Source organism: Callospermophilus lateralis, chromosome 11 (assembly GCF_048772815.1).
Source record: "Callospermophilus lateralis isolate mCalLat2 chromosome 11, mCalLat2.hap1, whole genome shotgun sequence".
Taxonomy (NCBI): domain Eukaryota; kingdom Metazoa; phylum Chordata; class Mammalia; order Rodentia; family Sciuridae; genus Callospermophilus; species Callospermophilus lateralis.
The window spans coordinates 40,099,449-40,171,537 of NC_135315.1; the positions used below are offsets into that span (position 1 = coordinate 40,099,449).

General features: G+C 36.3%; 1 protein-coding gene, 1 non-coding gene and 1 pseudogene across 3 annotated transcripts; 1 reads left to right on the forward strand and 2 right to left on the reverse strand.

Annotated features, from left to right (window-relative positions):
* Positions 1 to 1,315: 1,315 nt before the first annotated feature.
* Positions 1,316 to 50,380, reverse strand: Suz12 (SUZ12 polycomb repressive complex 2 subunit). Of its 2 annotated transcripts, XM_076869303.1 has the most exons (16): positions 49,889 to 50,380; positions 47,605 to 47,651; positions 47,451 to 47,515; positions 41,289 to 41,357; positions 29,910 to 29,959; positions 26,490 to 26,575; positions 24,100 to 24,331; positions 23,045 to 23,138; positions 17,889 to 17,994; positions 13,424 to 13,601; positions 10,878 to 10,969; positions 10,379 to 10,522; positions 8,408 to 8,565; positions 6,913 to 7,111; positions 6,085 to 6,164; positions 1,316 to 3,814 (listed from the first exon to the last, which is right to left on the reverse strand). In XM_076869303.1, exons 1-16 carry the CDS (start codon positions 50,160 to 50,162, stop codon positions 3,469 to 3,471), a joined length of 2,220 nt encoding a protein of 739 aa, XP_076725418.1. In that variant the 5' UTR covers positions 50,163 to 50,380; the 3' UTR covers positions 1,316 to 3,468. The 2 variants fall into 2 exon arrangements, with proteins under 2 accessions (XP_076725418.1, XP_076725417.1); XM_076869302.1 differs by lacking the exon at positions 41,289 to 41,357 and having other exon boundaries at positions 49,889 to 50,162.
* Positions 34,838 to 34,936, forward strand: LOC143411043 (U6 spliceosomal RNA; annotated as a pseudogene).
* Positions 50,381 to 67,825: 17,445 nt separating the features above from the next.
* On the reverse strand, positions 67,826 to 68,024 carry LOC143411062 (small nucleolar RNA SNORA74). The gene has a single exon (XR_013092784.1). It is a non-coding gene; the product is annotated as a small nucleolar RNA SNORA74 (small nucleolar RNA).
* Between the last annotated feature and the right edge of the window lie 4,065 nt (positions 68,025 to 72,089).

Below are 72,089 nucleotides of genomic sequence, written 5' to 3' on the forward strand. Positions count from 1 at the left end.
AGGGTGCTTGCTAGTGACAGCATGCTACAAAAGCAGGTAGAAGCCATTTGCAGCATCATTCGTCAACTACTTCTTGGCACTTACTTCATGAGGGTCCTGATTGTCCAGATATTTCACTTGCATCACATTAGCATCCTAGTAGTGCTTCCTACAGAACTTTTTTATCTTTCACAGTACTGGGAAATGAACCCAAGGGCACTTGATCCTTTTTACTTTTTTCAATACTCTGGTTTCTCTTCAGATCGTATAAATCTTTCTCCTTTTACTTTTCAAGACAGTGTCTTGCTGAGTTGCCCAAGCTAGCCTGGTCTCCTATCTCAGCCTCCTGAATAGCTGGGATTGCAGGCATTATGCCACCCTGGCTCTCAAATTTTTCTTATCTCTTTAGTAAATCCTCTTATACTTCAAACTGCCTGAAATCCAAAACTTCAGCATAGCAGTTCAAGTCCTTGATTTGTGTCACCAAATATACAAGCACCACTTAAGACCATCAGGCAATAAGGTCAATGAGTCTTTTAAAAATAAAGCTAACTCCTTAAAAGAAATGTACCTATGGGCTGGGGTTGTGGCTCAGAAGTAGAGCGCTCACCTAGCACCTGCGAGGCCCTGGGTTCAATACTCAGCACCACATAAAAATAAATAAAGGTATTGTGTTCAACTACAACTAAAAAATAAATATTAAAAAAGAAAAAAAGAAACATACCTAGTAAGCTTGGGAGCCTAAAAGGGCACTTCTCAGCACCATGTGAAGGGGAAAAAGCTGTTACTGGAACATAAAGCACAGAACTGTTACTTCAACAACTTTTCCTCTTATATAGTACAAATGTTTCTTGACTTAAAATGGGGGTTACATCTCAATAAACCCTCAAGTTGAAAAAATAAGGAGAAAATGCATTTAATACATCTAAACCTTCTAACCATCATAACCTTATCAACAAAACACTAATGATTTTTGCTCCTTGTGACACTAACTGGGAGCTGCTTATCAGCATTGCAAAATAGTATTATACTACCTATTGATAATCCAAGAAAAGATCAATTTCAAAGTCAAAAGTACAATCTCTAACATAAACACTTATCAACATCACAAAATCATAAAGTTGGCCCATCATAAATCAGGAACCATGTGTAAATAATTTTAAGACATATTTTTAGTTTATCGTTGTTTTGGCTGTATGCCTACCCTATGAACTTTTGAAAATTGAAAAGAAAAATCCACAACTAAAGTATGATAACTGTTTGGCTAATATTGGTATTACTTTGAACTATAAATCTAGAAATATCTATATATCATAAATGACATAACACTCATAAATGATGAAAGCAGGATTTTATGTTAGTTTTTTCCCCCCCTTAATTATTACCTCTGAGTCATCTCTGGGGGTAGAGAACTTTTCTGCTAAGCCAAAATTTTAGTGTATGCATTAACAATGCATAATAACAACAATGACAAAAAAAGCAGAAATACAGCTTTTATATTATTGAACTTTATGTACAAAATCATTTCAAATAAACATTTAATGTAAAAACAAATGTTCTTTTAAACTGAATTTTTTTTACATCTACTGTACCATTCAAATGCTTTATCATCTTACATGATTTCTTCAAAATCTGTTATCAAGGGTACATATAGAAAAGCATTTTTTCTTTTATAAATAGAAACAAAGGGATTTTTTCAGCTTTTATTATAAGATGACATAAAAAGTTTACTCAACAGAAGTAATTTCATTACTATTTGGGGGAGGGAGTCACCAACTTTTTGTGCAAACAATGCTAGCCTTCTTTTAAGCATTAAGAGCATAACTGCTTAAGAAATGACATAAGCAATAATTCTACACCTACATCTCCCCTAAAATAATCTATTTTTTTTTTTTACATATGTGCACAGCTTTAGCAAATTAAAGCCCAAGAGAAATGCTCAAAATCCACTACTCAGAGGCAAAATGAGAGTTTACTGGAACTCATCATTTAGAGAGCTTACAAATCAAGGAATCTGTAATGAAAGCTGCAGTTTCCCTCTTTCCTATTTTTTGAACACAAAAATCAATGACTAAGAACTTAATACTGGATGACAAATCATATCCACACTATTAGTTAAATAGCCTCACAGTTAAACACATCTTAAAGACCAATCAAATCAGTATTTACATTTTATAAATTTCTGAAGACACCATTAGAAAGCTTATATATCCCTTCACTAAACAAAATAGGGAACTGCTCTGATGGTGATGGAATGAAATTAAAAAATTAAAAATACCTGTATTTACAGCAGCATTGATCCTTTATAAATAAAGAGTATGAAAATGCAGTATCTTTAAAGGATAATAAAAAATTGAGGTGATGTTACTCAACCACAGTGCTTGGAGTTGGAATAAAAACCTATTGGTGCTTATTAATGTGCCAGTAGTGAAACTGCTTTCTGTTGGAGAAAATCCAACTGCAAATATGTGCGTAAAACACATAACACAGGGCAAAATTGCTCAAAAACAATTCAAGTCAGCTTATCTGTATTGGATATTCTAATCATGAAATACATTACAAAGACACCCTTGCAATGAAAACAACAAAAACAAAAGTGTAACATTTTCTGCTTCATTTTTTATAGAACACTTCCCCTCCCCGAAAGTGGCATCTTAAAATTCTCAAACTTGGATTCTTTCCTTGGATTATTATTCTAATGAAAAGATTCATACAGCTGAATTTTCCATATGATTACCTAATTGAAAAAGAAAACCAAAGAAAATAAATGTTCAAGTTTGAAAAAAATACATAGGTGAACAATGCACTAAATTTATCCATGTGAAAACAAATGGTCAGTAACCCTTATAAACCGACATGACATTTTACTGTCAACAATATGAAAAATTAACATCTTCCCAAACAGGCATAAGATGAAGAAGTGCTACCTTAAAATTGTAAAAGAAACTTAAGTAAAATATCTTGCATTGTAATTTTTCATTCCAAATTGATGATTTCAAAATCAAGGATCAAGGTTTGATTGCAAGTAGTAATGCAACAATTTCAATTTCACAAAAATCTTCAATTTCTAAAAAAGAGAATCACATTCCAATTTTCCCTCCCCAAGAAAATGTTTCACAATTACAAAATAGAAAAACAGCTAGTCACAAATGCAAAAAGCATTATAATTTAAATATGAAATAATTTCTAGATTAATTCAATGTATTTAATAAGACAATTGTTGCAGTTAAAAGTACTTTCTTTGAAGTATTGCTTTTCATGCTCAAACTAGAAAATGTTTTAATGACATCAATAAAACTGATATACATGTAATGCTGCATAATCAAGTGAAATAGAACCCTGATACAAATATCCTTGTTGAAATCATTTACTTCATCTAACAGTGCCTGTTTGGAACCTATGATTTAAAGACAAAAACAACTCTTCTTAGAGGCTGAATTCCCTAGAATGCAATTTCAGTGTTTGTCCATAACATGGGGTTAGGTCTTTTCAGAGTTTTTGTTTTTTGCTCTGTTTTGAAACCCCTGAGACACCATCTGTTTCCAAAGCTTTCTCTTTTGAGTTAATTTCACTAAATCCATTTGCTGTTCCATTTTGTTCCTCAGTTATTTCTTCACTTGAAGGGGAAGCAGATTCTCCTTTTTCTAATTTTTGCTGCATTTCACGGAGCTTGGTAACAGCTTTATCTATTGACATTATGCTAATAAGATTAAAGTCATGCATGCTGACTAGATGAAGCATGAAGTTTCGACATAAATTCTTCTTAATTATTTTCTGTCCATAATTTTCTACAAACAGCATACAGGCATGATTCATTTGATTGTCAGCAATAAACCTATTTAATAAAAAATAAAAATACATTAATAGTTATATAAAGCATTTCTGTTAAATGCATTAGTGATAACCATTATAGAACAGTCAAGAATATATTTGAATCCAGTAAATGATGTTTATTTTGTTTCTAGCATTAAAAAACAAAACAAAACCCAGATCAAACACAGGGTGTTCTACACTGCACTACAACCCCAGCCCTTTTTATCTTTTAGAGGCACGGTCTTGTATAAGTTTCCCAAGTTGGCCTTGAACTTGCTATCCTCCTGCCTCAGCCTACTGAACAGAAGGGATTATATATGTGTGCCACCAAACCCCGGCCCAAAAAATGATGTCTTAACAAGTAGTAAGACTGCAGTAAAACTGAGATTCAATTGCCTAAATAAACTAATAATTTTATAAATTTTAAATTAAGTCTCTTTAGACTCTTGAAAGACTTCACCTAATCAGAATGTAAACTAAATATAGGTGCCACTAGAAAAGTCAATTCCCTTGTTTTTTTTTTCCTTTTCTTTTCTTTTTCCTCCCTCCCTCCCTCCTTCCTTCCTTCTTTCTTTCTTTCACTGGGGACTGAACCGAGGGCCTTGGACATGCAAGGCAAGCACTCTACCAACTGGGCTATATCCCTAGCCCCAAACCAAGAGGTTTCTTAATAAAGTCACAATGTAACAGCATATTTTCTTTTTTGGTAATTTTTTTTTTTTTTAGTTGTAGATGAACACAATAACTTTATTTTATTTGTTTTTATGTGGTGCTGAGATAGAACCCAGTGCCTTATACGTACTAGGCAGGCGCTCTACCTCTAAGGAACAACCCCAGCCCAAACAGCATATTTTCTTTTGCCAGCACCACTGCCTATTTTCACACTGTCTTTGAGCTACCAATAGTCTTTAAGTCTCTATACATATTAGCAATTCCTGTTTATTTCTTTCCTTGATCTTCACAGATTTATTATAGAAGCAGGGATTCTCTACTCTTTTCACTTCCTAATAAACCTTTAAAAAAATTAAAGTTGTCACAGAAGTGATGAGAAGTGTACTGGTGGAAGCAAAGTGCACGTACAATTAATATCTGAGTGAAATAAATGAAAACAAAGATACAGCTGCTCAATTACCCACTAAAACTAAGAATCCAACATGGCATCCATATCTCTGGATTGGGGGAGAGGAAATCAATGTATTTTGCCTAAATACCTGTCAATTTATAATGAATCCTAATAGTTGCTACAGTAATAGATTTGGATAAAGAAATTGAAAGGGAACTAAAAGTAACTTGACTAAAATTTATTTATGTATTTTTTGTGATGCTAGGGATTGAACACGGAGCCCTGAGCATCCTAGCCAGATGCTTTACCACTGAACTTCCCTAGCCTAAAATTATATTTCGTTACTGGCATATTAGGACAAAAGGAAACACATTTAACCCAACCATCCACCATCCGTATATACATACTCTATTCATAATTGATTTTTAAAAAGAATTGTTTTAGTTGTAGTGTCTTATTTTATGTGGTGCTGAGACTCAAACCCAGTGCCTCACACATGCCAGGCAAGCACTCTGTCACTAAGCCACAGCCACAGCCCTCATAACTGATTTTTAAAGACTAGAATAAGAATCAAGCAAACTTCATGTATAAAAAGGCCAGACAGCAAGCACTTTAGGCTTTGACGTGATCGGTCTCCTTTTTTCTTTTCTGCATCCACTAAAAATGTAAAAACTATTGGTAGCTCAAAGGCAGTTCAAAAACAGGTACCCAGACTTCTGGACTAGAACTTATGCACTAACTTGTGTTCAATCCCCAAGGGTAAAGTGGCACACTAAGTGGAAAACCTTGGATGTTTGTGCTGTAGAACAAAGAAATATTGATTATCTGATAAAGAAAATAGAACAGAAAAATAATTGACAATAGCAGTTCACACAGAGAAAACAAATTTTTTTTTGGCAGGGAGGTAGAATAGGAACCTATTTTATTTTATTGTTTTTTTAGTATCAGGGATTGGGCTCAGGGTCCCTCTACCACATATGGAAATGAAGAATCCCCAAGTCTCTTCAAAAACCTGCTATTAGAGCTAGAAGCCAATGTTTTTTCTCTTATGAATTCTGTGAATATCCCCATTTTTCTTTAAATAAATATTTTGAGATTAGGGCAAAAATTTGGGTCACTATATAAATTAGTGAAATTTTAAATAAGATTGGAACACGTAGATTTATAGAATGTGAACAGCAAAAGGAATATAAAGAACAATGGAATATATTAAATTAGAAATACTCTACCCATGCTTCATGACATGGAGATTCCATAGTTTCATCACTTCTTTCTCTCCTTCATTAACATCAGAAAATTCTTCAATTTGCTAAAACAGTAACAAAAAAAAAAAAAAAAGAAAAAATATATATTAAATGCAGAACATAATTAGTACTTTTAAAAAAGTTTTGAGAATGTCAAAAATAGTTTTGGAATTGAAAACAGAAAAGTGACAACATTTCTGGAAACCAAGTTATAATTCTGAAAGGCAAATCCTAAATTACGAGTTATCTATACATATAGAAATTAAAATACCAATACAAATTCACATGAAGAAAATCTTTTTTAAATTTAACTTGGTAAAACTTAAATGACACTATTAAAAAAATGGACTTTCCTGGTTTCCTTAACTTAAAAAAGTTTCCTCAGGGCTGGAGTAGTGGCTCAGTGGTAGAGTGCTTGCCCCAGCATGCATGAGGCACTGGGTTCAATCCTTAGCACCACATAAAAACAAAACTAATGTATCCACCTAAAACTAAAGATACATAAATAAATAAATATTTTTTAAAAAGTTTCCTCATTGAAAGTCAAAAAGTCTAGATCGTTTACATAATGTTTTCAAACAAATTCCCTTTTTTTTGTACTAGGTATTGAACTGAGGGGCACTTAACCACTGAGCCACATCCTCAGCTCTCTTTTAATTTTTTGAGACAGGGCCTAAGGCCTTGCTAAATTGTTGAGACTGGGTTTGAACTTCGGATCCTCCTGTCTCAGCCTCCTGTCAAACAAAATACATTTAATCATAAAATTCTAAGATCATAGCTAATAATGATGGTAATGAAGATGATAATAATTACTGTAATGGTTTTTTCTCTTAGCCATTCGGGATCTTTTTCATCTTCACTGTCTACTTCCATTTCTTGTGGACGGAGAGGTAAGCATGTATCACTATGAAAATACAGACGATTGTGGCCACTACTGTATGTTCGTTGCTGTTCCACTTCTCCATCTTCAGATTCAAGAAATTCAGACATGCTTGCTTTTGTTCGTTTTGGCCTAAGCAAAAAGAAAGAAATACTGACAGACTATACATTTACACGTACATCATCCAACTGAGTATGATTTGAGGTCTGCAATAATTTACAATATTATCATTTTATAAACCAACCACACCATAAAAGTAGTTGAGAGGATGGGGTTGTAGTTCAGTGGCAGAGATCTTGCCTACTATGTGTGAGGCACTCACCATGGCATGTAAATAAATAAAAGTCCACTGACAACTAAAAAAAAAATTAAGGAGAAAACTTATTAAAAAAAAAAAAGGTAGTTGAGGCAGTCCTTCCCCTAAATTATTTTCCTTCTATACATGATGTGAAGTGGACCTATTATTTATCAATCTAAGCATCAGGGTTTTAATGATAAAACTGTGGGAAAACATTACATAGAGAAAGTGAAAGGTAGTTAAGAGGGAGAAAAAGGAACTATGTGCTACACAGGGCACAATAGAAATATACATATAAAATTTTACTTGTCAAAATTGTATATTTTGCTGGGTGCGGTGATGCCTATAATCCCACCAGCTCGGGAGGCTGAGGCAGGTAGATCAGAATTCAAAGCCAGACTCAGCAACAGTGAGGCACTAAGCAACTCAGTGAGACCGTGTCTCTAAATAAAATACAAAATGGGACTGGGGATGTAGCTCAGTGGTTGAGTGCCCCTGAGTTCAATCCCCAATACCCCCAAATCCCCACCAAAAAAAAAAAAAAGGGTACTAATGTATGTATAATTACAAAGTAGAAAACCATAACACTGGCTACACACAGAAAACTATCCAAATTTTTTTTTTCCAGTTTCAAGAGATAAAATTTTCATCTCACCAGTCAAATCTGCTACTATAAATACACCACTGTGGAATAAATCCTAATGGAAGGATAACCAATCTTGGATAGTATCTAACCAGAGACCATCATATGCAATATTAAATGACAGGGATAGAAGTGTTTATATTTCATACAACTCAATTATAGTACATCCCTTTCTTGTTAGTTCCTATCTAGAAACTTTCACTGGGAAAATTTTTTAATTCTACTAACCAGGATAGCAACCAGTAAAGAAATAGAGATACAACAGTTAAAATTTAGGGGGAAAGTTGGAGGACAAAATGAAAAAAAAAAAAACACCCACAGAAGGAGGATTTTGTGAGAGTTATAAAGCAGTACACCACCTCAGAGACTTACACTTAAAATAATAATTTTTATCTAAACAGTAAGTCTGGCAGGCTCCCCTTTTTCACTCTAACATCCCCGACAAAAGTTAGAGAATAAGCTTTTGTGGTATGAGCATTTTACCTACCTGCAAACAAGAATGTGTGTGATAGGTGTTCTCTTTACTGGTCCATTTCGGCTAAAAGCAAAACCTGGCTGGCGATGAATATCTTGAGGATTTCCTGCATAGGAGCCATCATAACACTCATTGATAGAAACATCTATCCTAGCACCTTTTGGATGATACTGTAACAAAAATAGCAGCATGTTTAGGAAAAGAAAATACTTATGCTTCTCTACCTAAGACCAGTGTGATGGTGCACAACTGTACGCCTGTAATCCCTGCAGCTCAAGAGGCTGAGACAAGAGGATGGCAAGTTCAAAACCAGCCTCATCAACTTAGTGAGGTCCTAAGCAACTCAATGAGACCCTGTCTCTAAATATTTAAAAAGGGCTGGAGATATGACTCAGTGGTTAAGTGTCCCTGCATTCAATCACCTGTACCAAAAAAACAAATTAAAATAATAAGCACATAAATAAATACCTATCTCTCCAGTTAATTAAAAAGTATTTGTAGGTTATCTCTTTTGTAGTGCTGGAGAGTGAAATCAGGGTCTTCTGCACGCTAAAAAAGCACTATAATGAGTAGCATCTCCATATTGTTATGGGTTCTTACTATTTTTAAAACTAAAATTATCCAGGCACACCAGCCAGAGAACAGGACATCACAAGACCTAGAGTCAAAAACATGTGATGCCAGGTGCAGTGGTACATACCTGCAATCCCAACAATTCTGAACATTGAGGCAAGGGGATCTCAAGGCCAGACTGGGCAAACTAACAAGACCTTGCCTCAAAATAAAAATATTTAAAAGGTCTGGGGTTTACCTAACGTGGTGGCACACACTTGCAATCCCAGCAGCTTGGGAGGCTGAGACAGTAGGATCTCGAGTTCAAAGCCAGCCTCAGTAACAGCAAGGCTGGGGATGTGGCTCAGTGGTTGAGTGCCCCTGAGTCCAATCCCTGGTACTCCCCACCCCCACCCAAAAAAAGTCTGTGTCACAGTGCCCCTACTTTCAAACCCAACGGGGTTTTGGTTTATTTGTTTTGTGGTACCAAGGATTGAACTCAGGGATACTCAACCAAAAAGTCACAGGGCCAGCCCTATTTTAGATTTTATTTAGAAACAGAGTCTCACTGAGTTGCTTAGTGCCTTGCTTTTGCTGAGGTTGGTTTTAAACTCTTGATCCTTTCACCTCAGCCTCCCAAACCGCTGGGATTACAGGCGTGCGCCACCACATCTGGCTCCATCATCTCGGGAGTCTTTTATAGGGGAATGAAATATGTGTGTTAAAATTTTCAGTTGTGGGCTGAGGTTGTGGCTCAGCGGTAGAGTGCTTGCCTAGCATTTGCGAGGCCCTGGGTTCAATCCTCAGCACCACATGAATAAATAAAATAAAATACATTGTGTCCAACTACAACTAAAAAAATGAATATTTTTTAAAAATTTCTTTTATTGGCTTGAAGACTTTATATAAATTCTTTCTTCTGGAGACTGGGGTTGTGGCTCAGCGGTAGAGGATTGCCTAGCACGTGAGAGGCCCTGGGTTCAATCCTCAGTACAACATAAAAATAAATAAATAAAGGTATCATCTCTAACTAAAAAGTAATTATAACAAAAACAGGGGGCTGGGGATGTGGCTCAAGCGGTAGTGCGCTCGCCTGGCATGCATGCGGCCAGGGTTCAATCTTCAGCACCACATACAAACAAAGATGTTGTGTCCGCCGAAAACTAAGAAATAAAAAAATAAAAAAAATTTTAAAAAAACCCAGAATCTGGGCTTATTTAAAAAAAAAAAAAAAAAAAAAAATTCTTTCTTCTCTCATCAAGAATAAGGAAATTACCCCAAGTTTCTATAAACTTTGAATCATTAATTGTAACTCATGCATAAAGCAATCTATCAAATGCAGATATTTTGTTATTTTTACACAAATATAATTTTTAAGAGTTAGGTTCTTATATTTAATATATATTGAGAAAAAATAAAAAAATTACTTACAACATAATTAAAAATAAATCTGCTATGGCAGAGTTTAAGATGCTTGAGTAAACTATAAAGTTTGCGGCAGTTCAGAGTGCACCAAGGACAATGCAGATCATCTCTTGCTTCAGTTTGTTGTCTTGTATTGTTGTTATAAAGAAACTAAAGAAATAAAAAACAAAAAATCCAGTTAAGTCCACAACTTTTATCAAGATGCTTTGTTTCAATTTCTAAAAATAGTTAAGACAATTTTTAAAAGGAGTGTCAAATTAATAGATATTTTTATTTAAATATTCCCAAAGATTTTAGATGTAATATATAAAACAAATGCATTTCATGAGGAGCTGAGATTCTAGCTCAGTGGTAGCGTGCTTGCCTAGCACATGTGAGGCACTGGGTTCGATCCTCAGCACCACATAAAAAAATAAAATAAATGTATTGTGTCCACCTAAACTAAAAATATGTATATTAAAAAATGCATTTCATGATTACTTAACAGAAGGTCAGCTATGTTTACCTGATAAAATATTCTTAATTTTTGTCTGTTTTCATTTGAAGTATCCTTTTCTTTTCTTGTTTGTAGATCTGTAGTCAATGTTTCTTTAACAGCTGAAAATATACTTTTGTTTAATGAAAATATTTGCTTCTAAAGGTAAAATAATACCTGGCTAAAATAATTAAACAATTAAAGATTTCACAGAATTCTATTTATGTGACACAATTTCTATTCTTATCCTTAGCTAATGATCAGAGTAACAATCTGGTTAATCAGTAATCAGATGTTAAGATCTTTATTGGCAGGACTCAATTTTTCCTTTGAAAACTACCTCCTATGTCCTAAACCATCATAAAAGGGGCTGGGGTTGTGGCTCAGTGGTGGAGCACTTGCCTAGCACGTGGGAGGCACTGGGTTCAATTCTAAGCACCACATAAAATAAAGGTTAAAAATAAATAAACAAAACCAGGTAATTATATGTGGTAACTATACTGTTTTGAACAATTTGAAGTTGAGGAAAGAGAGTATTTGTGTGTGTGTGTATTATTTGTTCTTATTCATAAAAATAAGATATCCACTAAATTCTCATTTATCAGAAAGTTCAGTAAAAAGTAATTATATTAAAATCATTCCAGAACTAAAAGATAATCACCATTAACAATTTTGATATATTTCATTCATACCTAATGGGAAAAAAGCCTTTTTCCTGATTCATCTGAGCATCCCACATATACAATTTTGTATAAACTCTTCCCTTCCCTCAGTTCCTTTGTAACTTTTTTACCTATTTTCAATGGCTTCAGAGTATTGCTGAGAAGTGCCTAGACCACAATTTACGAGGGAAATCTTCCTGTCATGGGTCATTTCTTAGATCTCTTTAATTTATTACAGTGACCTACGCATAATCAATGTACATAATTGATCAATGTCAAAGAAAACATCTTAAGCCGTCTGTAGTCTTTAAATAGATAAAAATACATGGATGCGCTCAGGTGAAGGGCAGTGCTCCTAATAGATATGACAGAACATTGTAGCTTGTGAATTAATAAACAGAGTCAACTCCATTTGTAAAATGTTTTTCCTTTTAAAAATATACTACGGGGGCTGGGGATGTGGCTCAAGTGGTAGCGCGCTCGCCTGGAATGTGTGTGGCCCGGGTTCGATTCTCAGCACCTCGTACCAACAAAGATGTTGTGTCCGCCGATAACTAAAAAATAAATATTAAAAAACTTTCTCTCTCTCTCTCCTCTCTCACTCTCTCTTTAAAAAAAAAAAAAAAAAAAAAAAAAAAAAAATATATATATATATATATATATATATATATATATACACACACACACACACTACAGGGGTGGGGCTGTAGCTCAATGGTAGAGCGCTTGCTTGCATGTATGAGGCACTGGGTTCGATCCTCAGCACCACATACAAATAAACATATAAAATAAAAGCATTCTGTCTGTCTACAACTACAAAAAAAAAAAAAAAAAAAAAAAAGTACTATAGACCTGGGATTATGGATCATTGGCAGAGCACTAGCCTTGCACATGAGGCACTGGGCTTAATCCTCAGTACCACATAAAAATAAATAAATAAAATAAAGGTATGTGCCATCTATAACTAAAAAATGTTTTTTAAAAAATGTACTACAGGGCTGGGGATGTGGCTCAAGCGGTGGCGCGCTCGCCTGGCATGCGTGCGGCCCGGGTTCGATCCTCAGCACCACATACAAAGATGTTGTATACGCCGAGACTAAAAAATAAATATTAAAAATTAAAAAAAAAAAAATGTACTACAAAATTTAATTTGGTATAATCCAGGTTTTGATGAACTTCTTCCAGCAACCCTGGAATTATAAAAACCAGTCTGAATATTTAAATTCAGTTCTATAACACTGTAAAACTTATTAAAGATATAGTTCCACTTCTTAAAAATTATTGCAGTACTGGGGATTAAACCCAGGTCTCATTCATGCTAGGCAAGAAGTCTACCACTGAGCTACATCTCCAACACTTTTTACTTCCTTTTGAGACAGTCTAAGTTGCCTAGGCTGGCCTCCAATTTGTGATCCTCCTGCTTAGTCTTCTAAGTAGGTGGAATTACAGGCATGTGACTCAGCATCTGGCAGTTCCAAAGTCCTTTCCAAGCTGCCACTGAAATATCTAAAATCCAATCTGAAAACCAAATTTTTTTTTTCCTCCTCAGTTTATGGCATATTCATATATTGGAAAAACTGCTAAACTGATATGAAGGTATCTACAGACACCATGGAAGTGTTAAATAATATGTGGCACATATATTACATACCATATTATGCTTCCAAACATTTAAAAGAAAAATTCAAATTCTCAGACACATCTAGCACAAAAGTTCTAAATAAAGTTATATTTATCAGTACTTCATAAAACTTTACATTTAACAGAAAAATCCTAATGTACAATAGTTAATAGTCAATCTAGCAAGCCAAATAATATTTCCTAAAGAATAATTACATGAAGCAAAATACAAATAAATCCAAAGGCTAAGTCCTAACTCTGAAACCATTATTTTAATAGCAATGTTTTGTTTACCAATAGTTTGTGTAGGTTTAACTGAACCAGGTTTGTTTTCTTGATGGAGACTCTCTGAATTTCTAGTGGCAAGTGGCTTGGCTATAGGAGCTGTAGACTTATCATTGGTTTCTCCTGTCCAACGAAGAGTGAACTGCAGTGTAGGTCCCTGAGAAAATGTTTCAAATGGAGGCAGCCTCTAAAAGATACAAAAACATGAAAAGTAAGATTCACTAAATGAACTGAAGTAAATTATAGGAATAAAAATAATTCAATATGATGACTCAATGTGGATTTGATTTAAATCAATAAATTTTCCTCAAAAATCCAAAAATCAAAAGATAAGGTTAGATAAAATATGGAGGAGTAGACATTGTAGAACTGAAGAACTCAGGCTATTTGATGCAGCAGCCACTTATCAGCTGACTTTTTATGTAGAAATATTGATACAGTATGGCCAGCTTTTAAGTCAGAAACATGAAATGGGAATGTAGGTCAGTGGTAAAGTGCTGGCATAGCATGCACAAAGGCCCGTCTATTTAGCACCACCAAAAAAAAAAGAAAAAAGAAAAAGTTGTAAACGGGTTTTTTATGGAAATCTTTCCATTTCTTATTTGGATGACCAAATGTCTTTAAAACAAAGCAAAATAAATCTGATTCCCACAGACTGCCAGTTTGCTCTCTTTGCTCTGAAGTGACAATTTCCTTAGGCACCTTGCAAACTGAGTAGCTTTCTTATTTCTCTTGACTTCTCTAAATCTCACTGCCACTGAGTCCAAATAAACTGCTCAAAAAATGCTTTCATGCTATTCTCTTTGACAGAAACCTTCAATGGGTTCTAATTCATTTTAAAGTCCTTCTACATCTTTCCTACCAGTAATCCTATTAAAAACTATAATTTTGGGCCAGAGCTATAGCTCAGCTGCAAAGGCACTAGGTTCAATTCCCAGTATAATCAACACAACAAAAATTAGAATTTTAAACTAAAACAAGGTAAAGATGTGATTGTATCAACTGGTTTAGACAGTTAAGTCTATATCTGGGAATGTGTCTTATAGAAACACTACCAATACAAAAAAGATATAAGCATGATTATTAAAACATTTCGGAGATGTAAAAATAAAATTTAAAATCATCTGTTTATCCATATTAAACCAAATTATCCATGATTTAGTAAATTATGTCATTTATTTAATAGCAAGTTTTAAAAAAGAAGTATACCTATATGCTCTGACTTAAAAGTATATACACATTACACTGCTGCAAACAATTTCTTAAGAAAATTCAACTTGTACTTAGAATTCTTATTTTCTAATGAATAAAAAGTAAACTTGGGCTGGGGTTGTGGCTCAGAGATAGAGTACTTGCCTCACATGCATGAGGTATTGGGTTCAATCCTCAGCAACACATAAAAATAAAATAAAGATATTATGTCCAGGGGCTGGGGATGTGGCTCAAGCGGTAGCGCACTCGCTTGGCATGCATGCGGCCCGGGTTCGATCCTCAGCACCACATACAGACAAAGATGTTGTGTCCACCAAATACTAAAAAATAAATATTAAAATTCTCTCTCTCTCTCTCTGTGTCTCTCTGTCTCTCTCTCTCTCTCTCTCTCTCACTCTTTAAAAAAAAAAAAAAAGATATTATGTCCACATACAACTAAAAAAATAAATGTTTAAAATAAAAAAAGGACAGTTTAAGAATTTTAAAACTAAAAAATTATAAAGATAATAAATAACAGAAAATACAAACACTGTAGATAAGTACAAAGAAACTAAAACTAGCTGAAATCTCATCTGTTAACCTTCAATGAACCACTATTTCATTAATTTTAGAAAAAGAAACTCATACTTACTATTTAGTAAAAATGAAATATCGTGAAATTCTTCTCTATCATACTTTTAATGGCTTTTTAGATTTTTTTCATATTTATTTTTTAGTTTTACGTGGTCACAATATCTTTATTTTACATTTATGTGGTGCTGAGGATCAAACTCAGTGCCTCAAGCATGCTAGGTAAGCACTCTATCACTGAGTCACAACTCCAGCCCTTAGATTTTATTTACAATTTTTCATTTTAATGGCTGAGAAGATCTGCTTACTTACATTTTTCTGTTGATCAACTTTTTTTAAGTACTTCTATTTATTTTTATGTGGTGCTGATGAGGATCAAACCTAGTGCCTCACTCATGGCTAAGTAAGCACTCTGCCACCAAGCTATAGCCTCAACCCATAGTTAATCAAGTATTACTGTGTGACAAACTGGCAGAATTAGAATTGGTAATGATTATATAATTTTTAGTTTTATGCACATTGCAGATCTGCCCTCTATTAAAGTTAAGACCACCATATCCTTAAATAAAAGTATTATCACAATATGTGTCCTCATATACCTAATAACAGTAGAAACCATTTCTCTGTAAAATTTTTGTCAAATTCATAGTCAAAAATAATATCTTAGGCTGGGGACATAGCTCAGCTGGTAGAGTGCTTGTCTCGCATGCACAAGGCCCTGGGATCAATCCCCAATGCCACACACACAAAAAAAGTAATACCTCTGTCTGTTTGTGTCTCTTTGAATACTAAGACCAAGTATCTTGTTTTGTAGTTGTCAATGGACCTTTATTTTTATTTATTTATATGCAGTGCTGAGAACCAAACCCAGTGCCACAGACATGCTAGGAAAGCACGCTACCATTGTGCAACGACCTGAGCCCAAGACTGAGTATATTTCTAGAACTTTGGTGGCCATCTGTATTTGTTCTATTAATTATCTTCGCCAATTTTTATGTTCACAATATTAACATTTTGTTTTAATGTATTTTCATCCAATCCATTGTGTGGAGCAGGGACAAGGGAACTGCTGGGGATCAAACCCAGGACCTCAAGCATGGTAAGCAAGCACTCTGCACTAAGCAGACCCAGTTGTTTTCAACTTGAGACTTTTGCAATAAAAAAAAAAAAATTACTGGGCTGGGGTTGTGGATCAGAGGTAGAGCACTTGCCTATCACAGGGGAGGCCCTGGGTTTGATCCCCAACACCACATAAAAATAAATAAGTAAAAGACATTAAAAAAATTATTAATTTTGGGCTGGGGTTGTGACTCAGTGGTAGAGCGCTCACCTCACATTTGTGAGACCCTGAGTTCGATCCTCAGCACCACATAAAAATAAAACAAAATGAAGACATGTGTCATGTATAACTTAAAAAAAAAAATTTTTTTTAAATTAGTAATTTTAGTGAGCTATTTTTTATTTTACACTTTCTATCTTTATATCATCCCTACTAAGGTCTTCCTCACCACAAGAATTACATTAATATTTGCTAACATATTTCTGAAGTTACAATGTTGTTAATAGTTTCTTAAAAAAAAATTAAGACTGTAAGAACTATGGCTTGAACCAAGGAGCACTTAACCACTGAGCTACATTCCAATCCCTTTTTATTTATTTTGAGACTGGTCTCAATGAGCTGCTTAGGGCCTGGCTAAATTACTGAGGCTGGCTTTAAACTTGCAATCCTCCTGCCTCTGATTTCTGAGTCACTGGGATTACAGGGGTGCACCACCACACCCAGGCAGGACTGTTAATTTTTACATTTAATATTTATAATCCTTTGGGAATTCAAGTTTATTTTCAGATGGGTAGAAACCACAATTAATGAATAATTTCTCTTTCTCATTCACACCTATATTACCACCTTTATCATAAACTAAATTTCAAGTATACATGAAAATCCTTCAGCACTATAATTCAGTGATGATTATCTACTCTTATGATTATACCAAACAGTTTAAGTTTTTATAACTTTATGGCTTGTTCCACTAACTGATAAGTAAATTTTTCAAAAGTTTCGTTAGTATTACACACTATGAGATTAATTTGAGACTATCTTTTGGGCTTTAAAAAAAAAATTGAGATTTTGCTTTTGTTGGTATACTGATACATTGAGAAATAAATGACACTATTACATTTTATTGAGTCTATTCAAGAAATATGTATGCCTATTTATTTTTTTATAACTCTTCAAAGTTATTTTGAAGTATGCTTCATCTAAGTTATGCAATTTCTTAATAAATTTATTATCAGACATCACATTACTTGTTACTATGAATGGGATTGAAATTATCAGTTAACATTTATTGAGCACTTATTGTATGCCAGGCACAATATTAAACATTTTATTAATTACCTTACTTAATACATTAATTCTGTCCCTCAATTTACAGATTAAGAAAACTGAGTCACAAGTTAAGTAATTTGCCAAATGCCACACAGTTAGGAAAAGAAATTTTAATGAGGCAATCAGGCTCCAAGAACAATGTCTTTCATTAAATATTTGACTAGATCATTTTTACTTGTGTTCTTCAAAGTACTAAAACAAAGTAGTCTACTTCCAACATGAATTTGCATTTGGAGAAGAAAACATCAATCAAAAATGGGAGTTCATAACTATAACGTGCTCAGCCTTCTAAGCAGTCCATACCTTCCCATCAAGAATAGTCTCCCATGTTGCTCTTTTCTTGCTTATTGGACATTCTTCCATTTCCTGCATGGCTACTTCATATTCCCCATCTAAAAGCTGTAAGCGCCTGTTAGACAAACACATACACTTTAAAGTAACTTGTGTATTACTAGAAGTACACAAATTCTACAACTTTACACTAAAAAGCATTTATTAAATTTATAAACTAGCTTATGTACCCAACAGGATTTTAAAACATATCTACACTCCAGTGCTAACAACAGCAATTTTAATGATGTACACTATCAGATAAATAACTAGAGAATTCTTCTATTACTGCAGTTTACAGATGTAACTCTACACACTGAAAATATAATATGGCTAAGCTCTCTAGACCTTGTAAGTTGTAAACATTAAGTATAAAGCAAGTGTGTGGGCTTTATACTTTTAAAAAAGGATAACAACAATCTTATAATACTTGCCTTAGGAAAACCACTAATAATTAGGTTTGTTATTTTTAATTACTATATATGTTTGTACTAAAATTCTTTACTTTTATACTTGCCCAGTAAACTGATTAATGATTATAATAACAAATCTGACAATTATAGGAACCTGAGGGCACCTGGCACATATAGATGCTCAATAAATATTTCACTGAAGAAGAAATAAATGAAACAGTGGTTGAATTAAAGAATCAAATTAATTATACTAATCAATTAAATTATACTCATGCAGTATAGTTTCTATATGTGTGTGTGTGTGTGTGTATATATTCCCATACTTCTAAATACTGGTAACCCTTACTACTCTAAACACCATTTTCCTACCGTGTTCAATAATTAATCGTACATAGCAAGAATCTGGCTTCTCTTCGTCAGCCTTAAAACAAATACTATTAGTTGATAACAACTAAAATTTATTGAGTGCTTACTATGTGCCAGGCACTAAAGACTTTATATAGTTTATTTAAACTCCCCAACAACTTTATGACCTAGGTTCTGCTACTCCATTTCCACTGAGGCACAGAGACATTAAGTAACTTGCTTTAAGAACACACAGTAAGTAGCCAGATCTAGTCTGTGAATCTAGGTAGCCTGTCTCTCAAGTCTGATTCTTAACATCAAATAATTTTGAGACTAAGAATTTTTGCCTGTTCTCTATGATGTACTACTTAATTTATTCTACTTCCATAGTACATCAGCAAAGCTATTTTCTATTTTAAAATACTAATTTTATTTACTCATTTAAGTAGACAATACAGTCATATAGTTCTATATTTAAAAGGTGTTTCCATTATGCTTTTACATGACTACATAATATTTCATTTTATGGTTGTACATTTGATAGCTACAATCCAATGCACTCTCCTACCTGTAATGTATGAGGAGGCCTTTTCCCCCACAGCCTCATGAACAGTGCTTTATCAAGTTTTTTGATCTCTGTCAATCTGATAAGTGAAAAAATGACATCTCAGTGTACTTTTAATTCAGATGTCTTATCTTTTTAATTGTTTAAGAATCACATATATTCTTTTTTAAATAAACTTTGTATTGTATCCTTTGTTCATTCTTCTGTTGGGCTGTGGTCTTTTTAAATTGCATAATTGTTTTGTATTAGAGGATTATGATATATGAGTTGAAAGTAATCCCCCCCAATTTTTATGAATTTATTTTTAATTATTATTTTTGCAGTGCTGAGGATTGAACACAGTGGTGTCCACCACTGAGTTATATCCCTAGCCCTTTTTATACTGAGACAGAGTCTCACTAAATTGCACAGACTGGCCTCAAATTTGTAATCTGCCTGACTTAGTCTCCCCAATGGTTAGGACTACATATGTGTGCCAGGTTGGCTGTCATTACTTTAACTTTAGTTATGGCTTTTTTTTTTTATGTTTATTTTGCCCAATATTTCATACTTTATGTCTCTTGAATTTTGGTTATACTTTAATCTCTCTCTGAGATTGCAAAAACAATTTCACACATCTAATCCCCAGATCTTGGCCTATACTGTTCCTTTACTGAAAAGAATCAGGACTGGAAGAAATGGTAATCCAGAGCAGAGGCAGGAAAAGGCAAGCTTCAATTACTACTTGAGAAAATAAGGAAAAACTAAAAGTCAAGTCCAAAGGACACAAGAGCCTACCTGGAGAGGTTAATTAAATTTGAGATAATATGGCCATTAAAAGGATTAGCAACATGAACAAACTAAAACTACTTGAATAAAAATGGAATTTGCAGCAGAGTGCAGTGGTACATGCCTATAATCCTACCAATCTGGGAGGTTAAGGCAGGAGGATCACAGATTCAAGACCACCTTCAGCAATTCAGCAAGACTTTATCAAAATAAAAATAAAAAAGGTTAGGGATGTAGCTCAGTGATAGAGCACCCCTAGGTTCAATCCCGTGTGTGTGTGCGTGCGTGTATGTGTATACACATTTTTTAATCCATGCTGGTAAAAGATAAGAATCATCTGGGCGTGATGGCACACGCCTGTAATCACAGCAGCTCAGGAAGTTGAGACAGGAAGATCTCGAGTTCAAAGCCAGCCTCAAGCAGTGATGAGGCCCTCTGCAACTCCGTGAGATCCTGTCTCTAAAATACAAAATAGGGCTGGGGAGGCTCAGTAATTGAATGTCCCTGTTTAATCCCCAGCACCAAAAAAAAAAAAAAAAGAATCATCATCGATGGATGATTAAACTATTTGGTAAAAGGGTACTGGAGGTAAAAGGATATTCACCCAGGTTCATGTATTAATACAGATTACATGTTAATTAGTGAAAAGCAAAAAACAACTGTTAAAATAGAGAAAAATGGCAACCACCATCTTAACCAACTGACCAAACCTAATATTACCTTGTGTTTGTGATGGAATACAGAAAGAACACATCGCCAAGTAATTAGTATCTCTGCTAAAAATGTCTAATTTGAATCTAATCATGAGGAAATAATCACCAAAGTCCAAACTGAGATATATGCTACAAAAATATATGCCTATAATTAAAAAAGAAGTCCCAACAATATTCTGTGGCACAGGCCCTATGGTTCCACCTACTTGCCAGGGCAAGGTAGGAAGATCCCTTGAGCCCAGGAGTTTGAGGCCATCCCGGGCAACACTGTGAGGTCCAATCTCAAAAACAAACAAATATAATAGTCTGGAGAACTATTCCAAATTGAAGGAAATTGGACAGTATGACAACTACCTACAGAATGGGGGAGGGAAACACAAACTATAAAGGATATTACTGAGGTCAAATGGGGAGCTAGTACTATATGTTATATATTAATTTTCCTAAGTAAGACAAGTGAACTATAGTTATGCAGGAAAATGCTTTGGTTCTTAAGAAATAAATGTTGACGTGTAAGTGAAGAATGAGGAATAAAAAGTAATCTTTCAGGGTTGGGAATATAGCTCAGTTGGTAGAGTGCTTGCCTTGCATGCACAAGGCTCTGGGTTTGATCTCCAGAACCACACAAAAAAAGTAACCTTTCACCTGGTTCAGCATAAAAATAAAGCATACTCGCTAGTGAAGCAACTGTGGGAAAATATTAACAGATAAATCTAGGTGAAGGATATATGGTGTTAAATAATCATTCTTTCAACTGTTTTAGAGGCTTGGTAATTTTCAAAATTAAAACTTAGGGAAAAATTCACCCTGTTTCTTCTTGGTATTTTTTCATTAGAAAAAGCATTGCTTGGGTCTGGGGTTATGGCTCTAGGTTCGATCCTCAGCACCACATAAAAACAAATAAATAAGTTTGTGTTCAACTATAACTAAAAAATAAATATTAAAAAAGCATTCCTTTCATACAAGGAATATGTTAAAACATATGTAAATTAGAAAAAAGAAAACATAATGTACCCGCTTACTGCCTAAAACAGAACATTTATCAATATCAGCAAAGCCCAGTAAGCATTATCCTCACTGCTAGAAGACATAATCACTGTCTTCTAGTACGTTTATGTTCCTATTGTTTTCTATATAAATTTGATCCACACTCTAATTTCTGATTTTAAAAATAAACACACTACAAATGATTCCTATTACTAATGTTGACATTATATGATATATTCTAAGACAAATGTTAGCCAAAATCTCTCTCTCTCTCTCTCTAATTTGAGGTGCTGGGGATGGAACCCAGGGCCTCAAACAGGCTGGGAAAATACTCCATTCCTAAGCTACCTCCCCAATCCTTTTTTATATTTTGAAACAGTCACTAAGTTGCAGAGCCTGGCTTTGAACTATGATCCTCCTGCCTCAGCAGCCCTCGTAGCTAGATTAGAAGCGTGCATTAGCTCTATCTCATTATATCTAATCTTCAAGGCTGTCACATTAAGAGCCTTACACCTTTATTTACCTGGTGGCTAACAAATGATTATGTTAAAGCATCAATCTAGTTCATTTTTAAAAATAAGAGGAATGGCCCAGTTACTTTTCTTGGCTCTTTCTTCTATTATTTTACTGAAAGTGAACTGCATTTAACTACCAGCAATCAGTCTAGTACAAAAAAATCATGGCATGTATAGGTTTCATCCACTGACTCTGTGTAAAAAAACTGCTACATTGTTTCCTAGACTTTCTTTTACTGATGCTAAAATGTTTTTTCCCCAAATAGAAACTGCAGAGATGATTATATGCCCTGGTATTTCTTTGCCACCCTATGTGAAATACTCACAGAGCCACATAATGATTATATACAATTTTCTTATCTTCAGTAAACACACACCCTAAGATTTCCACAGCACTCATTTCACTGAAGTCTGCTCAAATATTACCTCCACCTAGAGGCTTTATGGTAATCATTTATTCTCTTTATGTTTTTCTTCATAGCACAGTGACATCAGTTAATGTTTTTGTGTAGTGGTCAATGTCCTACATTACAAGTTAAGCTCATGAAGGAACTTTGTTGCCTTCTCTGCCTTGAACAGTATCTGGCAAAGAACAGACACTCAAATACTTGCCAAACAAAAACACTCAACTGAATCATTAATAGTTCCTTTTCTGTGCTTACTGCATTCTGTGTTATCAAGAGAAATTCAGTATTTTTTTCTCCATTTGTTAAGAAAGAAAGAAACAAACAAAGGTAAGGAAACAATATCACCATTAACTTCTACTTCAGAATGTAAACATTTCTAGAACATTATGGAAGCCTTACTTGTTCATCAACATTACCTGTTTTTATCAAATACTGTCATTTGTGCAACAAATGTCTTTTCCCCATCTTCACGATTTCGTTTCCTTCTGGCTGGAAGTTCTTCATTGACATCTGAATTTAACAAACATTTCTTATAAATCAAATATTCAAACAAAAATGTTAGTTATGATATATAGTCCCTTAACACAAAACATGCTACATTTATCCTAAATGAGGCCACAGACCGCATTTGTTCCAATTTGCAATTTTACCATATGGGTATGCCCTTACTTGTTTATATTCACTGGCACTAACCATATCTTTGCAAATGGTGGTTTCTGTTTGACACGATCTTCTTTGCTAAGCAAACTCCTTAATCATTGTTCCTGTTTAGGAACTTCAAAAAACACTTCAAGACTCACAAAGATTATTTCCTCTATGGTGCTTCTCTATCATAGAACTCATCATTTTACCACATTTATTTCTTGCCCATCTTCATATGCTAGATTGTGAGCCTTTGGAGAATAGGACTGATTTACCCAACCTGCACCCCACCCCACATCTATATGTTAGTCAGATGATTATTTCAAAGATAAATATAGAATTTTTGAAATAGAGGAATGGGTAGAGGGATAAATATGTGATAAATATAATAAAATATTCATATTCAAGCTGGATGTAAGTAGAGGATGCACCTGAGTCCCAACACTTAGGGGCTGAGACAGAAGGATCACTTGAACCCAGGAATTCAACACTGTCCTGAACAACAAAGTAAAGTGAGTCTCTATCTCAAAAAAAATAAATAAATAAATTTAAAAGTTCCTGTTTTAATGTAGGTAGTGAGTAGACAGGTATTTACAATTCTTTCAACCTCAATAGAGGTCTATCAACAACTAAAAAAATATCTGTGTGCTAACAGATCAATTAAAAATATCAGTCTTTCCAACTTTGGAAAGGTAAGGTTTTTAAATAATCAAAACAATACTTCACAAACAACTATGAACATTATAAAGGAATACTGATTCAGCCATTTTTATTGACTATCTTATTCTCCAATGATGAAATCTAGTAAGATTATTAAAATAAAAATTACCAATATTTTCATTGGTTTCTCCATTTATCATTCCATTAAACTCTCTTCTTCCCGGACGAGTCACTCTAAATAGCAATGAGTAAGACTTCACCATATGGCTGTTACTAGGTTCAAATTCATTACTGGAAACTGCAAGGGACGGGAAATTTCCAGGTTTTGTTTGATTGAGGTCGGGATTCAAAGGCACCTGCTTTTTACCTGTGGGAACTTGTCTTATTGGACAACTTACATCCTGCAAAGGTAAAGATTATTAAATTAAATTTATACATGAGCAACAATACAATGAAATTTCTAACCATAGCTACAGGAAACATGGTATAGGCCATGCTTACCAAATGCCATGTTAAAACAATCACTGTTTTGGAAACTGTGAAGCAAAGATAAAAAATGTGGAACTATATTCCAAATATTAAATCAACTAAAGATTTCTGAAATATGATGAAAATAATGATACCGTATATTCAATATCTAGATGATGGTTATACAAAATAGTTTTATATTGGCAATTAAGGACTGGGGGTGTAGCTCAGATGTAGAATGCTTAGCTTGTGTTCTATTCCAGTTAGTGAAAAAGAAATATGGAATTAAAAATTATGCTTAAAATGCTAAATCCATGTAACTGTAACATTTACCTTAAATTTTCAACAATATCTGGTGCAGATGAACATCACCAGAATTGAAAAACAAGATGGCTATAATAACCCCACAGTCAACATTATGAAACAAATTCATATTAAAAAATGTTTAGTAGAAGCAATAGTTACCAAATTCTAAGTAATGTTCTGTTAACATGTAAAGATGTTCTGCTGAGGGCTGGGGCTGGGGCTCAGCAGTAGAACACTTGCCTGACATGTGTGAGGCACTGGGTTCGATTCTTAGCACCACATATAAATAAATAAAATAGAGGTCTATCAACAACTAAAAAAATATTTTTTAAAAAATGTTTTGCTGAAAGAGAAAAACTGAAAGATACAGAGGACGGACCTTTGTGATGAGAGACATATTTTATGGTATTATTCTACATATTATATATTTTTTTTTTAAAAGCAGATGGACACAATGCCTTTATTTTATTTATTTTTACGTGGTGCTGAGGATTGAACCCAGTGCCTCACACATGCTAGGCAAGCGCTCTACCACTGAACCACAACCCCAGCCCACATATTATCTCTCTAATGGTAGGTAATATCTTTTAAAAAACAAAACAAAACAAAAAAAACTAGAATACTGGCTCATAGTCTACTGCACAAAGGAGTGTAAAATGAGAAATATTAAATCTCACTCACATCCCAAGTTCTATCTAACACTACAGAATGACTAATACTGGCAGTTGACTATTATATCCTTCCAAGAAGACATTGGTGCTTTTTTAGAAAAACTAAAAAGAATCACATTACATTATTATTCACATTTTTTTTGCATTTGAGGGAGATACTGGGATTGAACCCAGGGATCCTTTAAAACCTGAGCTACATCCCTAGCATTTTTTTTTTTATTGAGACAGGGTCTCAACTAAGTTGCTTAGGGCCTCACTAAATACCTGAGGCTGGCCTTGAACTTGCAATCCTCCTGCCTCAGCCTCCCAAATTGCTGGGATTACAGGCATGCGCCACCACACCCAGCTTAAATTCAGATTTTAATTATCTAATTCTTGCACAATTTTTCCCTCACTGTTTGTATGGGGGCTGGGTAGAAGTAAGGAGCAATGTGTCCAAACTTTACATAAACTTTTTAATATATGTAATTATATTGCTGCTTCCTATGGCCATAGTCAACTTTCCACCAATGCTCTAGCAGTTTTCAACCCCCTTATCATCTTAATAAGATTCTGATAGGACATAAGCATAGGAACCTCTATATAGGTCAGTTCCTGTTTCTCTTAAAAGACTGAAGGACTTGAAGCTACTCAAAGTATATCTGTTGGCTTTGGTAGGTTGCCCAGGAAACTTAACCACTGTAACACTTGTTTCTATGGTGAAAAGATTTTATCTTCTAAATAAAAATTTGAAGCAATGTATTAATAAGTTAATGGCTGATAATGCTGATAACAAAATTTCTTTGCCTGAGAGTAGTGTTTCTTTTGGGAAAAAACCTCTCTTACCCCTTATTTAAAATTTTAATGAGTACTAATAGCAAGAAAGAACCTAACAGAACTGAAATGATAGTGAAGCAAATAAATTAACATCATAAAATGCTAAAATATAGCTTCTTTCCTTATCTCCAGATTCCTATGGAGAAAGTTTTGTATGCATTAGAAAAAAACACAAAGTTATGGAAGGCCGCAAAGAAGTTAGTGTTATAATTCAGCCATCAACATATTTCTACATATGCATAAACAAGTTCAATTAATAAAATCATTCCACTTGATCTACCAGTATTTTATACATTACCTTTCTTTTTTTGTGGCAAACTTTGACAAGCAGGACTTCTAGGGTAACAGAATTTTGTTCATTTTCTGAGTTTTGTGATGGCTTATCTAAACAGAAAATCAATATTATAAATAAATACAGTATGTATTTTCCCAAGAAGTTTGGGAATTTCAAACAACAAAGACTTCCCATAATAAAGACTCAAAACAAGTTGACTCATTCTTCTTTCCCCAATTAAGTTCCAAACTTGCAGCAAACACTTTAAAAGCCTCTTTATATAGTTATTTAAATAAACCTTTCATAAGAAAAACATAATTACCTTCCTATATACCAATTACTTCTGATTTCAAGATTTAACATTTATGATAATAACATAATAAACTGCTACTAAAAAGTAATTTTGATAAACATAGTTAAACCCTCTTGGCAGAAATTATGAAAGAAATGAGTATATAGACAACCACAGGAAAAAAAAAATAAGTATCTTTAATTTTTTCCTCTTTCCAAAATCAATTACTAGGAAATTTAAATTGGTTACTATTATATGTTTGTTTATGAGATACTGAACTAAAAAGGTTCTTTAATTGATCATAATTTTAGAAAAAGAAGTTAGTTTTGTTTTTTTTTAAAAAACCCTTTCCCCAGAATTTATAAAGTCTAAATAGGAAAGCAAAACCTTGCTACTGTTTACTACCTAGGATAATCCCATAGCTTATAAAATTTACTAATTTCAGTTTTGACTTCTAAAGTCTATATTTTTTATACCAATTAACAAAAGCCTTACAAACTTTAGGTTCCAGAGTACTCCTCTATAATATGCTTGTCTTTAAAGTCCCAAAGGTTTCAGGGCTGTGAATGTAGCTCAATAGAAGAGGACCTGCCTAGCATGTGAGAAGTCCTAGGATCAATCTCCGCTACCTCATAAAGTCCAAAATGTGTTAACTAAATATTCAATCATTAATTCCTCATTAACCTTCAACATAGAACTATTATAACAGATGAATATATCATCACATACATGAAGAAACAAAAAGTTTCCAATAATACTTTTTCACTTTAAAAATCATCTCTTCACACAGGGTGTAAACATCTGTATCAGTCTCTTTGAAAGCTGAATCAGGATGAAAACACATGTATAGCAAAAAAAAATCCAATAGTCCAAACTCAGAAACAAAAATTCTCAGAATAATTCTCACCATGAAAATGGTACCCTAATAATCTCTATATTTATTCTTAGCTCTTTCACTAGCAATTGCTAAGCAAAAGTCTTCATTTAAAAACAAAAAGGGGAAAAATGCAAATTTTAGGAATTTTTTTTTTTGTGTGGTGCTGGGGATTGAACCCAGGGCCTTGTGCACATGAGGCAAGGATTCTACCAACTGAGCTATATCCCCAGCCCTAGGGATTTTGACATTGATTTTGTATCCTGGTTTCTTAACGTTAATTCCTTAAAAAAAAAAAATGTAACTTGAATGAACATGAGAGGAAATGTACATGCTTCTTCCTAACTTATGCTAATTTCAAAGTTATAATAGGAAATTGTTTTCAGGAAACTATCATCAGAGCTCACTTTCAGATTGACTTTTAATAATATATAGAAAAGAAACATCGGGTATGGTGGAGCACGCCTGTAACCCCAGTGGCTTTGGAGGCGAGACAGGAGTATCTCGAGTTCAAAGCCAGCCTCAGCAATAGCAAGGTGCTTAGCAACTCAATGAGACTCTGTCTCTAATAAAACACAATATAGGGTTGGGGATGTGGCTCAGTGGTTGAGTGCCCAAGTTCAATCCCTGGTACCCAAAGAAAAAGAAAACAAAAGAAAAGAAACAAAGTGAATTTGACCAATTTTCAAACTTTATATTTTGTCTTGGAGAACAGAAAAAATAGTTTAAACACACTGCTTCCCAAAGATAGATAGATAGATAGATAGATAGATAGATATGCACATTAACAAGTCTCTGGAAACAAAGAGCAAATGAACCTAAAATTTAAAAATTATGAGCTGGGATACAGCTCAATGGTAGACCATTTGGTAGACCATTTGCCTAGCATGTGCTAGGCCCTGGGTTTAATCCCCAGTACCTCAAAAAAGAAAAAACAAAAGTATTAGATTTGATACATACTTTCGAAGTAACACAGAAAACCAAATATAGATGAATAAAAATAAGGATCCCAGAATATAAGTGTAAATAATTTGGGGGGGGGGACATAGAAATGCCATTTGGCTTACTTCTTATATAAAAATGGACCAGATCTAGGGCAAAACCTGAAAATTACATTAGCTGATAATAGACATGACCAAATTACAAAAATCGTACATTAAAAACATGAGCAGGTTCAGTGGCACACGCCTATAATATGAGCAGCTCAGGAGGCTGAGGCAGGAGGATCACAAGTTCAAAGCCAGCCTCAGGAACTTAGCAAGGCCCTCGACAACTCAGTGAGACCCTGTCTCTAAATACAATACAAAATAAGGTTGGGGATGTGGCTCAATGGATGAGTACCCCTGAGTTTAATCCCCTGCACACCACCCCCCCAATAAAAAAACAGTTAAAATGTTCTACTATACTATTTTAATATAAAACTTTGTTGTTTTTTTTTGTTTTCCAGCAGGACTTTGAATCAGTGCTAAGGTCTTTCACATGCTATGCAGGTACTCTACTACTAAACTATATACATATACAGCCCCTTAAACTTTGTTTCTTACTGAACAATAAAGGAAGACCAACCTGGTCTCTGTTGATAATAAAGGTTTTATTCCATTCCACGATAATTAGTGGATGTATACACAAATTTAGGATGGACTAAGTTTAGAGGCATTTTATCCATTTTTTAAAAAAACAACTATAATTTTCCTCAGCATGCTTTCGGGTTTTACTGAAGTAATATAAAATATTATATAATTTCCTTGGTTTAATGCCTAACATATTGATAATATCCATTTATTTAGGAAAAAACATGATGCAATAACATACACTCAAATGTCTTTGCAGAATGGATTCTTTACCTATTGTGGTTTTTCTAAATATATGTAGACATATGTATTTATTTAGTTAGTTGTCAACGAAACTTTATTTTTTACTTATTTATGCAGTGCTGAGGATTGAACCCAGTGCCTCACACATGCTAGGTAAGTGCTCTACCGCTAGGCTACAACCCAAGTCCCCTATTCCAGTTCTAAGGCAATTAATTAAAATTTTCATCATTAGACTTCAAACCTGAAGTTCAAAAACAAGTAGCAGAGGGCTGGGGCCGAGCTCAGCAGTAGAGCACTTACCTAACTTACACAAGGCCCTAGACTCCATTTCCAGCGCTGAAAAACAACAAAGAACACTTCCCCAATAGAACATCTTTCCCATTAAATGTAATCTTAATACCAATTTTTTTAAACATTCCCAAACATATTTGGTTGTTGGATGCCAAAATATTTAAGGTACATACCATTTTTGTGGAAGAAACCAGTAAATGTAAGCTGCAAATGAGCTGACAAGCTAAACAAAACAAACAAAAGTTTTCATCACATTAATATTCTATAATAAAATAGCCTAGACTTTAATTTATAACAGTGAAAGCTACTCCAGCTAATTTATAAATATTTGATTTTCTCATTCTTAATTGCTGTTCTGGCCCATGACTCCATGTGCTTTACCATCATTAAGAATGACATCCAAATGAGTGTGTCTACTATATACTTTAAACCAATAAACCACCAAAATCCTCCAAATCCACAAAAATAAAAGCAAAAACAAAAATCACAGGAATAGGGCAGGGAAAAAAAATAGACAAAATGAGATGCCAGATAAATTACTGTGCTTTAGTGTCTTACCTACAAAATGGAAGGTTTCCCTTCCCACATCACAAAAGGAAATTTTGATAAGGAGAGTTGAATTGATCCAAGTGTTTGACTTGACTTAAAGCAATGGAAATTCAACCCTTCTAATCCATGATGCAAACCCTTTGTTTTACATTTCAACTAGGAGTGAAACACCAACTACAAATCTACTATAGTTCTGTAATTCACTTTCAACATGCCATTTTCACTTTTTTCCGAAGAAGCTATTCAAAAGGAAGCATGAACCAGTGAGCCTTTGTTTTGAAAAAAGCTATTATCAATGAAAAACTATTAGGATGGGACAGAATAAACAAACACCAACAGCTTTTGTAAACCTTTAAAGCCCAAGAGAAAATAGGCTTATCTATTGGTCAGGAGTCGTTCATAACATTTTAGAGCACACTTTCTATGATGTGATACTGGCAAGAGAAAACAGACAGTGAGGAAAGGAAAGCAGAACTGATCCTTTAACTCAAGAAATTTACCAGTGAAAAGAATGAAAGTAAATAATACTTACAGAACAATAAGAACCAGTCAAGGGTATGTTTTTTTTTTTTTTTTCCTTACATGATGGTAACAATCTAGATATTTTTTATAGTAGAAAGGAAGAGTTACAGAAAGACATTGAGGCTAGAGCAATGACAAAAATGAGAACATATTATACTCTAAATTTGCCTAGGACTCCTCTTTTCCAAGATATAGAAGAGGCAAGTAAGATATTTCAATGAAAGATGTGGGGATGCCTATATTTTCCAAGTGAAGTAAACCATCCAACTGATAAAAAAACTAGAGCAGGAACATTGTGGGGGCACTTCTAGAACTGTACTAAGGAAAGCATTCGAGAATATCAGTAGAGAACAAAATGACAATGGAAGAGTAGAAGTACAAAGGTTTAAGCAGTATTAGTATAATTTTTTAATATTTATTTTTAGTTGTAGGTGGGCACAATATCTTTATTTCATTTTTATGTGGTGCTGAGGTTTGAACCCAGTGCCTCACATTTGCTAGGCGAGCACTCTACCTCTGAGCCACAACCCCAGCCCCTAAAAAGTATAATTAAGAGGCAAAAACTGAGGCAGAGCTGGGTATGGTGGTGCACACCTATAATCCCAGCAGCTAGGGAGGCTGAAACAGGAGGATCACGAGTTCAAAGCCAGCCTTAGCAATGGCGAGACGCTAAGCAACTCACGTCTCTAAATAAAATACAAAATAGAAAAAAAAAAAAAATTAAAGTAAAATACAAAATGGGCTGGGGATGTGGCTCACTGGTCAAGTGCCCCAAGTTCAATCTCTGGTACCAAAAAAGGGGAAAAAAAAGGCAAAAACTAATAATAATAATATCAACAAAAACAGTATACAATGGAATTCTTAAAAATAGGTAATTCAAATATTAGAAGCACTTTTAAATTATTTTGTGACATAAATCAGATGATTTTAAAAACACGTGGGAAAGACTAACAATGAAAGAGGCAAGAAAAAAATTTTAGGGTTTATCTGGATTATAGTGATTGATACCTGACTATGTAAGTTTGACAAAAGAATTAATTATACACCAAAAGGAGTGAATGAATGTAAATTATACTTCAAAACAAATAAACAAACAAAAAAAGACATTGGGGGATTGACTGACTATACAAACCAAAGAATTTTTCAAAGTCATGCAAATGTTTTACACTTTTGATTGTGGCAAAGATTAAAAACTATATACATTTGTTAAAACTTGAACTATCAGCCAGGAGTGGTAGTGCACACTTATAAACCTAGACTTTCGGGAGGCTGAGGCAAGAGGATTATAAGCTCAAGGTCAGCCATGAAAACTTGTTGAGGGGGGATGGGAAGTTGATGATCTGTAATTTGATGATACAGAAGACCCCAGGATCCTGTACCTTTTTTTAAAGCCTTGAACTATATACTTAAGATGAGTATATTTATTAAATGTAAACTATACTCAAAGTTGATATTTTAAAAGTACATTAGTCATTTACATGATATTTTACTAAAAGGATGGTTCATAGGATGGGCATGGTGGCACACGCCTTTAATCCAAGCAACTTGGGAGGCTGAGGCAGAAGGATCACAAATTTGAGGCCAGCCACATAAACATAGTGAGACCCGGTCTCAAAATAAAACATAAAAAGGGCTGGAGATGTAGCTCAGTGGTTAAGTGCCCCAGGGTTCAATCCCTAGTACGCACCAATAAAAGGAAAGAGAAGGAGGATAGTTCAAATTTTTCCATAAAAATGGACCCATAAATAAGATGGGTATGGTGGTGCACACCTGTAATTTCAGTGGCTTAGGAGGCTGAGGCAGGAGAATCATCATTGAACTCAAAGCCAGTGTCAGCAATTTAGCAAGACCCTGTCTCAAATATAAAAAGGGCTGGGATATAGCTCAGTGGTTAAGTGCCCCTGGGTTTGATCCCCAATACTAAAAAAAAGCAATTTCAAAAATTTCATAAACATTTCCTTAAAAAGTAGTTAAAACTCCAAAGTATAGCTAAAAGAAAGAAACATTCTATAACTTCCACAATGTTAGAAGATAATCCATTACAACTCTAGCCAACTCCTAGTTGGTTCAATTAAACCTATATACAAGGCCAAGTTAATCTTTCCTTTTTCTTTACGTTGGAAGATTGAATGCAAATCCTCATGCAGATTAATTTTCTGAAAACACCATTTTCTACCTATCATTCCTTTCTGCAAATTTTCTTTCCTTTTTTATTATTTGTTGATAGATCCTTATTTTATTTATTTATATGTGGTGCTGAGAATCGAACCCAATGCCTCACACATGCCAGGCAAGTGTGCTACTAATTTTACTTTTAATATTTTCACTTTGTTTTTAAAATTTCTTTTCTACAACTTTTTTTTTTCTTGGTACCGGGGACTGAACTCAAGGGCACTCAACCATTGAGCCACATCTCCAGCTCTATTTTGTATTTTATGTAAAGACAGGGTGTCTGAGTTGCTTGGTGCCTCCCTATTGTTAAGGCTGGCTTTGAACTCTCCGATCCTCCTGCTTCAGCCTCTCCAGTCACAGGGATTACAGGCGTGAGCCATCACACCTGGCTGCAATTTTCTAATTAGTACCCCAACTACCAAATCCATTGTCTAATCACTGTCTATAATATGATTTCATTTCTTATTATCTTCATTAAAGCTTTACATGAGAAAATAGAATGATAAAAGAACCAGAAAATTCCAATTTCACTTCTGGTTCAGTTCTTAGTTGTGACCCGATACCTATGAGTACAATTACCTCTGTTAAGATTGTGAAGTTTGCATAAAATAACAGATCCAGTATTCTCTCATTTTACCAAGACGCCAAGCCCACCCATCCAGAACTTAAGTATAACCTCTTTACTTTATATAAACACTTTTATTTATTACTGTCACTATTCCTGCATACACATTCTTTTGAAATCTTTATATTTTATTGGTGTCCCTAGCAGTGTCTTACAGAAAGACACTTAATAAATGCTTTTTGTAAAGGATAAGAATGTCCTCCTAGAGTAATAGTTTTTGAAGGTCAGGGTTCATGGCCCATTACACTGTGATATTAATAGTATTTACGCTGTTTTTTCTGGGAAATGTGATTCCAAATTCTAAGTTCCAGCTGTGACATGCCAGAAACATCTTGTATTATTATCTACTCTAGAAAATATTTAAATAGTATTATTCAAAATGTGGCTGTAAATTGAGGTTATTAGGTACACTTACCATTCCACAATAATGTAAGAAATTGAGAATAAGACTTTAAAACCTTTTTAGAAATTTAGCCGGAAGGAAGAGGATTGCAGTTTCAAGGCCAGCCTCAGCAATTTAGTGAGACTCTGTCTTAAAAATAAAAAGAACTGGGTATGTAGCTCAGTGGTAAAAAACAAAACAAAATAGAAACTTACAATAACAAAAACTGTATAGAAATTTAACAGTGTGAAAATATCTTGAGCATGAGCAATGTATTTTACAAATAAAAGTATCAATATAAAAAAGGCTTGAAATTAACAATGGGAATATGGTTTGCTGTACAAGATTCCCCCCAAACTCCCACCTCAAAGGATACACTATATATACATATATATAATCTAGAATAAGTGTAACCATTTTCACTTGCATAGGTGGTTTCTTCCCCTTTTTTTCATAGGTGGTTTTTTCCCCCTTTTTCTCTTCCCTCTTATAGCTACTATGTCCATATCCTAACTGTTTAAGCTGGATCAGATAAAGAAAGGGGGAAAAAAATCATGTAAGACCAATTTGGGGGCTGGGGATGTGGCTCAAGCGGTAGCGCGCTCGCCTGGCATGCGTGCGGCCTGGGTTCAATCCTCAGCACCACATACAAACAAAGATGTTGTGTCCGCAGAAAACTAAAAAATAAATATTAAAAATTAAAAAAAAAAAGACCAATTTGGTTTTATTTAGGCTACAAAGAATCTAGTTTAGATGAGCAGAAAAAAGATATCAGATAAGGATTTAGATCATGTTTCCTGTCCATACATTCTTAGGAAATAAGCAATATAGATGAAAGAAAATGGATGAAGGTGCTTGCTTCGACAGTACACGTACCAAAATTGAAATGATATAGAAAAGATTAGCATGGCCTCTGCAGAAAGACGACATGCAAACTATTCCATGTTTTTACATGACTGACCAAATTATATTTTTATACTGTGTGCATACACAAATATGTAATATGAATTGCACTAATATGTATAATTATAATCTACTAATACAAAAGTTGATGAAACATTTGCAATTTTGGAATAGTACATTCTAAACTCAAACATCTGACAGTTTTCAATCAGTCTGCAGAATAAGTTAAAAGAGACTAACATTTTGAAACATGATTCATGTTAGAACTCCAAATTTTAATAGCCAGATCCAAGAAAGATATCAATGTTTATATGCCGAAAAGAGACCAAGATCAGTATCTCCAGTTTATACACACTAATCTGATAATGGCAGGTAAAAAGCTTTGCTTCCAGGGTCATGGCTATGATTACCTCAAAACAGCACAAGTTGATAAGCTACTTGGCATTTATACTGCTAGATAGCAGCCATTCAACTTTTCTTATAGAATTTATCCTATGATATATAAAGCTGAGGAGTTGGAGACTACATTGAGCCCATTATTCTGGAATCCAGGCTCCCCAAATATAGGGTTCAGACTCAGATGAAAACATTTTGTAAGTGAGAAGATTAAGTTGGATGTGGGAATGGTGTATGTCTATTACACATAAATGGATCACTTTCCAAAATAACTGTAGGGAAAAGGCATGTGTTACAACAGGCTCAAAGAAGATATTCTTACATATCCTACAAAACTGTATTATCTGTCCATGGTCATCTATTCAAGACTCTTTCCATGCCACTCTTCTTGCCTCAAAGGCTATATTTACCATATTCTTTTTTTTTTTTCTGAAACCATCTACCTGTTCATTCTCCCTCCCCATTTTATTCTTATGTTCATACACCACTGCACTCAGACCAGCCTGTGTCCATCTTTCAAATCATGGCTTTCACCATCACTATTTCCATATCCAAGAGAGCTGTGTCTTCTATTTTATATACTCATGGCTTCCCCATACTTTTCTTTCCCACAATTATAATTTTATTCATTATGTCTTTCCTCCTAAACATTATGCTCCATAAAGACAGATCGTGTTTTGGAATTGGTGTGAGTATACTTTATATACAATCAGAAGTATGAAAAATTATGCTCTGTATGCGTAATATGAATTGTAATGCATTCTGCTGTTGTTTATTAAAAAATCGATTTTTAAAAAAAGACAGATGTGTTTTGATCACCATTATATCCCCTAGGGCTTATATACAAACCTGGGAAATGGAAGCCTAAGGAAATTGGACCCCCCAGACCTTGTTTCTGTACAAAAAGATGCTTATAATAGGGAATGTTTAGGAAGGGAAGATTATTAACTCAAAAGTTTGGATATTAACAAAAAACACTGATAAAAGGCACTTGAGGGCTAGGGATATAGTGCTAGGGATATAGTACTTGCCAAGGATGCACAAGGCCTTGGGTTCAATCCCCAGAACTGAAAAACTAAAACAAGATGAAATAAAACAAAAAACACTTTGCCTTGTGACACTACTGAAAAAATAGGCTTGAAAATACCCCCAATAAAAGGTATCTTTTGAGGGGATTTCTCCAACTACTAACACTGGGCTAGAAATGAAAGCAGAACAAAGAAGAGAGGAAACATTCTACTTTTCATTGCCCCTGCAAACACATTTGTAAGCAACTCCAATCTGAAAATCTTCTCAGGATGTGTTTTCTCTATGGAAATGCACTTAAAAGTTTAAGAATTATTCCAACTCTTTGGACTAGAGAATTCCAATATTGGCAGGTATACCCTGCTAGATTAATAACTACAGAAAAGCAAGAGATATTTATTCTAACAAGCAATGCTTGGTCCCCATACATTCAAAATTAGAGTGCCAGAAATAAGAGTTAGAGAAGATATCATATAAGCCATCCTAAAAGGAAAATAAAGATATTTAAAATATACCTAACCACACCAAAAAAGCAAGAAGAAACATCAGGAAAACCTGGGAACCAAAGGTATAACCATAATGAGTTTCTAAAATTTGCTAGTTCTGAAATTTTCAAAAGCTACTCAAAAAAAAAAAAAAAAAAAAAAAAAGAGAGAGAGAGAGAAAGAAAGGAAAGAAAGAAAAAAGAATTTTTTTTTCTTTTGGGGCACAGATGGTGGGTTTTATTGAATTTTAAGGTTACAAATTGAGTTTTGGGGCTGTGGCTATGGCTTAGTGGTAGAGCGCTTGCCTAGCATGTGTGAGGCCCTGGGTTTGATTCTCAGCACCACATACAAACAAATAAATAAGTAAAGGTCCATCAATAACTAATAAAAATATTTTTTTTAATTGAGTTTTGGAGCTGAGGTTGTGGCTCAGTGGTAGCATGCTTGCCTAGCATGTGTGACGCACTGGGTTGGATTCTCAGCATCATATATAAATAAATAAAATAAAGGTCCATCAAAAACTAAAAAATATTTTTAAAAATTGAGTTTTAAGGTTACAAATGACAATTTTGGTCTAGTATCACAGATTGACTGATACCTTAGAAAAAGGAAAAAAGAAACACAAAATATATACATGTTTTCTATTGTCTCCTTCTACTAACGTTTTTGCAAATGATTTCCAAGAACTTGGATCTAAAGTATTAGCCAGACACAGTGGTGCCTGCCTGTAACCCCAAGGGATCGGGAGGCTGAGGTATGAAGATCACCAAATTCAAGGCCAGCTTTAGCAAGGCCCAAAGCAACTTAGTGTAACCCTGTCTCGAAATTAAAAATTAAAAAAGGGCTAGGGGTGTGGCTCAATGGCACAGCATTCCTGGGTTCAATCCCCAGTACTCCCACAAAAAATTAAGCATAAACCAGGCATGATGGCAGATGCCTGTAATCCCAGCAGCTCAGGAGGCTGAGGCAGGAGGATTGTGAGTTCAAAGTCAGCCTCAGCAAACATCCAGGCACTAAACAACTCAGTGAGACACTCTCTCTAAATAAAATAACAAAATAGAGCCGAAGATGTGGCTCAGTGGTAGAATGCCCCTGAGTTCTATTCCTGGTAACCCAACCCCCATAAAGAAACAAACAAATTTAAAAGCCATGAGAGCTGGGGCTATATCTCAGTAGCAGAGCACTTGCCTAGCACATGTGAGGCACCGGGTTCAATCCTTAGAACTGAATAAAAAATAAATTTAAAAAGGCATTCTGTCCATCTACAATTACAAAAAAATTAAAATAAAATAAGAAAGATGATGATGACCATGGAATACCAACTGCTTTTACACAAATAAAGATAGGATTTGGGTTTAGAATAGAAGTTGCTATAAATGTCATAATCATCTCAGGAATTTGTACTTAAATTTTAGGCTATAGTACTATGGTATTATTGTGTATAATGATTATCACATTGAGTTCTGGGGATTAAATATACTGGGCTTTGGAATAGAGACATTACAACTTTGGAAGTACAGAAAAAACAAGAACTCCAAGCCAGGCATGATAGCATATGCAGGAGGATAACAAATTCGAGGCTAGCCTGAGCAATTTAATGAGGTCCTGAGCAACTTGGTGAGACCCTGTCTCAAAAAATAAAAAGCACTGGCTATATAGTTCAGTGTTAAAGTGCCCCTGGGTTAAATCCCCAGTACCAAAAACAAAAAGGAAAGAAAGAAAAAGAATTTCAGTACAAAATGCCTAGACTACTGATGTTAAACAGATGCAGTATCCAATTAAACTCAAGGAGATCCCTGTGTCTGAGATGGTACAGAGAACACAGAAGAGAAATGCTTTTATATTATGATTTCAGATTTTAACTTCTAATTAATGTCACAAACAACAAAGACTTGCTTTGTTCTTTTTTCTTAATTTTTTTTTTTTAGTTGTCAATAGACCTTTATTTTATTTATTTATATGTGATGCTGAGAATCGAACTCAGGGTCTCACACATGCTAGATAAGGGCTCCACCACTGAGCCACCACCCCAACCCTTGCTTTGTTCTTTTTTAAGAACAAATTTGACAATAGATTTTTATAAGCAAAGTTTTATAGTGCTGGCATTATTTACTGGTATATAATGTACTTCTTACAACCCTGTGTGAAAAAGTTTAGTACAATAGAAATAGGGTTACTTTGAGATGAGAAATACACTTAAATAACTTGAGGGTCTGGCAAGTAAACTTAAAATGAAGCACTTTCCCAATGCATCTAGTATCCCTAGGAGCAAGACTGAGACATTCATAAAAATCTCTCACTGAAACAGCTAGATCCTAAAGACTGAAAATTTTGTCTTCCAAATTATAAGTAGGAATTTTAATGTAATCCTTAGATTTGGTTCTTTACGTTGAACCCACAAGGTCAAAAAGAACAAAAGTTATTGGAAGAATAATTATGTACAAAGAACTGACCGGTATTATCTCCCTCATAACACACATTCTTAGGGAAGCTCTGTAATATTTATCAAAGACAATGACAATGAGATAATAATAGTTTAGCAGTGATGAACTAGAATTTTAATAGGGAAAATTAAGAAAAGAGTCTAGTTTTCTTATTATTATTATTGGCTCACTCGTCATTCTCATTTGAAACCTGAAAGGTCTAGAGGACACTTTATACTTAGGTGGTCAAGAAAAGAAGCGAGCAGTCAGATCAGGCTCTAAGTAAAAAAAGGCCCTGAGGAGGCTGGGGATATAGCTAAGTGGTAAAACACATGCTCAGACTGCACAAAGGCTCTGGATTCCACAAAAAAGACCCTGAGCATCCCAAGACCTAGCCCAAGAGTAGACAACCAACTAAGCATCTGGAATAGCAATTCCAGCAAAAGGTAAGTGTGCAAGGCACTGGCAATATTTTCAGTTCTATTTTAAAGAGTACATAGAGCCAGGCGCAAGGGCACATACCTACAACCCCAAGGATTTGGGAAACTGAGGCAGGAGGATTGCAAGTTCAAGGCCAACCTCAGCAATTTAGCAAGGTCCTAAGCAATTTAGTGAGACCGTCTCAAAATAAAAAATAAAAGGGCCAGGGGATGTAGCTCAGTGGTGAAGTGCCTCCTGTGTTAAACTCCCATTCCCCCCCACACACACACCAATGCCCACAAAAAAAGTACATAGTCTAGGTAAAGATTTAAGATTCCAGAGTTGACCGCCATACCTTATTTGCAAGTCAGAATTTACCTACATATTGAAGTACAAATTACACTTCAATCCTATAAGAATACAAGATATAAAACAAAACTGTTGTTTTTATAATTTAAATAACATAATCAACTAATTCAATAGCCAACTCAAGATATAAGCCAACTACAAAGAAAAATGAAATCTTTTATCAGTCACTAAAACAATAAGAAAACAAATGCAGCACTGTTAAGCATATATCTTATCAAAACTGTAAAATGGATTAAAAAGAAAAAGAAAAATACATTGTAACAATTTCCTAACTCCGTTTTTTGAAAAGGACTGGGAATGTGGCTCAGTGGTATAGAGCACTTGCCTATGACACAATGCCCTGGGTTCAAGCACTGGGGGGGTGGGGGGAGATCCATATTTTCTAGTTCTTCATTCTCTCTAAAAGCAGTCAATGAATGAATAACCACCACACAAGTTCCTGTTTCTCTTTAGAAGAATATTCACTTTTTAGTTTGAATGTCAAAGATAAAAACAGAATTTAAAAATGCATATCATCTAGAGTAAGGAAATAATAAACTAATCAGAATATAAAGGATTACCCAGATGTGTAATCCCAGCTACTTGAGATTACACATCTGGGATTAGCACACCTATAATTCCCATTACTTAAAAGATTAAGGCAGGAATATCCCAAGTTCAAGGACAGCCTGGGTAATTTAGTGAGACTCTGTCTAAAAATAAAACTAAAAAGGGCTGGGATATAGCTCAATGATAGAGTACCCCTGATTCAATCCCCAACATAATAATAAAGAATATTAAGCAATTAGTTCTAGTTATACATTTGAAAGTGTACGATAAGTAGGTTCTGTCAAAAGGGTCATAAAATTATATTTCGCATGATATTTAAATAAGAGAAAGGAAAGGATAGAATATGAAGATGATTATTTAGAAGAGATGTGACACTGTGAAGTACCTAGCACAGAAATGTGATTCTCCACTCCCTCAGGTGAGATGAACTGCAGAAATTACAGATTTTTATCCAAAATGTCACAAGTTGGCAATAAACAATAACAAACACAACTGCCTCACAAATAGTGAGTTCCTACACATTGTAGATATTCAAGCTAAGGCTTAAGAATTCTCTTTTCAGGGTCACTACAAAAATTAATTCCTGAGTTGGGTTGAATTTGGGCCAACTGACCTCTAAGATTCCTTCCAATTCCCAACAGAACTGAGGTGATCACTAGGGAAATGATCACTATTAGGTTTTCCTCTTTCCTCAAATACATCACTTAATATAAACTAATAAGTTATCTTACCTATGAGATTCTTGCTCTCCTTTCATTTTCTCTACTTTTGATAACATATCATCAACTTTAAATGTCTTCCTGGAAGAAACAGATAAACAAAATAATCACTTCTCAACTGGGAAAGAACAAACAAATTACACTTTATTTTCACTATAACAGGCTAGATGGAAATCTGATTTTGATTATTTTTACCTAGATAAATTATGAAGGGTTCGCTGTAACAATGAGTACTATTAAAACGCGTATGTTACAACACAGCAAACATGCTTTGTCATAAAATCTTTTGTAATTATTCCCAAATGAGTGATTCCTCTTTACCATGGCATTTGATTTATATTTCTTTTGACACAGTCTCCTACCTGTGAAATCTGTGTAAATATTTTATTTTCTCATATAGATTATAAGCTCCTGAAGGGCAGTGATTGCCTCTCTTCAAGCAAGTAGTGTTCGGCATAGTGCCCTATTCTTGGTAGGTATTCAAATATCTATTAAACTAGGTGAAACAAAGGCAAATTATGTGTATTTTGAAGCATTCATACCATACTTCTTTAAAGCAACCCAACAAAGAAGAACTAGCAGCATCACATAAAAATGGATATTCTATAAAGTATACCAAAGTTTATAAAACATCCTCAAAGGTTACAGTTGAATAATGTCATACTAAAGAGACAGTTTTTAAAAAGTCATGTAAAAATTTGAAATTAGAGGACATATCCATCAAATGATAAAACTGCTTATTATCTTTAACTTGATACTTTTACGAGAAAAAAGTAATTTTTTCACAAAACAGAAACTGAAGTAAAATCTCCCAAAGCAATTAAAGATTGAATGGGTTGTAAAACAAATCTCATTTTACTTCTCAAGGTAGATTTTGGTATCTCCTAGAGATAGAGGTGAAAAACTTTATCCACATATAATTTGTTAATTGTAAAGAAATGTTTCTCTTTTCTTAAGTGAATTTCAGGCTAGGCCACACTGAAATCCTATGCGATTTTATTTTTTGCAGTGCTAGGAATCAAACCCAGGGTCCAGTGTGTGCTAGTCAAGTGCTTTGTCACTGAGCTACATTCTCAATCCCAAATATTTCTCTTTATACCCTCTTATGTGTTCTCTTCAAATTTGGGACTTGAAATTTTACTGTACTCAAAATTTACTTATGACATTATAATGCTTGAATGCAGATAAGAGAAACTGAGGCCAGGCTCATTACTCAAAAACAGCTATTGTCACTTTTTTTGGGGGGCAGGACTAGGGACTGTGCTCTACCACTGAGTTACAACCCTAGACCTCAAAACAACTACTATATTCAATTACTATAATGAAAATTATTAATAGAGAAATGTTAATATAAAATAATGTAAATATATTACAATAAAACATTGGAACAGCAGTACTGATAGTCTATATTCCAGTGATTGAGAAGTCTCTATTAACAAAAGATCTTTTTTTAAAAAAAACTTCTTTGTTTAGAGTAACTAAAAAACTTCAATTTTGAAGTTTAACCCAATAGTCTAGCAAGAAATGCTTTACGAATGATGGCAATTCATTTCTTAATCTCCACAGATGAGAGAAGAAGAAAAATGAACTATTCTAGGCAAGCTACAAAAACAGTTCAATATAAATGCTGAAAAGTTATTATTAAGGAGGGTTTAAAGTTACTGGAAATTTTTTTTAATATTTATTTTTTAGTTATAGGTGGACACAATACCTTTATTTTTATGTGGTGACCAGTGCCTCACATACGATAGGTGAGCGCTCTACCTCTGAGCCACAACCCCAGCCCTGGAAATTTTTAGATATAATATGTTTATGTAATGATTAAGAAATTCTGTCTTGCAGTTGGTTGACTCCACAGATGCCCATCATGTGTATATGGACTCCATGGATTTGGAGACCGATTATACTGTGTTTTTCCTATTATGTTTTTCATAACTGTAATAAAGTTTAACTTGTAAATTACACTCAATAAGAGATTAACAACAGCAACTAATAATAAAATAGACTAATTATTAAAAAAAAAAAAAAGAAATTCTGTCTTTAATAAAGGTAAGACTAAGTCCCAAGGTTCATCTCTTCTAACATTATGAAGTTTTATGCAGAAGAAATGAATAAGAGAACTGAATAGTAACAACCACTTGAAACAGATACAATCATAAAGGCAACCCTACCTTCTTAAGAAAAAACAAACCACATGAACAACTATAGAAAAGCAGTTCCTCCCCCAACACCAAGTATTTCTGTTCTGCAGAAAGGCAATGCTACTGTAGCTCAGCTTTAATAAGGGAAATGGTTATCAAAAGGTCATCAAAAAGGAGAACATTTAAAAATTCAAGAAATTTCTGAAAATTTTCTTGGGAGGGTTCAGAAGTAGTTTACATAAAATCTAATAAAATGGACTCAAAGCCTTTCTCCTTACCTTAAGTTCTACTGCATCAGAATAGTGTTAGCCTATAGAATTTGAATACCTCTGTAAAGTATTAAGACTAAAATATGAAATGAGTTTTACCGATACACGAAGGGTAAAATTACAACTGACAGTATGACTTCCAAGGGAATAACATGCTTGTTCCAATAACAGATACTGGGCTGAAGATGTAGCTCAGTGGTATAACATATTTGCCTAGCACACACAAAGTCCCCACCAAAAAAAAAAAATTATATATGTGTGTGTGTATATACATATATATACACACACATACACATATGTACATATATATGGTGTTATAGTAAAAAGGAGTTCCAAAAATAATTTGCGAAAAGACCACAATCATTGCTAAATCTGCTACCTTTAAAAGTCACTAATGCTTTTGTTTATTATGCTAGGGACTGAAACCAGGGCCTCACACATGCTATCCAAGCATTCTACCATAGAGCTACATACATCCCCAGCCCCCCAAAGTCACCAACTACTTTGAAGAGACAATAGTATTCATCTGAAGATACAAAGGGTTGGCCTACAATTTGCTACAAATTACTCTTAAAACTGGGCATGGTAGCACACACCTGTAATTCCAGTGAAGGGAGGCTGAAGCAGGAGGATTACAAATTCAAAACCAGCCTCAGCAACTTAGCAAAACCATGTTTCAAAAAATAAAAAGGACTGGGGCTGGGATTGTGGCTCAGCAGTAAAGCGCTTGCCCAGCATGCGAGGCCCTGGGTTTGATCCTCTCAGCACCACATAAAAACAAATAAATAAAATAAAGATTAAAAAATTAAAAGGACTGGGGATGTGGCTCACTCCTTGATTTAACCCCCAGTACACACACACACACACACACACACACACAATTACTCTTAAAGTCCAATATATAAAGTCAGGTATATAATAAGAGAGTTTAACCAATGTCTATTCATTTCTTAATGGAAATAAAGGAGAGTTTGATGTTTCTTGGCTAGGCAAACACAACAGTGCATGCAGTGAGGCATGCAGTGAGGCAGAAGATTAGAAGTTCAAGGTTAGCAGAGGCAATTTAGCAGGATCTTGTCTCAAAATATAAGAGTTGGGATGCAGCTCAGTGATAAAGTGCTCCTGAATTCAATTTCCAGCACCAATAATAAAGAAAGAATAAATGTTTTTTTGTTTTGTTTTTTGGCTAGAAAGTTGCTTAAAAATCCCCAAACCGCAAAAATTTTAAAATCTAAATGGCAATAATTAAGAAAATCAGTTTATACTACCAAGTTTTTTATTTTTTATTTTTATTTTTTTTTGAGAGGGAGAGAGAGAGAATTTTAATATTTATTTTTTAGTATTTGTCGGACACAACATCTCTGTTTGTATGTGGTGCTGAGGATCGAACCCAGGCCGCACGCACGCCAGGCGAGCGCGCTACCGCTTGAGCCACATCCTCAGCCCCGTACTACCAAGTTTTTTAAACTATCCATCTACTGAACACAATATATTCCAAAATGAGACAGTCTAATAAACAAACATGATAAGGAAATGAAAAACTTGGCATGGTAGCACACTGCTGTAATCCCAGCTACTTGAGAGGCTGAGGTAGGAAGACTGGAAAGTTTGAGGCCAGCCTGGGCTAAAAACTTAGCAGGATCCTGTCTCAAAATAAAACAAAAAGGGCTGGGGATGTAGCTCAATGGAACAATGCTTGCCTAGTAAGTGCAAGGCCATGGGTTCGATCCCCAGTACCACAAAGGAAGAAAAAGGTAAGATTTTAAATGTATATTTGTAATCCATTTATGGATTAATACACTTATTCTTTAAGAACTTAATCACTTTTAAAATTAAAATTAGGCAATATCTTAACTCAACTGACTATCCATATTAAATATAATTTAGCCAGGCATGGTAGCACACCCCTGTAATCCCAGCAGCCCAGGAAACTGAGGCAGTATTGCAGGTTCGAAGCCAGACTCAGCAACTTGCAAAGCTGTAAGCAATCTAATGATATCCTGACTCAAAATAAAAAATAAAAAGGACTGGGGATGTGGCATGGTGGTAAAAAGCCCAAGGATTCAATCCCTGGTCCCAAAGAATAAAAATTTTAAAATAACTTAGTGAAAGAAAAAGGTTAATTTAATCAAATTTTCTTAGTTCTATAAAATGAATCAAGGGTCAGCAAACTATGGCTGACTACACAGTTTAATCCACAAACTAAGAATGATTTTTTTTTAAGTTGTAGATGGACACAATACATTTATTCTATTTATTTATTTTTATGAATGCTGAGGATGAAATTCAGTGCCTCACATGTGCTAGGCAAGTACTCTACCACTGAGCTCAACCCCAGCCCCCAAGAATAATTTTAACAGAAAAAACATTGGCAACTGATCTGATGACAGAAAACACTTAACTCTGAACCCCAATTAAGCAAAATGTTATCTCAAAAGGATTCTACATTTCTTACTTGTAGGCTTATTACAAAATATTTTACTTTGTATTGTAATATTGAATTTCATCAGTAAAAGAACTGGGGATTTTTTTTTTTTTTTTTTGGTGCTGTTGTTTATATTAAGCACCTGCATAATATCCTTGATTTTGCCTCCTGGCCACAAAAAACCTAAAATATTTACTATCTAGTCCTTTTACGAAAAACGTCTGCTGTACCCTGGTATTAATCAACAGAGTAGATAGGTTCTGTTACCTACTTCATCACACCCTTCCTACTTATTTGGATCCTTAGCAATTTTCACCTTCTGAACACAATGTTTTCTCTTTCTGTCTCTCACCTTAGACTGTTAAAAGACAAATTATTTTAATGTCAATTCTTTAAAATATACTTTAATAAATCTATAAAACTAGATCTTGCTATATAAATGTGATGCCTATTTAATAACTAGGAGTCTCCTAGGGAGTTTCAAAGTCTATTGAAATAGCTTAATGGTTTTAAGACTATAACATACTAAATGTTTGATAGTTCTTTTAAATTTAACTTGTTAACTTGATATACTCAATAAATATAATCTTGCACATAGGACAAGAAACACATTCCATGATTACATTTGGCTAAGTCATAAATGTTAAATGCCAAAAATAAGCTGTGTACCATACCACATCTCCTGACTCCACTATAAGACAGAAAGATTAAGAAATATTTTTTAAAAATTAAGGGCTGGGATATAGCTCAGTGGCAAAGCATCTGCCTTGCATTCGCAAAGCCCCGGGTTGGACCCCCAGTTCCAAAAAAGACAAAAAAAAAAAAAAAAAAGAACTCCACCAAAAAAATAAATAAATAAGATTTTTTAAAAAACCCTTTGGGCTGGGGTTTGGCTCAGTGGTGGAGTGCTTGCCTAGCATGGGTGAGGAACTGGGTTCGATTCCCAACACCACATATAAATAAGTAAAATAAAGACCCACTGACAACTAAAGAATATTAAAAAAAAAAAATTAAACATTATATTTTATGTCTCAAAGATAGTAAGCCCCTTAGTAAGTATTTAAATCCTGGACTTTTACCAAATTTGAAAATAACTAGTGAAAATACGAGTCAATAAAAATCACCCCTCATTCACTTTACTACTAAATCATTTCTACTAGGAAAAAACTGAAATAAATTAGGATTCCAAAAATAATACTATTAAAAATTACTTTGCACCCAATTCAACTAGCCACTATTTCACTTCAGTTTTCATATTTAACCTGTAATTAGAAACAGTACTTTAAGACAAAACTTTCAGATGGTTTGATCAGCTTGAAATAAGATTCATAAAATGTACCTTTTGATGTTTGTTCTGGAGTTTCGATGAGACATGTAAGTAAGAGTTCTGTGCAAAAATATTGGCTATAAAAAAAGTTTTAAAAATATTAAAATACAATACAAATGAAATTATAAAAATGAAATAATATTGATGAATTTCATTGACTACTTACTGCTATGAGATTTCGAGTTCGAAGAAATCTATAGATCTGTGTTGGTTCTAGGTAACAGAAAACAAAAATCCAAACATTATCTAAATTTACTAATTTTTAAGGAAACTATCAACCCAGCCCATGTTATAACCAATAGAATCCAATCACCTGGTATGAAAACTATGTACTAATTATTTAAATCAAGGAAATAAGTATGCACAATATCAAAAGACATTCAATCTATGGCACAGTCACAAAATTCACCGACATTTATTTTAAACTCAAGGCTCTCCATAATCTTGTTCTTAAACCTTTCTGAGGTGGTTACTGTTATTGTGAAGAACCAAATAGTTGTAGTCATTTAATTAGCTAATTTTACTATTTGTAACCCATCTCTTTCCAAAAAGCAGCTGACATAAGGTAGCTATATTCAACAAAATAAATATTTATTGTTGCCAAACAAAATGAAAATTTCACTTTTTAATTGGCCATTTAAAAATTTCATATAGTAACCAGCTAAAATGGAATAAAATCATTTTCCAGACATCCCAATATAGATATGATGAAAATCAGTCAATATTGAAGTCTAAGACATTACATGTAACTAAAATTCACCAAGTATTTTTAACCTGTTTAATTTTTGTTTTACTTAATGTAAATATTATCTCAACATATAAATACTGCCACCAACACATATTTCTGTGCAACTGACAAGAGTCCCAAAGTCTTTTTAATGTTTAAAATTAATTAAAATTTGTAATAAAGGACTTGGATTAAAGTTAAAAAAATAAAGACATATACCACCTTGTATTAATGATCTATTAGTATCACATTTCTTTAAAAAACATCAAAATAAACTAAATGTAACTATATTAATAATTGCACTAAAGCATTTAAACTTCCCAGAAACTAAGACCAATGTTGAAAAGAATCAAGTTGTTTGGTGACCAGATCTAGTTCTTAATAGCAGTTGATTCCTCCCAGGTAGATGCATCAGAAAGCAAATAGTTAAAACTTTCTTGGAGGATTTTTCATAAGATTTAGAAAGAACTTTAAAAATTTCCACTTGTTCTTCAGTTCGTTTTAGTTTCAAGTTAAACTAAAAGAAGATGTTTTAGAAGAAGTACAAATAAGTAGGTTTATTGTCATGTCTGTCCTTCAGTTCTCCATCCTATTTCTAATCAGACGTCCCAGATTTTTTAAAGTATATTAAGCAAAGGAATAACGTGAAATCTCTCTGAAGCAGGTTCACATTCGTTTCAGTAAAAACTGAAATTTCAAGTATTAAATTCCAATTAGAATTTCATGAAGCACTAATGAGAGAGAATGAAGGAGGGGTATTAAACAATGTAATATGTCTTTCCAAGCACAGCTGATACCATGCCCTTAACATATGCCACGGTAAGATTGTAAATAAAGACATTCAGCGGTAGAGCTGAGTTTATTCCAGTTTCTGTAAGATACTTAGCTGTTTAAGATTGCCCAAATTATAATGTCCACACAAAAGCAAAAAATCAGGATATAACAATCATTAAAGAACAGTTACAAGTGATATTGATAGTCGTGATATTGTTTATAAATCCTATTGTTTGTTTCCAGACACCTTGCTCCCGTTTCCACTAAGTCAGTCCTAGTTTTCGCCCTCCAAACAGTCCTTTAAAAGCAGAAACTGACTTAAGGTTCGGGAAGTTAAGACAGGGCTCCCGAGGTCCTCTCCAAGAGAGGATGCTGGCCTACTACCTGTCTCAGTTTACGTGTCCATAAAATGGGTGGATATATTTCAAAAGATTTAAAGCATCAAAAGATGCCATGTTAAGATGAAGCACAAGTTAGTGCCCAGGCATTTCGGACCCATGACAATTTCGCCGGCCTCACTGCATTCATCCCTTCCCAGGCTGACTCTTGCCCCCCTCGAAACCTACAATCGAAACCCCGGTACTTCTGGAGTACGAAAGGCATGAAAGAAAACAAGTACTCGTCCTGGGATCTCCCTGCACCTTCAGTCCAACTGTGCAACCTCATCTCAAAAGCCTGCCCTTAACGAGGGGCCCCCGCGCCGAACCGCTCCTGCGGACCGTGGGGGAGTCAAGAACCCAACCCGGACCTCGCTCCCACCTCCACTAAAGGCCCAGGACTTGGGGTCCCGGGGAGCCGCAATCCCTGGCGTGGGGACATCCCCCGCGAAGCCTCCCTCCACTCCCAAACCAAGTGCACTCGCGGAGAGGAGGGGGCCCGGCCGAGAGTCCTGAGCCCCCGGTGCCGCAAGAGTGCGTCTCCCTGCCCTCAAAGCCTCGCACACACTCACTCTCAAAGGCCTGGAGGAAAAGCTCGTGGTCAGCCTGGACGTGCTCCATTTTCGGCTTCTTCACCGGTAACACGGCGGCCCCCGCCGCTGCCGCCGCGGAAGACGAGGAGGAGGCCGAGTAACTGCCGCCGCCTCCACAGCCCCCGCCGCCGGATTTGCCGCCCGAAGCCGTCGCCGCCGCCACCGCCGCCGAACCCCCGAAGCCGCCTCCCCCGGACCCCGCGCTGGGCCCCGAGCCGCCCCCTCCCCCACCGCCGTGCTTCTGAGGCGCCATCGCGGTTCCTGCCTCCTCCCCCCGCCAGCTACCCGCCGGGCGGCCCCGGAGAGTGAGCGCCTGCAATACCAACCGCTCGCCCCAGCAGGCTCCGGCGGACCGAGGGGGGAAGGAGGAGAGAGGGGAGGAGAGGGGAAGGGAAGGGAGGAGGAGAGGAGGGAAGGAGGGAGGAAAAAAAAAAAAGTGTCTCCTCAGAGCCCCGCTCCGCTTCGGAGGCCGCTCACCCTACCCTGGCCTCGCTCCGCCCACTTCCCCTCCCGGCGCTCCGATTGGCCATCGGGAGCGCGCGCCGCCGGGCCGCCCAGCCTGTTGGCCCGCGGATTCCCCCGTCAGTCACGCGGAGGCGCTTCTCGCGGAGGCGCGGCTTGGTTGGCCCGTGCGCGTTGCCGATCGCGGGCCCGGCCGCCTCTTTGAACTGAATTCGCGGGAAAATTAGGGGTCGGAGCGGCCTTCCTGCTGGCCCCGGTGCATTGTGGGGAGAGAGGGACCCAGCGAGCGGCTTAGGGAGCCGTTTCTCGCCTTCTGAGCGTCGTCAGTCGCCGCCCTCAGGGGGGTACGGAGCCCCTGGAGAGAGGCGGGCGTCTAAGGAACTGGGGGTGAGGGGCCTATTAAGTGAACTGAGATCCTTGGCGAATCGAGTCTCTAGTGTCTCAGGACCCGGCCTGCCTGGGGCTTGGTGTGCCCACCAAGTGTGTGTGTGGGGGGGGTCGCTTCCTAGCTGGAAGGGCCCCGGGGGCGGGGATCGCGTCCGCTGTCCCCTCGCCACCACGTGCCCCAGGGTACCCTTGACCGAATCCCACTCAGCCCCCGGCTTGCGGCGGCTGCTGTTGTCGGGTGCCACTGGGCTCCGCCGAAGGGAGCGATTTATAAGGTGGCAAGGAATGTCTGAGAGGAACGAGGAAAACTAATTTTGTAGATGTTGTGAGGTTTCAGGGTTGTTAGCCAGAGAGGTCGTGGCTCCTCCGCACGACGGGAGCAATCTTCGATCCTCCCCTGCCACCCCCGATCCAGGCAAACGGGTCGGTTTCCTAGCAGGACGGACACTCCTATTGACAATCCATTCATTTTGCGCTCAAAAAAAAAAAAAAAAAAAAACGAGAGGGAATCCGGTGTCTTGCGGGTCTTGCTTGAAAAGATCGATGCTTAGGCCCGACTCAGTCTTGTGGTACAGGTTGGTCTGGGAGCTAATGCTCTGAAAGCTTTGACTTTCTGGTTGGACAAAATGATCTCCTAGGATGTTTTTCCAAACTCAAATCCTGTTATCTTACATTACGTCGAAATGAAACATAATCTTGAAAAATCCCGATCTACAAACAGAACCATTTCATTCTCTTCTTGCGTTTTTTAATTTTTTTTTTCAAACGTCTATTTTCGGGTTCTCACTAGTTAACTGCAAAACTGTTTACAAAACGAGGCGTCTTTGGAATGGTTATTTAAATATCTAAAGTACCGATTTTATCAAAACATTTTGTTTCTTCAGAAAACAAGTTCTACAAATGATGGATTTAATATAAAATTTGGCATCTCAGTAACACATCTGAAATTAGCTGTACATCTTATCTGAAAATAGGTACACCTGTTGCTAATTTTTAAGGTCAGCTTCCCTGTATTTTATGTTTAGACAAAAAGAATTCAGCATACTTTCTTGTTATATATTCTCTGGGCTCTGTGTTTTAAATTTTCCCTCTACAAAAATGGGTTTTTTTGTTTGTTTTTTGGATTTCTGAAGTAAGCCATCTCTGATTAATGACATCCCACAGAGACTTGTGGGTATTTAGATCTTAGTAAATTCCTCATCTTCAGCTTTATGGAGTTAGGAAATGAGGTTTCATCAATTCAGTCAATTTTGAAGCATTAAATTACACAAAGCAAATCACAAAATATCAAGTTATAAACCAGAATACTAATTTGTTATTAACTAACGATAGCTATAACTGGCAAAATGCCCATTCCATCATTTGACCAGGGTTCTTCCATTCTTTGAGGAAAAATGGAATAGAGGAGCACATACAGTCAAAGAAAAAGAACCAAAGGATAAATTATCATAAATCTCTGATGAACAGAGAAATGGACTTAAGGGGTTTAGAATGTTCTAAATAAATAACGTTTAAAGAACATCATTGTTAGCATTGGGTATGTGGGCCTCTGCAGGGTCTGTATATGTTAGTTAACCTGCACTGGTCATGAAAATCAAAGCTATGCTGCGAGAGAGGCATAGTAAGAAATCCTCACATTTGAATTCTCCTTTATCTAGTATGTAAAATACTGGAGAAAAAAACATCTTATTACCTCAGATAAATTAGAGCTAGTTGAGAAATCTTAGATTTCTGTGTGTGTGTTGCTGGGAATTGAATCCAGGACCTTGTACAGACTGGGCAGATTACCACTGAGGTACACCCCAGCCCTGTTACTATCTTCTTAATCAGATAGGTAAAACATTTGCAGGCCATCTCAGGGTTGGCCTCTTCTGTGTCTAGCTTACTTGTTTTGTGTTTATTTCTGAATTAGGGACAACAACTGTTTTTTAAGATTTCTGATGTCTGTCAATAACATGTATATTTTAATTCCTCTATACATACTGAATTTAAATTGTTTCTAGGGGTCTCATGTTTATTTTTATATTATGTCTGGAATTGAAATTTTAATTCCTAAAAAGCAAAGACCATTATTCCTTTCTTTCATATTTTCTAGCACATGACTAGATATGTTTAAGGAAAGAAGAGCAATCATTTTAATACTTTCAGTTGTCATTATGTTTTTGTCCATATTATCTCACTTTTTCACAATGATCCTATAAAGCTAGCATTAGTTCCATTTTATAGATGATAAAGTAGGCTTCCAGAGATTAAATGACTTGCTTGTCAGAGCTGTGAACTGAACCCAGGTTTTCTAACTCTAATTTCTATGCTCTTTTGTAATTAGAATAAAGTTATCCTTAGTAAAGTACCATAGACTAACTGTTCTGAAATTAATTTTAAAACTGAGGGTCCCTAGCTTCTCTGACCAGATAGTCATCTCTTTGTACTCTTCCATCTATACTTCTCCCACTTTCACTAGTACCCATACTTTGCTTCATATAGACTTCAGAACTGGAATTTTAAAGATTTTTTGTGTGTGTGCCCGGACCCCTGTGGCAGTCTACTGACACCTATAGGCCCCTCTTTAAAAAGTATATAAATGTAAAGTTTATTAGATTATGAAGAAAACCAATTACAATAAAATATTGTTACCAAAATAGTACAAACTAAAGTTGTGATGTAATACTATGAGTGCTTCTTTATGAAAGTAGTAATATGAGCGAGGAGCAGGTCAGTCTGATAACTATCAAATCTGCAAAGTAGTGATAAGGATAAATAATATTTTGAGATACCTGAGAGAACTGTAATGTGATATGAAAATATCTGTTATTTCTCTTGGTAACAAAGTCACAAACACTGTTAAACACTACTATGAGTTCCCCTTCACATTAGTAGTTGAAGGAAATACTAAATTTCAGTTAGAGATTAGTATGAAGATGTAAATTTTTTCCATCCAAGTACACAAACAATCCTATTCAACTTAAGAACCTCTGTGGCAAGGAGATGTAGCTCAGTAGTAAAGCACACACTTAGCATTTGTGAGGCCCTAAGCTCAATACCCATTACCAAAAAAAAAACAAACAAACAAACAAACAAAAAAAACCCCTCTGTGTCATAGCAGCAAGTGGTTTTCTTTCTCCCTTGCTGGAAGTTTGTGGGGGCAGGGATGATACACGATTTATCTTAGTAACTCAGATGTCTAACACTGTGTCTAGCATAGAATAGCAGTCCACTCAGTGAATCTTGAATAAGAATGGACACCAGCTGGGTGAGGTGGTACACGTGTGTAATCCCAGCAGCTCCTGAGGCTGAGACAGGAGGATAGCAAGTTCAAAGCCAGCCTTAGCAAAAGCAAGGCAGAGATCCTGTCTCTAACTGAAATACAGAAAAGGGGCTGGGGTTAAGTGCCATTGGGTTCAAAAAAAAAAAAAAAAAAAAAAAAAAGGATGGACACCAGTGTACAAAGGTAAATTATGATAATAATGCTTGAGTGCTTCCAGGCAATATGTAAAGTTTCTAGCATTTGTAATTTGTTCAATCCTCACATCAACCCTGTAAGATAAAGACTATTATTAATTACCCCATTTCATAGATGTTAAGTGACTTGCACAAGGTCAGTAATGGAGCTAGGATTCTAATCCAAACTATTTATGTCCAGAACCCTCACTCTTGACCATCATTCTACAAAACTAAAGACATAAGATGTTGCTCAGCCAGGGACAGTGGTTCATGCCTATAATCTCACCTACTTGGGACACTGAGGCAGAAGGATCACAAATTCAAAGTCAGCCTGAGTAATTTAGTAAGAGCCTGTCTCAAAAAATAGAGTGCTGCTGGGGTTGTAACTCAGTGGTAGAGCACTTGCCTAGCATGTGTGAGGCACTGGGTTCGATTCTCAGCACTGCATATAAATAAATAAAGATCCATTGACAACTTAAAAAATAATGAATAAATAAAAAGAACTGGGGACGTAGTTTAGTGGTAAAGCACCCTGAATTCAATCCCTAGTACCAAAATAAATAAGTAGTAAATTTTAAAAAGAGACTGGATAATTCTTAACAACTTCAGTCATCATTGCCTCTGGATCTGATATTTGGAACCTTGAATGTCATCAATATTTAATTCTCAAAGGATGCCTTGGGCTTCCAGGCTTGGTATTTCTGTGGACTCTACCTCTAGGGCAAGATGGCTTCATTTATTCATATTCCCTTTAAATGGAGCCGAAATTAAAATCCTCTTTCATCAGCTCAGTATATTTTCATATAAAATGTACTTATAAAAGTCCAAAACAAACCAAAACACCTTCAACCAGTAATAAACCACCATTTTCAGCCACCAATCTGTGTAACTCCCCAAGCTTTGACCAGAAGACCAGTTCCACGACCCTCCCCATCCCTATAGCTCCTAAGCCAGTCATACAGCCCTCCTGCTAGCCATGGCTTCATCAGCCACACAAGCTAAAGAGAGTACCCACAATGTTTCATCTGGAACCCAAGCCAACCTCTAACAACCTGTCAGACCACCATTGAGGTGATTGAGAGTAGAGCAGCAGGTTAAGAATTTGTATGCCCCGCAGGGCATGGTGGCATACACTAATGTCAGGTATTTGGTAGGCTGAGCTAAGAGAATCATAAGTGTGAGGCCAGCCTGGGTAATTTAGTGAGACCCTGTATCAAAATGAAATAAAAAGCATTGGGTGCGGTAGCACACGCCTGTAATCCCAGTGGCTCAGGAGGCTGAGGCAGGAGTATCACAAGTTCAAAGCCAGCTTCAGCTAAAGTGAGGTGCTAAACAACTCAGTGAGATCCTGTCTCTAAATAAAATACAAAATAGGCTTGGGATGTGGCTCAGTGATTGAGTGCTCGTGAGTTCATATCCTGGTACCCACCAGACCCCCCCAAAAATGACAAAATAAAAAGGACTCAATTGTAGAGCCCTCATCTTGTATGCATAAAACCCTAGGTTCAATCCTCAGTCCCTAGTGGGGAGAGAGAGAGAGAGAGAGATGTTACACAAAAGCTAGGTGCATCTGTAGTCCCTGTAGTATCAGCCACTGACTGGAGAGGCTGAGGCAGAATTGCTTAAGCCTCAGGGTTGAGGCCAGCCTGAGCAACATAGCAAGACACACACACACACAAAAAAAAAAAAAAAAAAAAAAAAAAAAGACATTGCACATATCATTTCTAGGTCAAGAAAGATGATCAGTAAATATTGCCTCTGATACACTGAAATGAATCATAAGTATGAATGCATTTGACAAAAAGTTACCAAGATATTGAGTCTCTTTTTTACTGATACAGTGTCTATATTCCATCTATGCTCATCACTTAAAATGATTAAGGAATGATACTGTGACAATAAAACAACAAATGCCATAGCAAAGAAAAATTTCTTGCTTTGAATGAATGTATTTACTAATAAGTTCTGAGAGAAATATAATCAAATTATTTTAAGAAAAGCCTCCAAGTTAAAAATAGTAATGATCTGCCTAATAACAGGTAGATTAAAAGAACAGTTTTAGCAGTCCTACTTGAAGCTTATAAACAAATGTTTACTCATTTTTGTTTCCTTTGTCTAAGAAAGAAAAACACAAGAACTGTGGAATACTCATGGTGCATTAAAGGGTTTTCATAATAAACTGCTGATTTGTGTGTTTACCTAAAGTTAACTAGATATAATAAGGATAGCAGGGAGCCTTAGTAAGAACCCCTGGGACACAAAGAAACTTGACACTAATAACCAGAGGGAGAATGAACCACCTGAGCCAAATTTGAAATATGTAAGCCTGAATTTTGGGAGACTTAAGTCTGGAGACAACTATTATGCCTGTTTTTTAAATAGTAGGATTAGTTCTTACTAAATTGCCCAGTCTGGTCTCAAAATGCAACCCTCCTTCCTCTGCCTCCCAAGAATCTGGGATCTGGGTGTTTTATTTTTAATCTTAAACAACAGAAGTGAGCTTCATTGTATTTATTGAGCATCCTATCCATACAACCATCATAAACAATAGTATCAATATCATCCTTTTTTATTTTTTGAACTGGTGCAACAAATTTTAATTCAAAGTAGATATTCTAAAAATAATCAATTAAAATAATAATAAAGTCCAACAAAATCTCTGAATTTACAAGAGTACACCAACAGTCACAGACCAGTTTCAGAACTGCTTCAAAAATTCACATTACAGCAACTGCAAAAGAGATTAATTCTCCCACCATTCCATAGCTTGTAAGGGGGAGATCTGGGATTTGAACTCAGTTGCATGGGACTCAAAACTCCACGTGGCCAGACCCAGTGGCTTACTCCTGTGATCCCAGTGCCTTGGGAGGCTGAGATAGGAGGATCTTGAGTTCAAAGCCAGCCTCAGCAAAAGCGAGACGCTAAGAAACTCAGTGAGACCCTGTCTCTAAATAAAATACAAAATAGAGGAGCTGGGGTTGCGGCTCAATGGTAGAGTGCTTGCCTAGCATGCATGAGGCACCGGGTTTGATCCTCAGCACCACATAAATGTAAAATATTGTGTTCATCTAAAACTAAAAAATAAACATTTAAAAAAATAAAATACAAAATATGGCTGGGGGGCTGGGGATGTGGCTCAAGCGGTAGGTAGCGCGCTCCCCTAGCATGCGAGCGGCCCGGTTTGATCCTCAGCACCACATACAAACAAAGATGTTGTGTCCACCGATAACTAAAAAATAAATATTAAAAAATTAAAAAAAAAATATGGCTGGGGATGTGGTTCAGTGGTCAAGTGTCCCCAAGTTCAATCCCCAATATCAAAAGCAAAAAACTCCATGTGTTTTCCAGTACAATAGAGATATCCAGGCTATTTTCTTGGAAGCCCCAGAGGAGAAGGTGAAGTTGCAAAATGGTGGGCTCTGTGCCATACCTTTCATTAATCAGAGTTATTATGCTTTTATTTCTTTTAAAATTTATTGAATGATAATGGTTCTACTTATTAACTTTTTTTTGGGGGGGGGGGCCACTGGGAACTGAACCCAGGAGCATTTTTTATTTTGAGACAGGGTCTCACTAAGTTGCTTATGGCCTTATCAAGTTGTTGAGACTGGCTTTGAACTTGCCATCCTTCTGCTTCAACCTCTGAAGCCACTGGGTTTACGGCCTGCATCACCATGCCCAGTCTGCCTTTCCCTCCCACCCTCCCTCCCCCTCCCCCTCCCCTCCCCCTCCCCCTCCCCTCCCCCTCTCCCTCCCTCTCCCTCTCCCTCCCCTCCCCTCCCCTCCCCTCCCCTCCCCTCTCCTCTCCTTTGTCTCCTTCCTTCCCTCCCTCCCTCCCTCCCTCCCTCCCTCCCTCCTTCCTTCCTTCCTTCCTTCCTTCCTTCCTTCCTTCCTTTCTTTCTTGGCAAGGTCTTGCTAAATTACTTAAGACCTTGCTAAAGTACTTGACCTCAAACTTGTGATCCTTCTGTCTCAGTCTCTCAAATTGCCTGCACCACCAGGCCTGGCTAAGTTTTTTTTTTTTTTTTTTTTTAACTGGGGATTGAACTCAGGAACTCTTTACCACTGAGCTACATCCCCAGCCCTTTTTATTGTTTATTTTGAGATAAGGTCTCCCTAAGTTGCTGAGCACCTCACTTACTTGCTGAGGCTACCCTAGAATTTGCAATCCTTTTGCCTCAACCTCCTGAGTTGCTGGAATTACAGGCATAAGCCATGGTGCCTGGCTCAAAAATTTTTTTTTAAACCAAAGCATTATATTACGCTGTCTTCCAAAGTCTGATGATGAGAAAAACTGGGCTAGATTGGTACAAATAGTGTATCCTGGGAAATATCTCAAAATTGGAGAGCATCTAAAGCAAGTTTATGCAAAGAATAATGAAGATTACTTTGTTTCATAAAAATAAATATAAATGTAAAAAATTATTCGGTATACGGGTAGTCCATGATTGATTTTGGCAGTGCTCTGGATCACACCCAGGCCTTATGCATGTTAGCAAAGTGCTCTTTCACTGAGCTATATCCCCAGCCCTGGTTCCTAGTTTATGGTTTGACTTAAGGGCTTTTCAACATTGCAATAGTGCAAAAGTGATAGATATTCAATAGGAACTGTACTTGGAAGTTTGAATTTAGTTCCTGGGTGCAATATTTGATACCATACTCTCAAATGATGCTGAGCAGCAGCAGTGAGCCACAGTTCCCAGTTCACCAAGTGACCATAAGGGAAAACAATCGAGACTCTGTATTGTACTATTTTCCTCAGCTAGTACATTAGGTGTATTCAATGCATTTTTCATGGTTCTGGGGACAGAACCCAGGGGTGCTCTACCACTGAGCTACATCTCCAGCTCTTTTTAATTTTTATTTTGAGGAAGGGTCTTGCTAACTTGCTGAGGCTGGCCTTGAACTTAGGATCCTATAGCCTTAGCCCTCCAAGTAGCTGTGATTATAAGCATGCACCACAGCATCCAGCTTAAAATGCATTTGAACTCAGGATATTTTCAATTTATGAAGGTTGAAGATTTTATAAATTAGTTTATTTGGTTCCTAGTTCTTGAGGTTGGAAAGTCCAAGATCCAGGGATTGCATCTGGTGAGGACCCCTGTGCTATACAGCTTCATCCCATTGCAGAAAGCAAGGTCAAAGGGTCCGTGAGAGAGGGCAAGAGAGGATTGAACTTGCTTTTATAGCAAATCCACTCTCACATTAACAGACTAATTCCTGCAATAATGTCATTAATCCATTCATGCTCTCATGACCTAATCATCTCTTAAAGGTCCTCTGCAGACTGTTGCATTGAATCCTAATTAGAATAAATTATATTCCATATATGTATAATATGTTAAAATACATTTTACTGTCATGAATATCTAAAAAAAAAAAAAAAAAAACAGCAACAAAAGACTGTTGTGTTGAGGGTTAAGTTTCCAACACATGGCCTTTGGGGGACACATTCAAGGCACAGCACTGTGTAGCTATCCTTTATATATTTTGTTAGCATTATCAGGTATTTTAATTACTTTTACAACACTATTATAGTTTGTATTTCCATTTAAAGTTTATTAATTCAGTCAGGTGCAATGATTTACTCCTGTATTCCAAGTAGAAGTTTGCAGGTTGAGGCCCTGAGCAACTTAGCAAGACCTTCTCTCAAAACAAACAAACAAAAAAAGGGCTGAGGATGTAGCTCAATAGTTAAGCACACCTGAGTTAAGTCCCCAGTACCATCCCACCCCCCCAAAAAAATTCACCTTTCGTTCATAATTGCTAGGCTATAATTGTTAATCAAAACAAATTAAAAGATACAGGCCTTTAATTTCAGGTAGTTGTTATTATTACAAATATATTTTTAAATTTTTTTAATTGTAGGTGGACACAATACCTTTATTTTATTTATTTATTTTTATGTGGTGCTGAGGATCAAACCTAGTGCCTCACATGTGCTCGGCAAACACTTTTCCACTGAGTTACAACCCCAGCCCACAAATATTGTTTTTATTTTAATGACATGATCATTATTTGAAGGATATGTTTAGCAATTACTATGTAGAAATTAATCTGTAGCTGGGTGCAGTGATGCACACCTGTAATCCCAGAGATCTGGGAGGCAGAAGGAAGAAGATCCCCAGTGCCCAAAAAGGAGAAAAAGAAAGAATTTGTTATATAAAATCAAATTTTATAGCCAAAGGAAATGTAGACAGTATCTAGTTTAAGCCTCTTAAATGTCTGAGGAAAGGAAACTGCATCCCAGATTTTAAAGTAATTTGCCAAGATCACATAGGAGGTTAAGTATATGTTGAGACAGAATCTGCAGGACTGAATGTTTATGAAAGAGCTGTTTCTTAGCTTACTAATTCAGTGTACATTAGATGTTTCAAACAAAACTAAGTCCTCATTTACCTTATTCTTTTTGGGTTTGAACTACTTGTTTTTCAACAAGCCCTACCCTTGGCTTCCTGTGTCTTAATTTGTAGGAAGATATTCCCTTTGAGCTTGTAGCAATTTTAACTTGTTGTGAATCCATTGAAAGCCATTGTTGTTCCATCCTTTCTGCAGTTATTATTACTCTTAACTTAATTTTTGGTATGTAAAACTTTTTTTTTTTTTTTTAGTACTGAGGGTTGAACCCAGGGGTACTTAACCACTGAGCCACATCCCTAGCCCTATTTTATATTTTATTAAGAGACAAGGTCTCATTGAGTTACTCAGGCCCTTGCTAAATGACTGAAGCTGGCTTTGAACTTGTGATCCTCCTTCCTTAGCCTCACAAGCCACAGGGATTATAGGCATGCACCATCACACCCTGGTTAACAGTAATTTTTTTTTTTTGTACTGAAGATTGAACCCAGAGACCCTTAACCTTTTTATATTTTATTTAGAGAGAGGGTCTCACTGACGTGCTTAGGGCCTCACTAAATTGCTGAGGCTGGCTTTGAATTTAGGATCCTCCTGCCTCAGCCTCCTGAACCACTGGGATTACAGGCACCACCCTGCCCAACCAGGCTAACAATATCTTTTTAATGTGACTAGTTTGAAAAAGTTACTACCTTCATAGTTGAACTGAACAACAGAGGTATCTCAAAGAGACCTCACAATGATTTAGCAGCCATTTTTGAAAGAAAAGCACAGGGTTTGTATGTTACCACTGGGATAGTTTGTACTCTAGGTGCCTGAAAAAATTCCTTGATATTTATAAAATATCAACAGTAGAACTCATAATTTTGTAACTATTTTCTATCATAGAGACACTGTAAGAAGAGGAAATTACTGAAAGAATAAGACTCCTTTATATCAACGTAAATTAAGTTTCTGTACTTGAGACAAGGAATTTTAATTTGGTTAAAGAGAGTTCTCTTAATAGGGGAGAAATGCTTCTGGCTCTATTTCTATTCTAAAAATTTATTTTTTTCTTAAGTTCCAGTTCACAGCAAATAGGTGAAAGAGCACTACACTCTGTGTCTATGAGTAAACATCTGAATTGATCACTAATTCATAGTGTGATTTGAAGAAGTTATTTAACTTCTCTATTTTAGTTTTCTTAAGCATAAAAGTAAGTTCTGATTTAGACCAGTGGTTGTTGTGTTTTTTTTTTTTTTTTGGACTGAACATTGAACCCAGGGGTGCTTTGCCACTGAGCTACATCCCTATTCTTTTTCACTTTTTATTTTGAGTCAGGATTTCAATAAATTGTTGAAACTGCTCTGGAACTTTCAATCCTCTGCCTCAGCCTCAGCCTCCTGAGTTACTGGGATTGCAGGAGTGCACCATCAGGCCCTGCTAGAATAGTGATTCTTGATTATGATAGATTCCCTGGAAGTAGAGGGTAGATCATATTTAATTTGGGAAATAATATTCAATATTATTATTTTATTTTTTGAAAGCAAAACAAAAAGAAAGTTACCTGTAGTTTTTACACCAATATCACTGAAAATAAAATTCTACATCAGTGGATAAATGAAAAGATAAACTGCCTGCTAATATGTCAGTTTTTGCTTTTGCCATTAAGAGATCCGTTAACTGGCTCCTGTGTCCTTTCAACATCATTATGCTTTACTATTGTTTTTGTTTTTATTTATGTTTTAATTGACATAAAAAAGTTGTATATGGGGCTGGGATTGTGGCTCAGCGGTAGAGCGCTCGCCTAGCATATGTGAGGCCCTGGGTTCGATCCTCAGCACCACATAAAAAAATTAAATAAAGATTGTGTCCAACTACAACTAAAAAATTTTTAAAAAATTTTTAAGAACTAGAGGCATCAATCTTTAATAACTTACAGGTAAATGCTAAAAAATAGTTAATAATAATACAGAGAACACACATGACTTATAAAAAGGGTTGTAGATCTACAAATGTGAGGGAGAGATCTTGGTATTTTCACAGACACAAAAAATAAAGACTATTATGACTGGCATTAAAAAATTTTTTTAAAAGTTGTATATATTTATGAAGTCCCACGTGATATTTTAATATATGTATGCATTGTGTAATGTTCAAAATCAGGGACATATTATTATCCATGATCACAGCTTATACTTTAGAAATTCCTTACTTTTACTACAAGATATGCCAAGCTGCAGGAGATTGCAAGTTCAAAGCCAGCCTCAGCAACTTAGGGAAACCCTGGCTCAAAATAAAAAATAAAAAGTGCTAAAGACTTAGCTCAGTGGTAAAGCACCCCTGGCTTCAATCTCTGGTACAAAAAAAAAAAAAAAAAAAAAAGATGTGCCAGGCTCATCTTGTATAATCCCTACTCCACAGACATGTCTCTAAGGATCCCTGGTTCTGTTACTGGGCGGATAGTGTGAGAAACTAAGATGTGCAAGTTAGGAATGCTCATTGCAGTTGGGGTGTCATTGCTTCCAAGCCTTCTCAGTAAACAGAGCTAGGAATATGTATTTTAACCCATATATGCACACAAATATATAATTATTTCTATGTCTGTCTTTCTCTATCTATATTAAGCTAAACATGAGCTTATACTGATAGCTCTAACTCTAACAGTAACTTTGTGTGGTGTGTGCGTGTGTGTGGTGTGGTATGTGTGTGTGTGTGGTGTATATGTTTGTGGTGAGTGGTGTGTGTACATTTGTGGTGTGGTGTGTGTGTGTGTGTTTGTGGTGTGTGGTGTGTGTGTTTGTGGTGTGTGGTGTGTGTGTGGTGTGTGGTGTGGTGTCTGTGGTATGGTGTATGTGGTGTGTGTGTGTGGTGTATGTGTTTGTGGTGTGTATGTATTTATGGTGTGTGGGTGGTGTGTGTGTGTTTGTGGTGTGTGATGTGTGTTTGTAGTGTGTGGTGTGTGTTTGTGGTGTGTGGTGTGGTGTCTGTGGTATGGTGTGTGGGGTATGTATGTGGTGTGTGTGTGTTTGTGGTGTGTGGTGTGTGTGTGGTGTGTGGTGTAATGTCTTTGGTATGGTGTGTGGGATGTGTGTGGTGTGTGTGTGTGGTGTGTGGTGTGTGTGTGGTGTGTGTGTGGTGTGTGTGGTGTGTGTGTTGCTGGGGATCAAACACGTGAGCTAGACAAGTGCTCTCCACTAAGCTACATTTCCAATCCATCTTTTAAAAATTTTTTTTTTTTTTAGTTGTTGATGAACCTTTATTTTATTTATTTACATGTGGTGCTGAGAATCGAACCCAGTGCCTCACTCATACTAGGCAAGTGCTCTGCCACTGAGGTACAACCCAGACCCACCTTTTTTTTTTTTTTTTTTTAATATTTATTTATTTATTTTTTAGTTTTTGGCAGACACAACATCTTTGTTTGTATATGGTGCTGAGGATCGAACCCGGGCCGCACGCAGGCCAGGGGAGCGTGCTACCGCTTGAGCCGCATCCCCAGCCCACCACCTTTTGTTTTTTAATGAGAGTTATATTTTCTTTCAATCTTTCCCTGAGTATTTAGTCCAAATGGTGCAGTTAATATAGTTACTCATATCTTTAATAAAGGCCACCACATTTTTATTTGTTTATTTAGGTACTGGGGATTGAGTCCGGGGAACTTTACCACTGAGCTACATCCCCTGACCTTTTTTTTTTTTTTTTTTTTGAGATAGAATGTTGCTTAGGTCCTTTCTAAATTGCTAAGACTAGACTCCAACTTGTGATCCTCCTGCCTCAGCCTGCAGAATTGCTGGGATTATAGTCACACCCAGCCTTGCCACCACATTTTAGTGAGAATGAATTTCTTTTTCTTAGAAAACTTGAAATGTAGGGAACAGAGAGATAACCACTAAATCCTGGAGGAAAGAAAAGGTGACACTGCACGTTTTCCTTCCCAGCCAACTCTGGTGAAAGAAAGAGACAATGAGGGTAGTAAATGAATGGAAGTTTTGCTTTTCAGTTCTGCCTTCTCTTTACCGGTAGAGCTCACCATGTAAACTGGAGACTTCCTCTTTACTTAAGGGTGAGCCCACATTGTAAGGGGGATGTTTGAGGTTTCCTACTACAAGGGCTTCTAGAAAACTGTAATATACATTATATTTTTAGGATTGAAATTATGTTGCTTGTGCCATCAATTGAAGCAAAATTCTGAGGGGCATAGTGTCGCATACTCTAATGCTAATGACTAGGGAGGCTGAAGCAGGAGGATTGCAAGTTCAAGGTCAACCTCAGCAATTTAGTGAGACCTTGGCTCAAAATGAAACCATAAAAAGGACTGAGGAATGGCTCACTGGTAGAGCACAGTGCCCCTAGGTTAAATCCCCAGTACTAGGGGTGAGGGGCAGAGTTTCTTTCTTTCTTTCTTTCTTTTTTTTTTTTCTTCATTAAAAGCTACTTTTAATTTCCTATAAGTCTTTAAATTTTAATAAAGTGTCTGAGGAGCAGAAGAAAGAACAGAATATCCCATGAATAGAGAGAATGAATTCACCACAAAACCCCCAAGTAGAATTGATAAACTTTTTATATTCTGGGCTAAATGTTTCCTGACACCATAAATTCTAATTTTTCAAAGAGAGAAGTATATGACAATTCACTTGGAAAATTATGGGTCTTGAAGACTTTCTCAAGAGCCTAAGCTACTGACTTGCTTCAAAAAATATTACAATAGAAGCCGAGCAAAGTGGTGCAGGCCTATAATTCCAGAAATTCTGGAGGCTGAGGCAGCAGGATTGGGGGTTCAAAGCCAGCACTCAGCAATTTAGTGAGGCACTTAACACCTCAGCGAGATCCTATCTCTAAATAAAATACAAAAAAGGGCTGGGGATGCGGCCCAGTGGTTAAATGCACCTGGGTTCAATCCTTGGTACCAAAAAAAAAAAAAAAAAAAAAAAATTAAAATAGAACTTTTCACAAACCCAGTAAATAACCCTATTTCCTCAGGTAAAGGCCTTGCAAAATCAGAATGCTTCCTGCCTTCTTATTCTCAATTCCTGGTTATACTGCCTACTCTCCATTCATACTATTTTCAGCATGATTCCATGAACATTTTCTACACTTTCTTCATAAGCCTAGAATGCCTTCTCTCTCCATTTCCTCATCAAATTTCTACTTTCATCACTCTGACATCATCTGTGACATAAAAATGCCTTCCAATTTTCCCAGATAGAATATATTACCCATAGCAAATGTACTTTTCTCCCCTATTAGCTAATGCAGGCTAGAAATGTGTCTAATTCAGCTGTCCATCTCTAGAGCCAATTTTAGAATAGGCATTCAATAAATGTTTGTTGAAGTATTGACAAAGGAATGAACATATCAACATAGTTGCTTCAGATGCTGCTTAGTGGAATTCAGAGCTTGCCTCTGGGTAAATATTTAAAGTGTTTAGAAGACACAAGTAGAAGCCAAACACCAGGTTCACTAACCCTAGCTCAACCATTATGTGTATGGTGTTAGAAAACTCACTTCAACTTTCTGGATCTATTTTTTACAACAGTTACAGAGTTCTACCAGATCAATTATTCCTATTCCAAAATGGGATTATAGCCTTAAGTATTTTGGATCAGAAAAAAGTTTATGAGCCTCTGATAAAGTGCTTACCAATAGCCTGGGTGTGGAGGCATGCACCTGCAATCCTAACAGCTGTGGAAGCTGAGGCAGGAGGATCCTGAGTTCAAAGCCAGCCTCAGCAATTTAGTAAAGTGCTAAGCAATTCAGCGGGACCTTGTCTCTAAATAAAATATTAAAAAGGTGTGGAGATGTGGTTCAGTAGTCAAGCACTCCTGAGTTAAATCCCCAGTACCAAAAAAAAAGTACTAATTTTATAAAAAATGTATATATATATATATATATATATATATATATATATATATATATATACACACACATACACATACATACACATACACACATACATTCACATACATACATACATATTTATACATATTCTTTATGTGGGAAGCTATGGTGCAGTTGCAAATTTTAAGTATATTTCATCCACTGCCATGGATTAATTCCATTTTGTTATCATTTCTTTTTTTCTTTTTGAGGGTCCTGAGGTATGCTAATACTCTGCCACTGAGCTACATACCCAGAGCTTCATGCTTTTTCTATGACATTTCATATCATCTTTGTAAACATTTCAGAAACCGTAGTACATGCACTAGTATCCCTACGTTTCTCATACATTGATAGCCTAAAGAAATACTATGTTACTTCAGTCTAAAACATTGACACATAAGTGAATAAGTCAGTAGTTTATTTCAGCGGTCTTCAAAATGAACACTACATTTTACCTTTATGGCCTGTGATAATCAAAGTGTAATGCTTATAAAATAAAAAGATCCAAACCACTAATAGATGTTAAAGAAAAGGAAAATCCGGTCACTGTGGCACTCACCTGTATTCCTAGCTACTCTGGATACTGAGGCAGGATGATAGGGAAGACGGCTTGAGCCCAGGAGTTCAGGGCCAGCTTGGTAACATAAAGAGACGCAAAACAAAAGACAAAGAAAGACAAGCTAAGTTTTTCCTTGGCAGATTCCTCCAGGCTGAACTAGTCATTTGCTAGGCATTCTTGTACTTTGTGCATATCTTTTCTATGTGCTTATAAACATATATTTAAGTTTCCTTTCTTCGACTACACTGTGAGTGCCTCAAAGAGAGAAAATGTATGTTATTTATCTTCATATCCTCAGCATCTTGCTTTAGACTTTGCCCATTGTAGATACCTAATCAATATTTGTTTGATGAATAAATAAGAAAGATGAAATGTGAATTAGGCCTTAACTGCTGAAGATTTCACTAGGCAGAAAAGCAATAAAGAGCTTCACTCTGGGGACTGACATGATCAGAACTGCTTTTGAGAGATTACTCTGATATAACTAATATATCATACCAGGTTGCTATAGCCAATTGTTGAATTTTCAGGAATTTTGCAAGATAGTTGTTGAATCACTGTCATTATTTTCTTTCTTTCTTTCTTTCTTTCTTTCTTTCTTTCTTTCTTTTCTTTGTGTGTGTGTGTGTGTGTGTGTGTGTAATGAACTCAGGGGCACTTGACCACTGAAGCAGTGTCCCCAGCTGATATTTGAATTTTATTTAGAGTCAAGGTCTCAGTGAGTTGATTAGTGTCTTGCCCTTGCTGAGGCTGTCTTTGAACTCAAGATTCTCCTGTCTTAGCCTTTCCAGAGTTGCTGGGATTATAAGCATGGGCCAGGGCACTGGACTTGTTTTTGTTTGTTTTTGTATTGTGTCTGCTCCCTAACTTGAACTAAGCAGCCAAAATGAATACTTAGCACACTCTCAAGGAAGCAAAGTTCTGCCTTGTACCAGTCCCATGTACCATCAGTGACATAGGCAACTGGATGAAGAAGACAAGATAATCTTCTTCCAGCAGTTTAACACCATCACAGGAATTGTTCTGTCCAGATAACTGACTATTGCTGGAAGAATCGCTGTCATTATTAAAATCTGGTTCTATAATGTCACAATCAAATAAATTATACTAAAACAAAAATAATACTAAAAACTCATCACTTCCAAATGATCTCTTATCTATAATCTTGAGATTGTTTATGTCTATTATATCTATATGATATAAGTAGTAATATGATTGCTATTGTGCATCCCAATGCCATCTTTAGAGATTTAGCTTGAAATCAATCTTGAGGGAAATATTTGTACTATGAAAATGGGCGAATACTACAAATCAAGGCTTTTCTTCACCACTCTTCCTACAGAGAGTTGGTTGACAGGTATTTACTAGCATTGTTAGAAGTCAGAATTGACAAAAAGAGAATGATAAGTTTGGAAAGTAGAACTGAGGAAATAGGATTGAGGTAGTCAGTGGGGAAAAAAGGAAGGAAAAATGAGAAGTATGAGAGAAAAGACAGAGGATTAGAATCATTTGGAGATTCTAATACACAAGAAACAGGAATTTGAGAAAGAACAGAGAAGATAAATGAGGTGGAGTTGGGCAGAGTATGTATATGTGGTGGGTCATCTACTGAGTAATGCAAGGGCAGGGGAGTAATGCAAGAAATGTTCCAGAACTGAGGACAAATGTTTCTAAATTGAAAGGACCCTCTGACTACACAGCACAAGGAAGGAAAAGATGCACATTGAGACATTTTCACATTGTTCATTTTCAAAATATCAAAGATAGAAGATCCCAACAGCTTCCAGAAATAATAAAAACAGGGTCATACACAAAGGTACACAGTCATGTATGAAAGGTAGAATTTCATTAGACTTCTCAGCGATAATATTGGAAACTATAAGACAATTTTAAGTTCAAAGGAAAAAATGTTTAACTTCAAATTACATATCCAAATTATCATGTTAATCAAGTGAAGAGATGGAATAAAGGTATTTTCAGACAATTAGGATCTAAGGAAGGGGCTGGGATTGTGGCTCAGTGGTAGAATGCTTGCCTAGTACCCTAGAATGTGTGAGGCACTGGGTTTGATCCTCAGCACCAATTTAAAAAATTAATAAATAAATAAAGTTTTAACAGGCTATGATTTATTTTAAAAAAGATCTCGGGGAATTTTTTACCATTTGTAAAAGAATATTTTTCTTTAGTTGTAGATGGACACAATGACTTTATTTTTATATGGGGCTTAGGGTGGAACCCAGTGCCTCACACGTGCTGGGCAAGCGCTCCAACACTGAGCCACAAAACCAGCCCATTTTTTTACCTTCTTACACATTTTTACAAAAAGCTACTGGAGGATGTGCTCTACCAAACTGAGAGAGGAAAACACACATGGGGGGCTGGGGCTGGGGCTCAGTGGTAATACACTTGCCTGGCATGTGTGAGGCACTGGGTTCGATTCTCAGCACCACATATAGATAAATAAAAATAAAGGTCTATCAACAACTAAAAAAAAAAAAAGAAAAGAAAAGAAAAAAAGAAAACACACATGGAAACCAGTACACAGAGAACTCACACAAGAAGTAAAGAAAATTCCCAGGATGAGGATGAAGGGAAATCCCAGAACAAGAGCTGTGCAGTTGGCTTAATGAGCAACAGTCAAGACTGGAATGGGAAAGGTATTTCTAAGAAAAAATAAAATAGAAGCTGTACCTGATCAGTTTGAATGCATGGAGATATACAGTTCTGGCACAGTGTTGGGGGTGAAAATTAACAATGGGTATGCAGAAAGCTTAACAAAAAATGTGAGATAATAATTAACTTCGGGGAAAAGAAAAAAGTCTAGGAGAGGAAATATAATAACCATATATGACCAGACCTACTTGAAGGTATTTTCAAACTCATTATAATATATATTACAAATTGATTTAACCCCCAGTCGTGCCAACCTGACCATTTGGAGAGGATGAACAGTGCATGAAGGGAGAGGAAGGGGACAGAATTGGTACAAACAGAGGACACCACACTTAGTGGGAAGGACTCCCCTCCCCTTAATAAAGATGAAGAAAATTCACCCCAACTTTTGAGCTCCCTTCAGACCGAGGAAAAACATTGAAAAGGGGCGTCCAGAGGGAAGAGTGGAGGGGATTGATGGAGAGGTTTCTTTGCAACACAGTTGTCACGTTGTGACCCTTACCCACATTGGAGGAAGGGGCAGAGGTGCTACGCTCAACTCCGAGCCCCCAAAGGGGCTTTGCCACCTCTGTTGCGCAAGCTGGGAAAGCTGAATCCTGCCCCACGCACAAAGAGCCACAGGCGGGGCGGCGACTTGGGCCTGCCTCCCTCAGGGTACTGAGGCCAGGAGAGGCCGACTCCCTGCTTGTCCAGCTGGACCAGGGCTGCAGGCGCCAAACCGCCACGAACGAGGGTGGCTGAGGGCCAGGTAGGGCGCAGTGGGGCTCAGGCCGGAGGGCAGGCCCGCAGAGACCTCCAAAGCTCCTAGGTGCCCCTGCGGAGGACGGTGCCGGCCTCCATCCACTGCTTGGCCTCAGGCCGCTCAATCCAGCCCCAACCCCGGCTCATGCCAGGGGCTCCGACCTTGCCCTGGACCCCAGCCCGTGGCCCTCAACTTTGAGGCCCCAGCCTCGCCCAGCGACCAGGGTCCTCAGACCCGGAGCTCAGCCTGCAACCCACTAGGAGCCTGGGACGAGCCTGGAACCGCCGCACCAGGCGGGTGGCAGCAGCTCAGGCCCGGTATGTTCACGCTAGTTACCGCAGCACTGCGGTGCGTGTGAGCCAGGGCCTGCTCTACATCTAAGGGGGTAGGGGTGGGGGACCCAGCTCTCCACCTGAGCAGCCGGGCCGACATTCCGCGCCCGGGAATGACATACAAAGGAGCAGAGGGAGTGGACCGTAGTAGAGTGGCGTTCGGGTTGCACCACGGTTAAGTCTGAGCATCACATTGGTTATACGTGACATCCAGAAATAGGGAGGTAAATCACCAAAAGTAGTTGAAAAGTCTCCACGTGGTTGCACAGAAAAGTTGCAATTCGAAAGAGGGTAAGGTGGTGGTGTGGTTAGGGCGATATTGTTTTTCTTCACAAGCTAAAGAGTACTCTGGCTTTCAAAAGGTTGTAATTTTTTGTGTGTTTTTAAACAGTCGCCAGTGACCTTTAGTTGCCCCAAATCCTAGATTTCCCAGCAAGCTTCGCACCTATTTGCCCTATGATCATGCTTAAGTTATGTCACCCTGTGGAGCCTGATTTGCTTATCTTTTACATGAGGGTAGCAACACTCACCCACAGAGCTGCTTGAGGATTGGTGGTGACAAGGTAGGCAAAATGCTTTGTCAGAGCCTGTGATGGGCACAGACTAGTGCAAAGAACCTTATGAATGAAGTTATTTTAAATGATTATTTTGAGCAGACCAGGGTTGTAAAGGAGAGAGCAATAATAGGGCTGCTTGTGTGAACAACTCAAAGTCTTTTTAAATGTTAATTTGTACCTGGACAGCTCCCAGGTTGTGGAGGCTCAGAGTGAGATGGGGGACAAAAGGGAACTGAATTTTCAAAAGAGACAGTATATGCGGTATTGATTATGTGTATCTTATTTGATCTTATAAAAAATATTCCTTACGTGAAAAAAAAAATGGATTACTAGTCCCATTAAGGCAGAATTTCCCCAGTGTTCAAAGACAATGTCTAAAAGAAAAGTTGAGGTAACTTGTAAAATGTCAATCAAAAGTTCAGGTAAAGCAAATTTTCATCTTAACATCCTAACTAACCCTAAAAAGATGGTGGAGGTGAAATTTGACTCTGGATTTAGTGTTGAAGCCTCTTTTAAAATTTTTCTTTTTGTCTCTATTTAAATGGCTATTGTTTGTTTTTTGTGGTACTGGGGATTGAACCCAGGAAGGGTTTGCCACTGAACTATATCCCCAGACCTTTATTTTTTATTTTGAAACAGAGTCTCATTAAGTTGCTGAGGTTGACCTCCTGCCTCAGCCTCCCAAGTCACTGGGATTATAAGTGTGTACCACCACACCCAGCTTAAAGTGTTTTACTTAAATAAAAATTGCAAAAATAATATGCCTTTGTTATATTACTCAGTTATTTATATTGGTTACCACTATGAATGA

Excerpts from the sequence above, each read along its gene's own strand:
- Suz12 (XM_076869303.1), bottom strand. The coding sequence starts at position 50,162 with ATGGCGCCTCAGAAGCACGGCGGTGGGGGAGGGGGCGGCTCGGGGCCC. Across the intron at positions 24,332-26,489 it reads TTTGCCACAAAAAAAGAAAG|GATGTAAGTTGTCCAATAAG; the intron begins GTAATGTATAAA and ends TTACCTTTGCAG. Across the intron at positions 7,112-8,407 it reads ACACACATTCTTGTTTGCAG|GCCAAAACGAACAAAAGCAA; the intron begins GTAGGTAAAATG and ends CTTTTTGCTTAG.